The 72089-nt window shown below is 33.0% G+C and overlaps 2 protein-coding genes and 2 long non-coding RNA genes across 4 annotated transcripts; 2 read left to right on the top strand and 2 right to left on the bottom strand.

Moving 5' to 3' along the window:
* The first annotated feature begins 19815 nt into the window (after nucleotides 1-19815).
* On the top strand, nucleotides 19816-21521 carry LOC133189229 (caprin-2-like). The gene is made up of 2 exons (XM_061324631.1): nucleotides 19816-20014; nucleotides 21087-21521. The coding sequence occupies exons 1-2, from the start codon at nucleotides 19816-19818 to the stop codon at nucleotides 21494-21496; spliced, it is 609 nt and encodes a 202-aa protein (XP_061180615.1). The 3' UTR covers nucleotides 21497-21521.
* Nucleotides 21522-25264: 3743 nt separating this feature from the next.
* LOC133189327 (uncharacterized) lies at nucleotides 25265-28928 on the bottom strand. The gene is made up of 4 exons (XR_009721435.1): nucleotides 28857-28928; nucleotides 27249-27311; nucleotides 25800-25964; nucleotides 25265-25345 (listed from the first exon to the last, which is right to left on the bottom strand). It is a non-coding gene; the product is annotated as an uncharacterized LOC133189327 (long non-coding RNA).
* A 9335-nt stretch (nucleotides 28929-38263) lies between these two features.
* LOC133189228 (uncharacterized) lies at nucleotides 38264-48697 on the top strand. The gene is made up of 16 exons (XM_061324630.1): nucleotides 38264-38326; nucleotides 38867-38949; nucleotides 39072-39143; nucleotides 40033-40177; nucleotides 41312-41394; nucleotides 41719-41787; nucleotides 42864-43035; nucleotides 43329-43481; nucleotides 43981-44028; nucleotides 45095-45115; nucleotides 45267-45389; nucleotides 45651-45662; nucleotides 45979-45993; nucleotides 46681-46704; nucleotides 47882-48071; nucleotides 48637-48697. Exons 1-16 carry the CDS (start codon nucleotides 38281-38283, stop codon nucleotides 48668-48670), a joined length of 1290 nt encoding a protein of 429 aa, XP_061180614.1. The 5' UTR covers nucleotides 38264-38280; the 3' UTR covers nucleotides 48671-48697.
* A 7891-nt stretch (nucleotides 48698-56588) lies between these two features.
* On the bottom strand, nucleotides 56589-57842 carry LOC133189326 (uncharacterized). The gene is made up of 3 exons (XR_009721434.1): nucleotides 57769-57842; nucleotides 57544-57656; nucleotides 56589-56704 (listed from the first exon to the last, which is right to left on the bottom strand). It is a non-coding gene; the product is annotated as an uncharacterized LOC133189326 (long non-coding RNA).
* Nucleotides 57843-72089: the final 14247 nt, after the last annotated feature.

Below are 72089 nucleotides of genomic sequence, written 5' to 3'. Positions count from 1 at the left end.
TTTACATCCTTTGAAGGTATTTCCACGATGAATACACATGTGAAATATGAAAACTCTACCACTAAATATTCGAACGTTATGGCCGTTGTTAAAATAAAAAAAAAATTAACACAACTGCTTCCTTAATAAAGATGGAACTTGGAAATTTTCATAACTATATCAATTTGTAAAAAAGAAAAGACTGATCCCATGTATAAATACTCTTAAGTTGATATCAAAAGAGATGCTGGAGTTTTTCATTGACATCATCTATGTAGTCTTTGGAGACGAGATCTTTCAACAATCGGTTGAAGTTTTAATGAGCTTTTGTGCTCCGTTAGTAGATGATCTGATTTTATATTCCTATGAAGCAGAATGTAGTCAAAAACGTCTACATGATAAGAAGAAAACACTGGCTGTGGCCTTCAACTCGACATTCAGGTATATTGACTACGTCTTATCAATTAAAAATAGTTACTGCCATTTATAAATCGACTCGATATATCCCAGTGAACTCCAAATAAAAGACAAACAGCGTCTGCCACAACTGTTTCATATTTTGATGTTTTACTGACTATAGACGATTCGATTGACTGAATATTGTTGCTTGAATCCGAGTCGGCAATTTTCAGCCATATTTCGACAGTATAGACGATTAGAGCCAACTAACAAATAAACTCTAAGACAAGCAAGCTTCAGCTTTTCCACTGTCAACTTTACTTATTTATGTACTAATATCCCACTACCTCGTGCATATGGTGTTTATGTTTCCCCAACTTATTTCATGCTCAAGATTATGATCTGAATATTATCAATTTTTAAACCGAGACAGGCTACTGACAAATAAGTTGATATTACAGGGATTTTCAAAAAATCTAAGATAAAGCCAGCATTTCGTAAATTCTATGGTCATAATAACCTTGTTAGCAAATACAACCTATCATTGGGTCATATTTTGACTGTCATAATTAATAACAATTATTGGACTTTTGTTATCATAATAATTTTAAGTACGGATTATTCCCTTTTCTGATTAATACATAGGACACGAATTGTGACTGGTCCTCAAGGGATGCTTTCTCCTTTTAGGCACCTGATATTACCTCTTGGATTTCTAGTGGTCCGTTTTTATATCCTGTTCACAGATTTAATTTTGTTTATAGGCTTTTGAGATCGATCACCGTTCCTTATCTTCAGCTATTTCATTATCTATTTCCTTGTTCGAATTGTATGAACTAAAATCTTCTACAGTCTACTAAACTTTCTTTTTTGTATGAATACCTTCCCTGTTTGTAACACACACATAACCTTATCAATTTATATTCATTTTTTTTCTGCATGTTCTTCACATCAATCACCCACATTTACATTTACTTCATCCCCCAAGTTCGTATGATTGGATGCATTTAATTTACTGCTCTTGTTATAATCGCCCTTTTTTCATTACGCAGCTCTGTTAAGGCTGCATAAAGGGGGCGGGGCCTAATTTATACGGGAAAAGTTTACTGTGACATCACACAAATATAGCAATTCCTCACAATAACAGAAAATGAAATAATTTGTGAATCTAAGCTGCATAAGAGTAATGAACTACATCAAAACTTACCACTGCATTCATTTTTGTCGCTAGTTAAATCCCACACAGCAAGATGACCGCAATGCACTTGTCGACATGACGTCATCATGGTAAAGTTTGACGCACTTTATGTGCAGTGAGAGGCGGATCAAGTAATTTTTTCACAGTGAACAATGCATTTTATTATTAAACAGAATATTATTTGAAAATCTTAGGTAGACTATTAATACAAATCTGAAACGTTTGTTTAGTGCCATTATTTAAAAAATATCGAGAGAATGTATTGAATTAATTCTACCGTGGTTTTGTCTACAGGGTGCGCATCTTTCACGCAGAGGTGCCTCATTAAATCGCCTTTTCGCAAGGGCATACACTTAATAGATCTTGACCATTTTTTGAATACACATAATGGACATATTCCTTAACTTGAAAAGTGCTGCTGCTTTCCTGAAATCGATAGCATAACTTAATAAATACATAAAATACACTAGACAAAATTGCTAACGCACCACTTATTATTCTTATTTGTGAATTGATCATTTTCCTGATTGGTACTAGTATATAAGATATGCCATCTTTTCCAAAACAAGTGGATTGACAAATGTCTTGGTGTCATGTCAAGACCCTTAAAGGACCTTCTTGTCCGAAAACTGATTTCCCGACGTGCACTGCGCACCGTTTTTTGCCAAGATATGAAGTTGGTAATTACCGATGGTGGTCCGTGGCGTTGCGACAGGAGCAGTCTCCCACTTAAAAATCAAATGATATACCCTAATTGACTACAATATCGCTTAGTAGTCATCCAGTGCCTTGGTGACCCTACCAAATCCACCCAACTTCCGGTTGCCCCAAGTTTGAGAAACAATCTTGAAGTTATTGTGTGGTGCTTACTTAATGCCATCGATATTTGTTGTAAACATTTTTATGATCGTTAATTCATTTTCAACAATTTTTCACCAGAGAAATGCATAATCTTTTAATTATTTTAATTTTTCACAAATTTCTTCAAAGGAAACCCCTGCAGACACCATACTGGCTGCCTTAACACGCTCTTCTAGAGTCAAACGCCGCATACGGTGTAACTTTTTTCTGAGTTTTTAATTAGCACAAACATTAAGAACACAACCACAAAGAAAAAACTAGAAATATATTCCACCAAAAAAGTATGGATATAATTTTAATTTTTTCTATGAAGTGGTTACGCTTCAGTAAACATTGTTGTTATTTATCGGTAAAAACATTTAAATGTCTCATTTTTTATTTAAGTAACATAATTATATATCAAAAGCATCATAAACAAGTTTTGAAAAGAAAAATGTAAATTTATTTAGGTGGTGCGTTAGCAATTTTGTCTAGTGTACTTGGTAAAGGTCACACATATTTCGACATTAGCAAGATAACTTGAAATTTAAACTAATAAAATGCGAATTCTATTTAAAGCAGCAGCACTTTCCATAAACTACAAGTTATGTAGAAACAATCTATTACTTTAATTTTTAATTTTAACTAGGGTATGCCCTTGCGATATTGAAATTTGTTTGTGACCTACATACAGTACACATTATATGCATTTATCACGTGACTATCAAATAACGTGACCAAACCCAATTCAGTACAGAGCGGGGTATACAATGTTATTTCAAAGAATGTTAAAGTCATAGGATAATATAGTACCTTTACAAAATTAAAATTCATTTTAAAAAGGTATGTATTTATGCACGTTTATATTCTGTTGATTTCTTCGAAGTACGCCTTAACAGTGCTGCGTATTACCAGATCAATCTTCATAACTATTATCAAAACATATAGAACAATTCTAATTATATTGGTGGCATATATATATTTTTTGTGGCTACCCATCTTTATTTTGGGCAACCAATTTTTGATACTATGTCTTTTTATATATGTGCTTATAGTAGGTGTTCTGTCATGTATTTTTGTACATGTTGTTGAGTAATCTTTCTGGACTTTTCTTCTCCTATCAGGTATTGTGAACTTTTGATTCACTTTTCATACATGTGTAAAATAGAGGGTCATGATTGCATAAAGCAACACACCTATTACTATAGTGGTATTTTCAACATGTGTACTAATAATCTCTGTCTTGTATATACTTTTTGATATTTACTGAATAATGACATTATTCATTCTTAATCAAATGCTTTCTATTTGCCTGTATTGAGAGAGTGGGAAAAAACTCTTGACTTCCCAACAAGGTTCTAAGCTAAAGGGAACATGAATATATCAGTATTGATAGAATTCCCCGGTCATTATAAATGCATATCTATTATATTGCATAAAAAGTGAAGGACTTTGATGAATGATATTTTTGTAGATTTCTTATCATTATAATAAATAAAATAACGTAAATATCTCTTCTTTTTTTATTGAATCAACGATCGGGTGAAAGTGTAAATATAAGGAATAACTGTCTGGTTTTATTGTTTAATGATGATGATCAAAAACTTTGCTCACGTGATAATTTTGTACATAAGCGGGTTTGAATCAGTTCATAGAACTGCTCTAACAAACAAGGTACATTTTAGAATGTAAAAAAATGAATAAGATTGAATAACTAGACTACTTCATCTTGACGTTTTTCTTCTCCTCCGTTATCTACAACAGGTAATTTCTAAAACCCAGAACGATTTAGATATTAAATGCAAGAATAGACAAAATGTGTATTTGACAAAACGTGTATTTGAAGAAAGGAACCTAATTATGTAAAATATTCTCTTTTAAGTGAAAGCCGATGGTAAATTTGATTGCATCGTACTAGGAAGCATTAAACATCAGAAAAACCTTTCATATGTTTAATTTACATAATATAAAGGATGCAGATTATATAAGGTATTGTTTGTAAATTTTTACAATTTTCTTCCCAAATAATCTAAGGTAAGTGCTTTATCTGATATATCTCTCTCAAAATTCACCGGTCACGGTAGCCTAGTGGTAGGGCGCTCGCCTCGTGATCGGAAGGCCCGAGTTCGATTCTCGTTTGCCGCACCGCGTCAAACCTAAGACGTAAACATAGGTAGTGACTGTTCCTTCGCCAAGCTCGCGGCACAAAAAGTGAAAGTCACGGGTCCGATGAGAACTTAAAAACCGAGGTCCCGAGTCACGGTAGGCTTTGGCACAATAAAGAACCCTCACTGCTCAATGGACCTGAGTGCCGAGCATAGGTCTAATTTTGAAGCTCTTTCGAAGTGAAAAATTCTCGAATAAGACTTTAAACATCAATCAAACTAAGCCTGTATTTTGCGAGGGCTGGAATTATCTGTAATGTTTCAGGTTTTCAATCTTCATTGTAAGCAAATTCATTTTTACCTGAGAGCTAGTTCCCTGTCATTCTATAATAAATAGAATAGGACTTAATAATCAATAAACGCTATATAAATCTTTCAACCAGTTCTTTATTTTTTTTATTGCCTGAAGTAAATTTGCAAGTGTGATACTAGCAACAGATGTCCTTAAAGAGCATCAAGAATTAAAGCATTCTAAGGAAATTCTTTTTTTTTTATTTTCATATATACCACTTGCCGATAGAGAGCTGCAAATTTTGACCTATACTCGGCACTCAGGGCCATTGAGCAGTGAGAGATCTTTTTCGTTCTGCACCTACTGCGACACGTTATAAATTCTGTTCAATCAAAAGCTTACTTTGATCAAAACATTGTTGACCTGTTAATTATTGCTGAAACCAAACTGGATGATTTATTCCCAGATGTACAATTTAAAGCTGATAATTACCATTTCTGGAGAAAAGACAGAAATAAGAATGGAGTGGGATTGGCAATGTATGTAAGATCAGACATTGTTGGTGATAGAAGGAGTGACCTTTAATTTGAAAATATTGAATCTCTCTGTACTGAACTTCTGATTGGAAATAGGAAATGGTAAATAGCAGGGCTATATCGACCACCCTGTATGTCTGACAGGGAATTTACTCATGATTTTTTTTAGAACTTATGACAAAATATCAATCAAATCTGACACCTTTTTTTTCATTGGAGATTTAAATTATGACTTGTTATCTGATGATAAAAGTACACCCTTAATTAATGTATGTGACATATGTGACTTAGAAAAGATGGTTACAGAAGCTACATGTTTTACGCAAGGTTCAAACCCCTCTCTTATTGAAGTGATTCTTACAAATAGAAAAAAAATCATTGTCATACACGAAGTACTTTAACTGTGGTTTAATCGACGTACACAATATGATTGCTATTCAGATCAGAGGTCACACTGCATCCATGCACAACCCTTATGTAACATACAGAAGTTTCCAGAATTTTAATCATGACGCTTTTGTAAATGACCTTGAAAAAATTAACTTTGAACTTCTAATTGATCAAGAATAAGATATAAATGTAGCATATGAAAAATTTGAAACAGTTTATATGGAGGTTATCGATAAACATAGACCAATTAAACAAAGAAGAAAAATGCAAAAGGAATAAGGAACTCAGAAAAGATATCTACATGTATTTGGAAAAAAAATGTTTTGAATAATAAATATATCAATAATGGGTTGAATGAAATTTGGGAAATGTTTAGAAGGTAAAGAAATCTAGTAAATAAGATCAAAAGAAATTCTGCGAGAAATTATTTTCTAGAGAGATGTGTAGGGGGACCCAACGATAGACTTTTTGCCAACTATCAAGCCATTCCTGAAAAATAAAGGTAACCATTTAAAAAAAATGTTATACTTAGTAAGGAAGGAGAAATTATAAACAATCAAACAGAGGTGTCAGGAACTTTTAATGATTTCTTTGTGAATGTTGCTGAAGACATGGGGAAGGGAGTTGTACAATTGATAAAATCATCAAAGCATTAAAGCAATTTCCGAAAAAGTACATACACAAAATTCATTGGAATTTAAACCTATCCAGACTGCCTTTGTTGAACAGCAAATGAATAAATCTGGAATTATAAAAGCAACAGAAAAAATGGTATCTCTGTTAAGACACGTAAACTTTTAAATCCAACCATAGCAAAACCAATCGCCATGCTTATTAATAAATCATTTGAACAATGTGAATGTCCAAAAAAAAAAGAAATTAAAGAGGCACAGGTTGTACCACTTCTTAAGAAAAATAGTCAGATGTTGGAAACTATAGACCTGTAAGCATTCTACCAGCAAATTCAAAGACTTTTGAGAGGGCTAAATATATATAGTTAGTAAATTTCTTTGAAAATATATTCCATCCCTATTTATCAGCTTTTGGGCAGGTTACATGTACATGTAATACTGTTTTAGTGAAAATTATCGAAGACATGAAAAAAGCTCAATGATGATAATAAATATATTGCTGCAGTATTTATGGATATTTCAAAGGCCATTGACTGCTTACCACACGAATTGCTGCTGATGTAAATGAAAATGTATGGCTTCTCAGACTCTGCTTTATCACTTATTCAACGTTATCTGCACGATAGGAGACAATGTGTAAGAGTAGCGAATATTTTAGCACATTTAAAGATACATATAAGGGTGTACACCAAGGTTCTATATTAGGCCCTGTTCTTTTTAGCATATTTTTAAATGATTTTTGTTTAGTTTTGTTGATGAAGGCATGTTATATAACTATGCTGATGACAATTCAGTGTCTCATTCAGACTCTGATTTAAGCAAAGTTATTAAAGTTTTAGAAGAAGAAAGCCTAAATCTAATTAAATTGGTTCTCAAACAACCACACGAAAGCAAATCCAGAAAAAATCAGGCACTCTCAGTAGGAAATAAAACCTGTAAAGAAAATCTTACTTTTATCTTGGATGGTATTAATATAAAAATGAGGAAGAGGTTGAGCCCCTGGGTGTGACAATTGATAGTCAATTAAAATTTAATAGCTGTATTTAAAACATATGCAAAAAAGCATCAAGACAACTTAATGTATTAAAACGCATAGGTACCATAAACCCCTAACCAAACTGGAAAAATTAGCGATTTATTATTCTTTTGATATGAGTAATTGTAATTACTGTCGTGTTGTATGGCATTTCTGTGGAGAAAATAACAAGAAAATTGAAAAAAATCAAGAAAGGACTCTCAGATTTATTTATGAGGATTAAAACAGTACTAATGAAGATTTATTACATAAGTCAGGCCTACCAATTTTAAAAATCAGAAGAATAAGAACATTGGCTACAGAAGTTTTTAGAATTTTAAATAGTGAAAGCCCAGCTTATCTTTCTGATCTATTCACTTTTAAAGAAACATCATATAACTTTAGGAAAAGTAATATAGCACAGGTGCCCAGGGTAAGAACTACTTGACACGGTCTACACTCTTTTAGATATGCAGGAGCAAAACGCTGGAATGAACTCCGAGAAGACATTAGAAATCCATCAACAATAAATCAGTTTAAAATTTAAAAGTCTTATCAATAACTGGAATGGAGATTCCTGTAAATGTGGATCCTGCAGATCTTAAATCTTAGTTTTCAAATTCAGTTACTAGTACTTAACATTTAGTTTTCAAGTTTCAAACTTCTGTTTTTTATGTTCAGTATGTTTGTTCATTTTAATGAGTAAAGAACAAGATACGGTTTCAATACAAATCTTGCCCTGTATTTTTCTTAAAAATGAAAGTGATGTAGAAAATTAAAACTCATGCTTTCTGAATAACTGAAATTCCATGCAGAAAGATCATACAAATCATTTTTCTCACATGGCCTTCTTAGTGCTAATTGTGACGTCATAAACTTCTGCGTTTTGCCGTATTTTCTTACATGTAAAAAGTTGCAAAAGACACCAATTTTCAATGGAATTTTCTTTCAGATAAAATTGTCCACAGGCATCGCCCACAAAGATTTTGAGATTTATAATTTTCAAAGTATTTTACACAACATATCCGAAAATTAAAGTGGGCGACGGCTATGGACAATATTTTTTTAAGGGTAAAACCCCTCGAAATTGGTCATTTTGAGGCTTTTTCTGTTTAAAATAGAGAAATGCATCAAATTCATGATGTCATATTTCCAGAATGATAGTCCTTTATGCCATATTCTTTCCTGATTTATCACAGTCATATACTCAACTAATAATTAAGCCAGTTTCAAAACTTTTTAAAAACAATAAATTTTTATGTACAATTGCCAATGCAAATTCAGTTTGATAAAATAACTAATCTGTGGAACTTCTCATTCTTTAACATTTCCATGTACTGTCATGAACCCAACTCACAGTTATTGTACTATCGCAGAATTTTGAGAAACCGCCTTCACTCTCCATTTTCATAAACAACAAAACACTTAGGTATGTTGCACTTTGCCACTAATGTGACTTTAATTATAGAAATTACTTGTAATTAATAATGTAATAATTAGTCAAGAAATCCATAAAATTATTAATTAACTTCTTATTATCTGTATCAAAAATTCACAACAGAATGAAGTCGAATTATGAATATGATTGATATGTAAACAGTGATTACCTAATATTTGGCGTAATTGATTACATAATATATAAAACCTTCTTGTGGTCTGAAACCGCCATGTACTTGATTAAATTTATACTTTAAATTAAATTTAATCAAGTTCAGACCCCAAGAAAAAGGAAGCCGAAAAGGGGGCAAAGTGCAGTTATACCTGTCAAAATAAAAAGTAATTTTAAGTCAGCAGAGATAAACATATGCCCTTCTTGTCCTTTTGAAAAGTTTGTACGTTCCACACATATGAACCAGTAGGAATAAACATATGTCCAACTATGTACCCAATGAAACCAAGAGCCATAAATGTACAACTAGATGAAAAATTCCAAGTCAGAGATAAACATACGCCCTGCTTGTCATTCATAAAAGTAAGTCTACTCATGCCTGTTTGTTAGTAGAACTACTGCTACCTAGGGAATAAATATTCCACAAGTGAACTGCTTATTAAATCCAAATCAGGGATAAACATATGCCCTGGACTGAACATGTCACGAAAAGTTTATTCACAGACACTGATATTAACTTTGGTAAATTATGTCCGACGACATCATATAAACACGTGTTCTTGCCTAGGTTGAAGGTTTGTCACACTGCTATGCACGCATAATGAAGTGTTTTCATTTAATATATCATTATATAAATATATATTTTTTTAAAACAGTTGCTGTTCAAACTTGTCACCAAATGTTGTATGCATCAGAAATTAAAAGGTTATCTCCATTGAAATGTCCAGGGTTGGTAATTTCACCTTAACGCCAATCAAGATGGAAAGGGCGGAAGAGGAGGTATCTCTACTGGATGTCTGTCTGCCCAAGTAGCCAGTTCCAAGAATTGCTGTACCTTGGAACGAGAAAGACAGTCACATAGCAAATTTTCTTTGCTTGACAAATGTATTGCTCTAAAATAAATATTAAATTCTAGACAGGTTAGCACCAGTTTCCTCAACAAAAACATTATGTGTTTATCCTTAGCTGTTTGCTTATTGATCACATGAACCAGTGCATGATTGTCAGTGTTAAACAAAATACATTTATTAGCAAGGTATTTTGACCACGTTTGCACAGCAAGTACTATAGGATAAAATTCCAAAATAGCAATATTCTGGTATCTCCAATTAATATCCCAATTTCAGTGAAACCACTGACTACCAAGCACTGCAGAATATCCAATAGACCCTGATGCATCAGTATACAACTTTATTTCAGTAGAATTTAACCACCTATCAGGCAAAAACATGGTAGATCCATTGTAATTTGAAAGAAAACTCAGCCAAACATTTAGATCTTCTTTTACTTCCTTTGTTATTCTAATTTTATAGTATTGTTTTTTAATTCCAATAGTCACGTCTATCAATCCCCTAAGAAAAGACCTACCGGGCAATACTACATTACATGCAAAATTCAATAAACCTATCAGTGACTGCAATTCCTTGAGTGTCAATTTTTGATGTAAACTTGATTCAATTTTCGTAACACACTTAACGATCTTATCATCTGGAAGCCTAGATTCCATTTTAACTGAATCCAATTCATATCCCAAGTAAGTTATGATCTGGCTGGGTCCACATGTTTTTTCAAGTGATATTGGAACCCCTATATCCATCAACATATCGAGGAATGCCTTCAACTGTTTAACACATTCAGTAGGTGATTTATTAATGATTATAAAATCGTCTAAAACATGGGATATGCAAGATATTTTCAGTTTATTCTGAGCTATCCATTGTAATGCTGTTGAAAATCTTTCAAAAATTCTACAAGAAGAACTAAGACCAAATTGCAAGCAGGAGTCCACATAATATTTGTTATTCCACTTGAAACCTAAATACTTAAATTGTGATTGATGCATGTTGATAATTTAAAAGCCGATTTTATATCTGTCTTACAGCAGTATGCACCTTTTCCACAATTTTTTATTAATTGAATAGCATCTGAAACCGATGAGTATTGAACAAATGACTCATCCGGTGGAATCCCATCATTGATGGACTTGTTTTCTGGATATGATAGATGATGAATCATTCTGTATCCCCAGGTTCTTTCTTTTCAACTAAGCCTAATGGAGAGCATTGTAAATCAGGTATTGGTTTGATTTCAAAAGGTCCATAAACCCTCCCAGCCAAAATTTCCTTTTGTATCTTACTAGATATAACCTGTGGGTTTTGAAAAGCAGAATTTAAATTCTTCGATTCAATACCAGGGCATTCACCCACAAAACCCAACGAAAACCCATCAGAGAAACCATTTATTAGATTTTTGGATTCATCTTCATCATATCCAGCTAACCATTTTGCCAATCCACTTACTTTTACTGGTGTCATTCCTTTGTTTGGAAGGGTTGGTAAATTCTTTGTTATTTTTATTTGTTTGGGTGTAGAATTTTCTAAGGAAACGAAAGGGCTGCTGTGTTTGTTTGTTACAGTGATTAAATGGGTGGTTGCTGCCACAGTTGTAACACATATGTTGGAAACGACAGGATAGACCTGCACGACACTGCTTACCTGCATGATAATTGAAACAAGCCCCTTTTGGGATGGGCCCTGACGGTGCGTCTTTATTTTCACTACTTACTTTTGTCAATAGATCAGTTTTGAGTCTAGCATTTACATACAATTCCATGTGATCATCACCCCATGCAACTTGTCCTTGAGATACAAGCTGTCTAAATTCTGCATCGTAATTTTTCCAATTACCTTTGGCATCAGCAATATCTCTCACTGCCTCTAAATGCTTGGCTAATTTTGACTGCTGTTCAGGATATTTTATACAATATATTGCTGCATACCTGTTCCAAGCTGTAATCCAGTCATGCATAGAGGAAACATTTGACTTGTTTTCGGCATCGTTCTCAACCTGGTGAATGGTTAACTTCCCCTGAGTATCACTATTTTCTACTTGCAAAGAGAACTTACCCTTCTTCTGTTTTTCCTTTGATAAAAGTTTAACAAAATCAATGCACTGATTAGATCATATCTTAGCCTTGATTTGGTCAGACACAAGAGCTTCTATTGGCACTGCTGTGCTGACAAATCCTCTTTGTCCCCTACCTTTATTTGACTCAGTGGCCTCGGGCAATACACTAGACTGAGAATTTACAGTGACATTATTATCTGAGATGACAATCTGTGGAGATGCTTGCACATTACTATTGTCTATACTCCCCTGAATATTCAAATTCGATGATCTAGTGTTGACAACTTCATTAATATTAAAGTGTTGTTATTGAAGTCGTAACCCTATCAGTGACAGTTTTGGTGATTTCTTCCAACACATCATCAGGTACCGAGATTTGATCTGCTACCAACCGTCTTTTCTTTCCTTGTCGGGAAGTAGTGGGTGGAACCGCTCGTGCCCTACTTGACTGCCTCTTTGGAGGTATTGTATATATACTGAAAATATATACTTCTAATTCTTTAGTGATGCTGTAAAAAGAATTACTTTTTGTCAATAAAAAGTAAGAGATATGATGAGATCTATATTTTCTAGATTTGTCATGTAAACAACAACAAATAGATAAATACATGTATCTTAAATCCGTATTTTTTTTTTAATTTTGTCAAATACTAAACATATCCGAATAAGGCAGTTACCCTCTTAAGTAATGCTGATTTCCAAGAGTAAAATCTCACCATAGAGTGTTTAATATCTTGTCCTCAGGAAACACAAACAACTGTGTTGATCCTTATGAGGAAAACCTCGTTAGAGGAGTTTTAACACAATATTGTCTTCAGGAAACACAAACAACTTGTGTTGATCCCAATGAGGAAAACCTCAGTAGAGGAGTTTGTAATATTGTCCTCAGGAAACACAAACAACTTGTATTGATCCTAATGAGGAAAACCTCGAAGAGGAGTTTTAATACAGTATTGTCCTCGGGAAACACAAAAAACTTGTGTTGATGCAAATGAGGTAAAATAAGTAAGAAATAAAAAATAAATAAATAATAAATTTGAATAGATCAATCAATAACTTACTAAATAAGTAAACAAATTAATTTATTAATTGAATAAGTAAATTGAATAAGAACACATTTCCACACGGAAATGAGAGAATCTTGATTATCAGAAACAAGCAAAGTTATAATCAATTTCAGAACTGGATCATCGTATCAAACAAAATTTTTTTTTTTTTTTTACATATTTATACATGTACGTCTAGTATACATATTAACTGGTATGTAAATTTATATATATCTATACATGTTGTTTTTTTGTTTTTTGTTCTTTTTTTTATATAAATCATTATTATTTCTGCATTTTGCATTTCTAATCTATATCGGACAAAAGTTGAAACCTTGTACACTTTAAATAGCATAGGAATGGCTTCAGCTGTCCAAAATGATTCATCACTTCCGCAGTTACAGCAGTGAGGTCATGTTGACCTACACATATAAAACATACGTGGCCACAAAGGCTTCAACATAGATTATCGAAAACAGACGCCGTCTAATAGAAATTCTTTATTATAGTCTGTCCCACCAAGCTATTGTCACCACTTTTTGCAACATATCTCAAAATATATAAATACCTTGGCCTTCAACTTAGGTCCGATCGATAGATCATTTTTTTTCCCAATTTTCCTGCATTTATCCGAACCCTCGAGTTCAACCGGTGTATTGACACGGCGGCAAATTCAAAGTCTACGGGGATTTAACATGGTAAACTCGTCCATTAGCGTCAAGATCACGGGGCAGGAAACCAGTTTATCGAGGGAGTAGTCGTTCTATCCAAATTAAAAATACAAAAAATCCTAAAAATTCAACGAAAGCAATTCAGTGTGTTTTGGTAAAAAAAAAATATAAGTATTGTTTTGTATTCAAATATATTTTGACGAGTTTTCTCATAAACTGAGAGAGAATAATCCGAATTCAATGCAGTACAAGTTGTGGATAACGCACTGCTCTAGAAACGGAATGTTGACATGGTTGAGATGATGTGTAATTTACAGCTTCCTTCGATGAAAACGTAAGTTGTTTTTTTTTTATTTATTTATTTATTTTTTTACTTCTGAAAGTACACCCACAAAAGAAGTGTTTTCAAGTGCTAATGATTTGTCAAAATCAAGCATTATTCATGTTATTCGGCAAAAGCGTCCAATGCATATCTGCACAGTAGTGGGAAAACATATATGTATATTGTTATGAACCAATTTCAAAAATATAGCGAAAGAGTTTTAAAAACAAAAACTTTCAGTAGCTCTATAATGGTAATGACTTTTTTTTGTATGAACCAATTTCAAAAATATAGCGAAAGAGTTTTAAAAACAAAAACTTTCAGTAGCTCTATAATGGTAATGACTTTTTTTTGTAAGAAGCTTAAGATTTTTAATATTGTATATGATAGGTCTACTTTCTCTTTCAGTCACAGGGAACGTATCTAAAACGCAACAGTTGGCCCACAGAATTTATTATAACTGTAAACAATCCTTTCACCTTCTGAATAAAATGTCAAATTTCCCCTTTTAGTTACAGAAAATTTCCTGATTAAATATACATTAAGTTGAGGATAAAGTAAGCATGCTGTATTTTATTATAATGAAAATAAATGAACTTATATTTGCTTTCAGAATGCAAATTATTACATTAATCCTAAAATTTCCAGGGGAGGGGGCATGCCCCAAATACTCCCATTTTGAAATATTCACACTTCCAGTACTACCGTTGCAGTTACATTTCATCCCTTCATGTGAAAGGCAGTGTGATTTTTTTTTTTATTGTTCCTCAGTCCCCCCCCCCTTTTCACTAACAATTTTTTGTTAAGTTGGAATTCATAATATGGTAATGCTGCAAGTTTCCCTGATATACAACCCTTGATATTTCTTTTTTCTTTCACCAGTATTGTAAAAAAAAAATTCTATATTTTTGGGGTGGGGGGTGGGGGGTATTTTTTTAAAGTTCATAATTTGAAATTCATTGACTTACATCTACTCCATAGTTAACCCATTTTGTTCAAACAATAAAGAAAGAGAGCATACAGGACAATCCCCTGCTGTGAGATATATTACAATTTTCAAAGTTCAGGGAAGAGTTACATTTATAAATAAAAGTTGTTAGTAATGTCAATGGCAAACTTAAATTTTCACTACCTCAGGATGCATCCATATCAATATTATTAATCATGGCTTTGCTGTTCTTTAACAGAAGAATTTTAAAGTCCCCCCCCCCCCATGTATTCCTATAGATGTAAAATGCTCATCGCTCATCGTGGCCCCACCCTACCCATCCTAAAATTGAACAAATTTGAATCTACACTACCTGAGGATGCTTCTATAATAATATGACTAATCATGGCTTTGCTGTTCTTGAACAGAAGAATTTTTTTCAAGATGATTCCTATATATTCGTATGCGAAACTTTGACCCTCTGTTGTGTCCCCACCCCCATAATTTGAACAAACTTGAATCTACACTACCTGAGGATAACTTGATTCTACAATACCTAAGGTTGCTTCTGAATTAATATGACTAATAGTGGCAAAGCTGTTCTTGAGAAGAAGATTTTAAAAATTCCTACATAAAACTTTGCCCCCCTCTTGTGGCCCCCTGTACCCCCCCCCCCCCACCCTGGGGTTATGATATGAATAAACTTGGATGTACATGTAATGTAATTTGTAATGAAGCTTTTACATAACTTTCATCTTTTCTTGCCCAGCTAGTGGTTCTTGAGAAGAAGATCTTTAAAGATGCCACTAAATTTTCACGAACTCTTAACTATCTCTCCTTGAAAGAAGGCATGGCACTTTTTGAGAACAAACTTTAATCCCCTTCACCCAAGGATGCTTTGTCACATTTCCAAGTTTGTTTTAAATTGGCCCAGCAGTTCTTGAGAAGAAGTCGAAAAAGTTTACAGATGGCAGACGCTGGACACCCTTTGATCAGAAAAGCTCACTTGAGCCTTCGGCTTTTTTTTTTTTCTTTTCACATACCTTCATAATTGAAAATAAAAAATACTTATAAATAAGTTATTCAAAATTAAATAAAAGAAGCAAATGTGTAAAAGATGATATTGACAATACAATTTTTGTGAAATATAACATCAAGAACTTAAGAATTAAGAAATGTCTTTTCTCAGAGTGGGGGATTGTCCTCGTCTTGTACGCCTCCATTCTTTTTGTCCAAAAGAAAAATTTAGCAAAACATTCATTTGTAAAATTGAAGTTATGTACAGTATTCTAGCATACATGTACTAAATTAAAGGCCAGAAAACTGAGATCATGCATATTGTATACAGTGTATGAGCACATTGTAATAAAGAAGTAAAGTATACTTGATTATGCCTCTATTTATTTACATAATTTTTTTTTTATTTTGAAGGTTAAAAAAATTGGAGTACATTGTTATGATGACCAGACTCCAAGGCATTCATGTAATTGGGTGAATCACAGAGTTTCAGGAATCTTCTGGACTAGTAAGTTATACATGTATATACAAAATATTAAAATGTCTTTACTCTGTCTAAATTGCATACTTCAGGCTGGAATCTGAAAATAAAAATTGTATTTTCCATAATTCATACAGTATCTTGGTACATGTAGAATTGAAATTCATTCCTTAATTTCACTTCAATTACTTAACCATAAATTTTCATTCTCAAGAATTTTAATAACATTTAACATGTGTTTTATCATCTATTTCAGACCAAAAGTGATGGCTGAAAGAAATATTAACTGGTAGTCTAACTTAGTGATATGGACACTGGATAAGCCAGAAACCATTTTCAACAGAACTGTTAAGAGTGTAAATAAAAAAAAAAAACAAGATACCCACTCTCCAACTCATTCATAGCTTCATTCTTGGCTTCATTGTGTCGAATATGAGTCAAGACTTTTCTATTGTACCAAGGCTGAAAGGACTTTCAAACCATAAACAACAGCACCACAGAGCAGCTGACTTTCATTTCTTCTTCTGAATTTGCATGTTATATCCTTAATTATTACATTGTGAATTTACTTTGCACAGAAGAAGATGTAAATTATCTTAACTTCAACAAGTATTTACTTTGTTGGTTTCAGACACATAACTCAATTTATATTTGGTATTTTAAAAAAAAAGTAATTGGCAGCATTTACTGTGGAATCATCGTTGTTCTTGGGGGAGGATATAGGTGGGTCAAACATATCCACTAATTTATATTCCCACACATACTTATTTTTTCAACTTGTCAATTCATTGAATCTTTAACTTAATGTATTTCAAAGTTAACCTTATGAATTATGTGTCCACAAACCAGTTGAATTAAATGCCTGCCCATTAACAGCTGATTAATGCCCCCCCCCCCCCCCAAATAAAATGATTCCACAGTTTTTCAATTTTCAAAAAATACATGTACCGGTATCTGCAGGTACTTTGGGTGGTTTAATCATCTTTGCTTGTGCTGGTCTGTCTGATGTCTTCATCAGCTAGCTATTCTGTATCCTACAATTAAATTCTTGTTTCCAAAAAAAACAGCTTTAAAATGCTTTGTATTATTTATGCTTATTTAATTTTGTCTATAGTTTTTAATTATTTTTTTTTTTACTTAATGTTTGGAAAAAATAATATGAGAGGGATTTGACAAGAATTTATATTTCCTGCAAATATACATTTACATGTGTGTTATATAATTTTAATAGTTAGTATATAGGTCCCTGGTTACATTTTAAAAGTTCATATTCATGCAAAATCTACAGACATAATAAAAAATATATAAAATGTATTCCATGAGTACATGTTTGAGTGTGTCCTTGATCTTTGGTATTCTGGCATTTATTAATGGAAAGACTTGATATAAAATGTTTAAAATCTCTGGGCCCGAATTTACCCAATGCCGATACAGGAAGTTTTCGAAGGGCAAGGTCAAAATCCACTGGTGACGTAGTTTGATGCAGACTACAAGTCTTGTTTTGTACAAAGATTCAAAAAGTATTAACAAAGGGGGATATATGATGTGATAAGTGTTATAAGTAAAACGAATCCAGGAAGTGCATTCACGGGACATGTATAGAAGTGGCAAGATGTTTAATCGTGTTTACATTGAACTATATATATAAATATTGTGTTTGGGATTTACTCAATGCAAGGTAAAGTTGTAGATTTTGTTTACATTTACACTCTAGAACGTATTCGCTTACATGTTTTGGCAAAGCAGTCATGGCACTCTTGCTTGGTTGATATTTTGCAGCCTCGAATGTTTTTAACATTCAAACTTACGAATCCTTGAGTATATGAATTCAAATGGGTCGCGGTGTTTAGCTCCTTTAATCCTCATCTGTCAATTGATATGCAATGTATGCTGAAAACTCCGTATTTTATCACTAATTATAAAATACACATGTATATTAGGTGCTTGGTAAGTCTCGGGCAGTATGCTTTTCCGCACGTCCGTAAGTACAGAGCATTTCCGAAAGTGTATTACGTCATTACGTCAATGACGGTAAAGTACGGAAATTCACGAATAATGATGGATCCCCTTCCGAAGTGACGGCCATTTTGGCAATGTTAAATCCCCGTAGACTTTGAATTTGCCGCCGTGTCAATACACCGGTTGAACTCGAGGGTTCGGATAAATGGAGGAAAATTGGAAAAAAAATGATCTATCGATCGGACCTAAGTTGAAGGCCAAGGTATTTATATATTTTGAGATATGTTGCAAAAAGTGGTGACAATAGCTTGGTGGGACAGACTATACCAAATTAAATTTAACTAAGTCATTGTTCGTGAAAGCAAAATAAATTATCAATATTTTTATAATTATTTAAGAATGAAAACATAATATTAACGTTTCCTACAGTCAGACTTCCCATCGCTACTATAATGGCGATTATCGGTTTTTTGTTTTTGTTTTTTCTTTTTTTTTTTCTTTTTTTTTTAATATTCTACAGCATCGAGTTGTCCCCGTATGCAAATAGTATACAAAATAACCATGACATTGGATAGCAATTATTAATATCAGTAACATAGCAAAATATTACGTACTTAATCTTTGAAAGATTGTTAGACAAATAAAACAATTAAATTGTATGAGGAAAAAACAAAAGTGTTACCTTACCGCTTAAAATAATTTGAAGCTATCCAACACACATGTACTTTTCACGGCGCCCGCCTCTCCTAATTTGGACACGCCACAAACTTCCAAGGATAATGCAAGCGCGATAACTCTAATTATACGTAGAGCATTCCAATGTACATAAATTTTTTTAAGTAAAACTTAAAATTCATTAAGGGCACAATAAAGCTAAAAACCGTACCTTCTTCTTTACCACAAATTTATTACAACGTATACTTTTTAATTTAGTTTAAGTGCTATCTCATCTTTTATACAATAAAATTAAACTATAGATTATCCTTTTAGACAGAATAAGTGCTATTTTGATTATTCATTCACATTTATTTATACGTATTGTCCTATGTGAATGCATGCTATATGTTTTGTCTGTTTCTGTGTGTGTAAATTATGTCTGTTGTGCTGCATGCTATTGAAATTTTCACTATGTTTATATGTGTATATTGTCATTTATGTATTTTATGTATATGTCTTACTAATCATGTCGGTCAAAAGCTCTACAGAGCTTATGTTATTTGTTCTAAAAATCCGACTTAAAAAAAAATTATCTGATTCTGAGTTAGTTCTTTTAAACGGTGTATCTACAAAATTTGACCCGATAGTTATCACTCAACCAAATCAAAACAATACTTCAAGCGGAAGTACGTCATAACGTGGAGGTATCCCATACTACCTTAAAAGCTATTTCAACATTTCTAATTGAGATGTGGAGACAGATTTCTATATTTTCATATACTTACACTTTTAATTTTTTTTTCCTTTCGGTGGAGCAGAATTTCGGCTGAACATGTTAGCTGTTCTAGTTTCCGTCCTGATAGTCGTCCTGGATTCTTACAGATGCCAAACGCTTTATCCCAGCAAGCATAGATTTCATGGGTCCGATGACATTGGTATTCTCAAAACTGCACTTAGTGATTTACAGCAGCTTGTGACAAGTCAAGCTATGAAAATGGAAATTCTCGAAAAAGAGTTGAAACTTTCTAAGGGTAAGTATCCAGTAATCTCTATCTATGAATGCGTGTGATGGACTAAGGAGTCAAGAATTTGTCAAATTCGAATTAACACTATTTGGAAATTTTGAATATAAATAGAACCTTTTTTTCTTTGCTGTCATAGAGATTTTCTTTATATTCCCGATATTCTCTAAAAGAAGATTTAAAAATTCGAGGAATAGGAATGGGAAAAACATAATCCCATGTTGAATTTTGCCCACTCTCTTACTCTGCCTTACCCTAGAGTCATCAATTCAATTAATCAAAATCTACACTACATATACCTAAGGGTTCCTGCATATTGATATGACTAATCGTGTCCTAGCTGATTTTGAGAAAAAAAGATTTTTAAAGACTTTTTCCTATATACCTTTGGAAAATTATGATCCCCTATTCTGATCCAACACTATCCTTTTGGGGCCACGAATTGAACCTGGAATTTGTACTACATTAGGATACTTGCATATCGACATGACTAATTATGACCCTTATGTTCCTGAAAAGATTATCTATAGATATTCCCGTGTAAAACGTTTTGAAGGTCAAAATCAGTTTGGGACGTTATTCATTTTTATTAACACCATGCCTGAGACTCTACAATATATGGTAAATATACCAAATTCATTTATTTTATATTTTATAAACCCATTATTTTATTTGGGTATGAATTTGATGCCACCCTTATGCTTCAACTGCGTAAATTGATCTATGACTGACCCAATCAGTTGATTATTGCTATTTATACGTCCTGGCCCATTTATCCATAATTATTACTTGATTGTATTTATTAATCGTAAATTATTATTTTTGTTGTTTTAATAAATTCATATTTAGAGTTCAACAAATCTCTTTAATTAATTTGAAAGGTAAATCTCAGGCTTAAGAGGCTCCTCAAATATGTTTGTAACATCCAGCGTCGGGTAACGTTACACTAGCTTAACGTCAGCATATGCAAATGCAAAATAATTATCCTATTATGTTCATAAAAGAGTGTATATATATATTTTTTTTTTAATTTAATTTAATGATTAATAATCCTGACTAAAAATGAATATTTTTGTTTCAGAGATCATCGCCTTTACCGCTGTATTAAACTATAATACTTCTATATCTGATTTGAAAAAAGGACAGAGAATCATTTTTAATGGGGTAATCACTAATTTGGGAAATGCATACAACGACAAAACAGGAACATTTCATTGTCCAACAACAGGATTATATGGATTCTATTATAATCTCCACACTCTACGTGACAAGTATGCTATGGTAGCTCTGACGAAAAATGGTGACGGGAACTACGCTTACGCATTCTCTGGAAATCATTCATCCGGAGAATCAGATGGCAGCACCTTTGTTGTGCTATCACTGATGAAAGGAGACAGAATTTGGCTGAGGGCAAATAAGGATTGCTCAACAGGCGAGGTGTTGAAATACCAAGTGAATACATTTTCTGGATTTCTTCTACACGCCTACTAGTTTTATTACTGTTTTCCCCTATATTTCTTCTCCATTTTTCTTTTATAATGTATCATTTTTTTAAATTGCTGCAAAACATATTGCCCTTCAAGACCGTTTTTTTTTCTAAAACATGTATATAATCTGATTGGTGTACTTTACTAAGAAAACATTAAAAGATATTTACTATTAAACATGGGTTGATATTTCGTTGTTCACACAGTTAGTACTGAGTGGTAAGTTGTTTCAGAATATCATTATACAAGTCAGAGAAGAATGTGTATTGTTCAATTAAAAATAAATGAGCACGGAACTCTACTTTAAGGACCCTCTATACACTGTTTTTTGTTGTTTTTTTTTTTGGTACTTTGATAAAATAATATAGCTAAAGGAGAACATATTAAAATTACCTAATTCATTTTTTAACATAAGGGTGTGTGCCATTTTTACATAGGAAAAAATCTTAAAAGTCAATGATGTACAGAAAAAGAAAAATCGCGTTTGCTTACTCAAATGGGGGAAATACATGGATATAAAGTTTTTAATTACTCTATCTTGGTCATATATAGTGATTATAATACTTGAATTAAATACAAATTATGTAACACTGTGCAATTTATTTTATACCTATCAAATGAGGGTTCATTCTAACTACACAAGGTACCTAAAAATTAGTTTACAGTGTAGAGAGTTTCCTTAAAAAACAAAGAAAAAAGTGTTCTCGACTCTAGCGTCATGCAATAGCGACGTCTCGTAGATTTGATTCTATTATTACATTTCAACAGAGAAATACTGTAATTTATTTCTAGAATAAAAGTGATTTTTTTTTTATCATAGTGTGAAAGAATATCAGCTGTGCGGCTAAATCCTCTATTTCCCATCCCTTCATGATGATTGTCATAAGAAAAAATACTTCCTGGTCTGTTATAAGATAAAAAGAGAGAAAAAACCACCAGACAGAGACAAAATCTGCAAATCTTTCTACAAATATGTTGACGATATCCATGTTTCCAATGTTTTCAATCTCAAAATCGCTAAGCTGTGACGTCTCAACCGCTCAACTATGAAATCACAGTCTAAGGCACTGTTTTACGAAAAGGCAGAGACTAAAGGAAAATGTAAGAAATAGAAAAAATGCTGTTTTGTAGTTGAATATGGAATTTATTTCATTCTTGACACAGGATTCTTTTTATATTTTCACTCGTGCCTCGCACTCCTGAAAATATCAAAGAATTATGTCCCACTAGTGAAATAAATTCCATATCCAACGAATAGACCAAAAATAAAAAAAAAATAAAAGAATATACTATGTTTACGAGGTTTTGTGAATATGTAGAATCGGTAATCAGAATAATTTCAAGAATTATTGAAACATCTTTACGCACATCCTCTCCTATTTGTCTAAGTTGCATTTGTACATATATGTCGCCTTTCAGTGTCTCCCATTTTCTTCCTTTTTACATTAAAAAAGCATTATTTTTTTTACCTCGTTAATCAGTTTCCACATTTTCTGTAAAGTATTTTCTATTTATCTATAAAAGAGTATTTTTTAAACATAAGTTATCATGTCATTTCTTTATTGAGATATAATCACGAGTTCCCATACATCGGGTATTGGAACCTTGTACATCACCTTGATAGGAAGTTAGGTTGATCGAAAAGTTTTCGAGGAGAAATGCTAGTAATAACAAAAAGCAGCAACGTGTACAAACTTTCAACCTTCTGGAAAATTGGAACCTGATCCTATCTTGAACTTACAGAAAAATCAAATGGATGATATGAGAAGATGAGATGGGATAAGACACCTAGTACGGAGAGAAGACAATGATAATTATTACCCAGCCTTCTATATAACTTTTTATTAGGCATTTTAAAATGTTTACTGGTTTATTTTAATGATTTTGCATCTCGTAAACCAATAAAACTGTTACTTGGTCAGAGAGTAAACTGTTGTATGGCAGAACTGATCCATTTCGGAACTTTAAAGCTATATTTTGAATTATGTAAAAGGAAGTATTTTCATCCTATTCGATTTGAAATTATCATATGTGAAAACTAATCACGATACCGATATGTATATAAATGACACCAAAGTGCGATGGGACTCCAAAGTGTCATGGTCTGCGCCAAAATCCGATGGTCTGACACTGCAAAGTCCAATGGTGTGGGAAAATCAACCTTTTTGATGTCATAGTATTACTGCTCCATATTACGATGCCGAGACACGCCAAATTCCGATGGTGTTACATAAATAAAATGAATATTATATATTTGATAGAGGAAGTGAAATGACTCACTAGAATACGCTAAAATATAAATCTACTACTAGGCTTTATTTCTCGAGTGGTTGTGAGGCTAACCTAAATCGGTCGAAAGTGTGTAGCATCTTGGGTGGAGAAAGACTAGCCCTAATCAGTGGAATAGTGTGCAAAGACATTGTAGGAGTATCTACAGTGTAATGGGATGCTTTTATGTAAAACTGAGTAGTTAACTCCCTGCTTTTGATCTCTGAGATTGATCTAAGTTTGGTCAATGTAACACCACTTTTACACTGTGATGCTCATCTATCAATTGGACTGATTGTTATCTTTTTGTACTTTGAAATGTTTTTTTTTTTTTTTCAAGTTTTCAAATGTATTACTTTGTCTAAGTACTAAAGCGCCCCATCAAAGATCTATGGACAATGAATCCACATATCTTATTCCATTCTTTATTAGGTAACCGTTCACGGTAGCTCAGACGGTAGAACGCTCGCTTTGTGATCGGGGGGTCGTGAGTTCAAATCACGACCGCGACTGACCTAAGTCGATAAAAAATGGGTAACAACTGTTCCTCCGCCATGCGCTCGGCACTTTGAAGTGAAAGTTGCGGGTCCTTGGGATGAGACCTTAAAAACCGAGGCCCCGTCACTGGGTGAAATAAGCAGTTTCCCATCATGGGAAACTATACGGAAACCACATGGAAACCTCAAGTTTACATCATGTTTCCCAGTGGTTTCCGCAGCGGATGCCAGGTTATTCCGTCAAGTTTCTGTGGCACGGAAACTACTACGCTCCGATTCCATTAGGTATCCCGAACCACGGAAACCTCGGGAAACCTGAAGTTTCCCAAGCTTCCATGTAGTTTCCCGTAATGGGAAACCTGAAGATTCCACTAGTTTCCATAATTAGGAAACTACGTGGAATCGGAGCGTAGTGGTTTCCATGGAACTGGGAAACTGGATGGAATCCTCAGGTTTCCCATGAATGGAAACTAGAGGAAACCTCATGATTCCTCAAGTTTCCATGATTCAGGAAACTACATGGAATTGGAGCGTAGCAGTTTCCGTGTTATGGAAACTTGGTGGAATTATCTGGTGTCCTATAAAAGGAAATTACAGGGAAAATTCAAGATTCCCTTATTTTTCTGAGACGGGAAGCAATGTGGAATTGCGGTGTAATAGTTTCCATACCATGGAAACTACAGGGTAGGTTGAGCATTTCAATTTTGGGAAATGACTGACAGGCAACTGGAAGCTCAAGGATCCCTGTATTTTCCATGGTAAATCTTTCTTTTCTAGAATGTGAAAAGAGAACAGCAGTTTTAAATCAAAATATATATTATTAATTTCCTTGGTAAACTGTGTTTTCTTTTCAAAATCTATTAAAAAAATGTATAAAGAAGAAAAAGCATTATCAAATCATATGTTTAATAATTCATTTGATGTACAAAAACATTATTTTAAAATTATATCAAAATAAATAAAATCATATATCTTAGGTAAACAATTTAGTAGTCTTTCACATCTAAGTCCATTCATAAACTTGATTAAATACTCAGTACTTCTTTCAACATCAGCTTCCCTTGTATTTTCTTTCCATCATCTGCGATCTGCAATATATTTTCATAAAAAATTATTTTTTGTAAGAATTGTATGCTTGAATATTATTAAGAAATCTGACAAGATCACTCAATGTCCTTTTTTGTACCAATATCAGTGATAAGTTTCAGTCTTTAAATTTAATGACCATGAAATCAGAATAATGAACATTACATAGTACATGTAATGTTTTAAGCCAGATAAATATCAAAGCAGGTATGATTGAGAATATGACCATCTCATAGAACACTGCTTTTAGTTGAGTCAATTGGAGAGAAATGTGCTCTGGACAAGGATATTACAAATCTTTTTTTCTTATTAATTGATATTAGACCTAGAAAATTGGTTAAAGATCACTATACACCCTTCATCCCAAAGCACACAATCCAGATCATAGCAAGGGAGAAAAATTATGCTCTGGACAAGGACTTTAAATAAAGATATATAGTGTATTTTGATACTGACCTTTGACCTAGATAATTGGTCCAAGGTCACTTTTTACCCTCCATCCACAGGCACTCTACGAGTTAAATTTGAGTGAGATTGGGCGAAGAGGAGAGAAAATATACTCAGGACAAGTGATATCAGATGGACAGACAGATCATCTCATGGCATCCACAGAACAGGACCCTAAAAAATCAATGCATATATATGTAAAGCTATATCCATATAAGTCAATATGAATTCATCATATATTGCATTGCATACACATGCTTTAATCATGTTTAATACCTTATGAATAATTTCAAATTGCATGTACACTCAGTTTACATACAAATAATCTAAATTTCATCAAAGACGACCAACATAACAGCCATTCAAGATTTAATTAATCAACATTCAGTACAAGTTCTATATGCTATACCATATGTACAGACACATACTAGTATTATTTACCTGCATTCTAAATCTTGTTTTATGTCACTGAAAATTAAGGTGATAGCCATTAACCAATTTTAGCCCCAATTTACATACATGCATGTTGTAATGTTTGTTCAAGACTTCCCATTTATAAATATTACCTTATAGTATATTTAGTTAACATATACCTACATTTAAAGTTTCAATGTGTTTCACTGTTTTCTAATATTTTAGAAATTACAGTCATCAAAATACTGACCAGCCAGAAATCAGTAAAGGTGCATGTCCTTATTTTTCATTCTTGTATTGTTTCATTTAACATGTTTCAATGTTAAAAAGTTTTAGTAAGTTATAATATTTACTACTTTATCATAGCCATACAGTTGAACTCTGGCATTTCGAATATCATAGATACATGTATGTTGAAGTAATTTGGAAGTATTCTTTAAGCATTTTACTCCTGATATCTTGAATCCTCAAATATCTCAAAATATTTTCAATGGTTGAATTGAACTTTGAACCATGGCAAAAGGACTCTTAAACAAATATTCATTATTCTTAAAATAAAGTCTACAGGTTACAAAATTATAAGTTGCTCAACAATGATCATATCAATAATATTTAAGAGAGTTAATCATTTCCCCTTGGGGGGGGGGGGGAGGGGAGCTTCCTCTGTACAATTTAGAATATCCTTACTTTGTGTCAACCTTGGTTAAAATTAGTGGTTCTTGGGAAGAAGTTAAAGATGTGAAAAGCTCACAGATGGATAGACAGTTTGATGGACAAAACACAAAACAAAAGGTGATCAGAGAAGTTCACATGAGTTTTTAGCTCGGGTGAACTAAATTCCTCACTGCATGGTGTATATTATGCGAGATATCATCCAGACAGAAAATTTTACAGAGCAATGAAAAAGAAGACTCCAAGTCATAATTTTACATAACCTCTTGTAGTTTGCAATTGGTATTTCAACATTCCAATTAAACTCAAGTTCTTTTCTTTTCATGCAATTGTTATACATGCCTATTTATGACTGAATTAATTACCACTTACCACATGATCACATCTTGATTCATCATACATCTTGCTGGTTCTTTAATGTCAGTTTTCTTCTCTCTGAAAGAATATATTATGTACAATTACTATTGCATTCTGATTTCACCTATAAGACCAACAATAAACAAGTGTCCCAGGGGCCACATTGCTCACCTAAGCACTTTGGGTAGGAAAAAATATAAATCAGTTCAGTATTGAAAAGTTTAGATATAAAAGTGGTTTGGGGGGGGGGGGGGGGGGGGGGAATTCTACACTTTCTAAGGATGCTTTTGAATTAATATGACACATATTAGCATTGCTGTTCTTAAGAAGAAAATCCTTTTTATTCCTTTGTATAACTATCATACCCTGTTATGGCCCCTCTATTCTCCTGGGGGGGGGGGGGGGGTGTCACGATTTAAATAAATTATATCTACATTACTTCATCGCCCGTGTATATAAATAGCAAGTTTGGTTGAAATTGGCCCAGTGGTTCTTGAGAAGATTGAAATGTGAAAAAATTATAAAAACGACGGCGACAGACAAATTTCGATCAGAAAAGTTCACTTGAGCCTTTGGCTCTGTGTGCTTAAAATGATTTGTTTGATGTACTCCGAATAACCCATCAAAATCACCCCTTCCCAATCATTTTTTTAGTATTGAAATTTTATTTCAATTTTTTTTTTTGGTTTCATTGAAATAAATTTTGTTTCATTACAAAGTTGAGGTTTATAATTTCTCCAAGACACTTGTTTTATGGAGAAATAAATATTAAATCTGTCTAGCTGTCCAGTGTACGTAATGAAACATCAATAAATTTCTAATTCTGTGTTTTTGTATGACAAAAATCAATTTGTTAGATACTGCCAAAAAAATCTTCCTACCTACCTACTCATTTTGCAAAATGTGGGTCGAAGTACATCAAACAAAAGTATTTTTAATAATGGCCTAGACTTCAACAACTACCAGGGAGGAAAAAAAATAAACATACAAAAATTTCAAACATATGCAGATTCACTTATTTTTATCATTATGCTTCTACGATGTTGTGAGCGCCATCAATAACTGATGATTGTAATTTAGATGATTCATTTGCATTACTTGAAATACTATCAAAAATTATCAATATTTGTACATCATGTAGGCTTATTATTTTTAACATTTTCAGTAAATCTCTCAGCAGGTCACACATGAGAAATTTTGTCTTTTGAACAGTAAACTGTTTCAATTTACAATTTATCACTTGTTTGTTAAACAGTTGTTATATTATTATAGACACTGACAGTGTACTTTAAAACCAATACATTTTCCCTATACAAATCATCACTATGCATATCAATAAGGGTTGTGCTATGGCTTTGTAAGATTTATATGTACTCTAGTTACAGACAATCTATTTAAATTGTTCTTATGATTCTTCATAATTTGTAATTATATCTGCCATATAAAGGCGTTTTATCTGTGTCGGATTACAATAGTCAGAACTCTCTCTTTCAGCTGTCTTTTAACTTTCCATTGATGATGATGTCCTTCGTGAATAATCTGATAAGTTGAGATTGCGGACACCTTTTGTTTAAATATTAATGACTTAATCGTAATTTAGTAGCAGAAATAATTCATTTGTACCTTGTCGTTACATCATAAAAAGTTCCAAAAGTCTAACAAGTTCATGAAGTTGACGATCCGAGAACACATGTATTCAAACCGGATATATGTTTTGTCTGTGTTAACAAGGAAACCATATTCGGTACAAACATTATTATCCGATTTAACAACGAAAAAAAAAATCATACACTTTTCATTTATATACACAGAGAGAGAACTATTATAGAAGGCATTCATTTTCACTAAAAAAAAAATGATCTAAAAATGCAAAACGTACAGCATGGAAAAAGACAAATGTGGTGCAATAGGGTCTAGTTATACAAAAGTCTACTATCTATGCATCTTTGATCGTAAAACACTAAATATTGTATAATTCAAGTTTCTCTTTTCGTTTTTGCAATGCGTAAACTAAAATATTTAAAACTTAGACACTCAAACATTTCAAAATGGCGTCAAAACGAATGTGGTCTTCGATGGGAAAGATTTGTTCTGCCCATTATTACTATTATTTACCGTAAAAAAAGTATATAAAAATATACGTACACTAATCCTTGGTTGTTGATCATTGCATTTTTCACAGTTTTAAAGACACTGGGTGGCGAAAACATCATTAACTTTTCACATTTGCACCTTACACCCGAGTTCTTCTCCGTCTTGCTCAACTCCAAAAATGGCGCCTCGTGAAAATTGACCAATGAATAAAGCCTCTGCAGAGCGATGCATTATGGGAAACAGAACCTATTTACTTTAATTATGTTAGAGGGTAAAGTTTTTATATATGATATAATTTCCCTGTGACGGTGATTATGAGTTCTTATCCTTAATGAAGTTCTTCTCTGTTCATTGAAAAGGGGGTGCTCCTCAATAAACTTGCTGATAATGAAAACGAAGCGTTTATCTGAAGGTGACCTGGCCCCAAGACCATAAACTGAGAACAGACTTAAGTCAAAATTTCAAACCAATCTAACTTTTTAACTAATTTTGATAATGAAATAAAATTTTCATCCTGTATTTGAATTTTAATGTTTTATGAAATTGCAAAATTTTAGGCAAATACATTAAACAAAACTCAAGATATTAAAAATCAAAATTTTGACTTAAGTCTATTCTCAGTTTATGGTCTTGGGGCCAGAGAAAGTTTGTGTCTGGTGTGACCCCTCAAATTATATGAACTTGGGGGTGGGGCGGGGGCTTGGAACGTAGTGCCCATCCAAACAGAAAATGTCAGCTTGCCCTCTCCCCTCCCACACTACTTTTTCATTAAATTATTCATTATTCTGATTAATGTATATAATGTCACAACGGAAGATGTTAAACCTTTATACATGTATACATGTTTTAAAATTGGAAGTTTCAACAGGAACCCTTGAAGGAACTACCGTCAGAAAATGAATAATTGTTGAGGACCGTAGAAAATGGGGGGGGGGGGGCGCATTGTGGACGTGCCATATTTTTTGCAGTATAGGAAACAAAGCTTATTTCCTGTTGTGACCCTCAAAATAAACATAATATGACTCTTTATCAGCTGTTTATTATATTGTGACAAGAATGTGTTGTCCTTTGAAGTCTGCCGTAAATTTCGATGGGCATTTGGCATGCAAATGAACTACATGACATGTATACAGAACAATATTTTATTTTTAGTGATGATGGAAAAGTTCGGCGTCAAAAATTGCTGTTTAGTAAAAGCAATTAGGGTATGTTAGACTAGTATACACTTGTGAAAATCAAGATAAAATAATTTAATTACCTCCAAGGACGGTTCAAGAATAATAAAGATTTGATTTTTTTCTCTTGTTCGGCTTTTAATTAGATACTTTATTGAACCTCTTCCTTTTTTGGTTTCGATTTTGAGCCTCACTCAGTTATCAATAAGAATCAGTGGACAAATTGCTGGACTTTTTCCTATTTGCTATATTTTACTTGAAACATCTTTGCCTTTAGTTAAAAAATTTCTCACGTGCACACCGTTTTAATGTATCAGAATTTTTCACATTTAATTTGAAAATTGATTTTTAAAAAAGAAGAGTAAACAAAAGGTGAAAAAAACGAACCAATATCTAAGCAAAGGTAGGGAAAACTTGCAGTATTTTAATTTGAAAAACACCGACCCGTAGAATGCGAGGAGGGGGGGGGGGGGGGGCAGGGGGTGAAATTAAATGATTTTTTTTTTTTGGCTGGTCAGATTTTTTTGGAAGCCCCCCCCCCCCATTTTGAAACTGTTGCTACAGACCTGAAACACATGATAAAAATAAGCCCAGAATTATTGAGTAGACAGTTTTAAGTGCAGATTTTTTTTTTCTTTAAATAAGTAATGTTACATGTCGGCGTATAAAAATCAAGAAATGGACAGCGTATATAAAGAAATGTTTGTACATGTAGTAGTATTGACAATCACCACATCAGTATATAATACCTATATATCGAAAGAAACTATTTTCTCTCCATTTTTTGAAGAAGGGGAGGGGGCTTAAATTTGTAGGGGTAACCTTCTGCTTAACACGATTTAAAAGAATATTTTCTCTAAGCATCTACGCGTAAAACAATTAATAAATTATTGGTTTTTTTTTTCTTCAGTGAATTGCCTTAGCATGCAGTTCTTCAGAAGACGTTATTCTTAAGGAAAAGAAAATCATTTAAATAAATATCATAGACGTTTCTTTATTTAGAGCCAGCATTGGTCTTTGTGTACAAAATGGCTAAATTAAATATACGTGCATGTATGCATTTAAGACCAACATTATTGTTATTTCATGCGAAGAAGACATTTACTACATCAGGGTCTGTGTACAGATATAAGAAATATAAGTTATTTAGTTAACACTCATTAATTTTGTGTACGAATATTATTCTGCTGTTTTATCTTATCAATGTCTTACAGGCAACACATTAAAATTGATAATTAATCATTCTTTCTATGTTTTCAATATCTGAAGTTTACATTGATGTCAAACAAGGACGATCGTTAATTACCGATTAAAAAATTTAATTTCATTTATCTATTCACTTACAAATTTCTTTAAAAAAGAATTACGATTTAACACATAACGAGAATTTAGATTTATTCTAGACCGATAGAAAAGTATATATGATTTTTAAACGGTTAGGAAATTTTCTTTTTTAATCAGTAATGAAAATTGAAATACAATTCTTTTTTTCCTTCTCTCATTGAACATCTTAAAATTAATGTAGCTTATTTTATCAATATTTTGTGATCTTATTGATAATTTAAATTATTTTTTTGAAATCAAATCAATGGCCAACAATTATCACCTAGATTTAAACTGAGTTTGCGGAGACTAGGTGTATGTACATGCTTGACCACAGCCTATTGTTCCCCTTAGGTAAAAAAAATCCTCTCAAATAACATAGAATATACAAGAAATATACAGTCGCAGGTGTCTTCGCGACACGTGTCTCCACCTGTGGCACGTGAGAACAGGTGCCCGCGATTACAAGGGTCAGCGCAATGATTGAATTTTATCTGACCAATTTACACTGATTTTTCAAAAATAAATGTTGTATTAAATTTTCTCTATTAATTCCAATCCACGTGTCTTAATGAGTTTTACCGAGACTAAAATGTTAAAAATTATTTAATTTGGGTTTACGGTGACAGAATGCTCAATTTTATTACACAGAATTACACAAAGAGTTTTTTTTTAATTATTCTTTTGATACACGTTTCCAAAATGTCTATTATCGGGAAAATAGGTGTAAACCACAGCATACGTGTATTCCATATCTGGGAAACATGCTGGAAACTACAGGTTGATTACTTCCATAACGGGAATCTACGTGGAAACAACTACTGCATGTTTCCACGGTTTCCCATACTGGGAAACTTACGGGAAACCATAGGTTGATTGTTTCCATATCGGGAATATACGTGGAAACCACTATGTGGTTTCCATAAAATGGAAACTATATGGAAACTACTGATGTCACGATTCCCATATGTTTCCATCGGGTTTCCAAATTTGGGAAACTTGGCTTTTCATCCTGTGCGTGTCACAGCAAGCATTGGCACGATAAAGATCCCTCAATGACCCTGAGTGCTGAGTAAAGGTCAAAATTTGAAGCCCTTCACCGGTATATGGTGACGTCTCTATATTAGTGAAAAAATTCTCGAATAGGACGTAAAACAACATACAACCAATCAATCTTTCTTTATTAGGTAACCATCGTATGTTTTCGACCCAATCATTCTTGAGAAGACGTTCTTCATCTTCATATGGACCGTTCACGGTAGCTCAGTCGGTAGAGCGCTCGCTCCGTGATCGGGAGGTCGTGAGTTCGAATCTCGGCCGCGACAGACCTAAGTCGATAAAAAATAGGTAGCAACTGTTCCTTCGCCATGCGCTCGGCACTTTGAAGTGAAAGTTGCGGGTCCTTCGGATGAGACCTTAAAAACCGAGGCCCCGTGTCACGGCAGGCGTTGGCACGATAAAGATCCCTCACTGCTCAATGGCCCTGAGTGCCGAGTAAAGGTCAAAATTTGAAGCCCTTCACCGGTATATGGTGACGTCTCTATATGAGTGAAAAATTCTCGAATGGGACGTAAAACAATATACAATCAATCAATCAATCAATCATCTTCATATGTTTTGAAATATTTTATAATAGATATACGTCCTCTTGTTAAATGAAAAAAAATAGTATTTTGATATTTTAGTAGCATCAACACTGTCCTTTGCTTTAAAGGAGGGATTTCAGTTGTCTGACTCCCCCGGAATTCTAATCCTTCTAACATTTATCTGATATTGACTCACTTTTAGTTCCATGTACATTGTAAGCTCTGTAAAACTTAAAACCGTGGTCTTCTAAAACTTTTTCAACCTTTGTACTCATTACATAAAACATGTACTCCAACATCTTATCTTCATTTAAACATTATATTTTATATATACATGTTAATGGCAATGCAAAGGGCGAAGTGTCTTTTTCTTTATACCTATAAGAAAAGATTGTGTAATTTTATCATAGATCATTAAATTTCATTAGGACGGATTTACAAGATTCAAGGCAAATGGGAGAAAACTAGGTGTGTCGTTAACGCCACGAATGCCCCCGCAAAACAGCCAAAATTTCAAATGCAATATTAAGTTTTAAATTTGTATTCAAACTTGACCCGTATTTTCAGATAAAATACCTGCAAATGCAATTTCAACCTTTTACATGCATTCCTACAAAATTAAGAGAGCAGAAACTGAAAATTTCTTATTTTTTCTAAGTTTAAGAGGGATAACTGTCATAAATCACTGGACCACGACCAAATTCAAATTGACCCCTATTTTCTGGTAAAATACCTGCACATGCAATTTCAACCTTATACAAACATCCCTACAAAAGTTAGAAAGCTGAAACTAAATATTTTTTTCTACGTTCAAGAGGGATAACTTTGTCAAAAATCATCGAACCATGGCCAAATTCAAACTTGAATTGCATTTTCTGGTAAAATACCGCACATGCAATTTCAACCTTATACATGCATCTCTACAAAAGTTAGAGATCGGAAACTGAAAATTCCAAAAGGGAAACTTCTTTCAAAAATCATTTCACCATGACCAAATTCGAACTTGACCCGTATTTTCTGATACATTTAAAATACCTGCATATGCAATTTTAACCTTATACATACATCCCTACAAAAGTTACAGAGCGGAAACTGAACATTTCTTATTTTATCTAAATTCAAGAGGGATAACTCTGTAAAAAATCATTGGATCATGACAAAATTCGGTTTTGATCTTTATTTACTGGTAAAATACCTGCATATGCACTTTCAACCTTATACATACATCCCAACAAAAGTCACAGAGAGGAAACTGAACATTTCTTTTTTTCTAAGTTCAAGAGGTATAACTCTGTCAAAAATCATTGGACCATAACCAAATTCAAACTTGACCTGCGTATTTCTATGACGTATCCATGTGTAAAATTTGAGTTGAACGTGTACAATTGTTGCAGAGATAATGAACGGAAAGTGAATAATGGCGAAATGACAGAATGACGGAACAGGGTAACACCATATGCCCCAGCCATTTCATGGCAGGGGCATAAAAAACACTCACAATTATATAGCATGATATTTCGAGGTAGCCTTTTCAAAGAATTCATTTTATATATTATTACCTTTCATTGCACAACTCCCGAAAGTGTTTTCCTTAAATTGTGGGAGATATATACTGTTAACTCAGTAATTTAACGGGGATTAAGTTTTATTATCATTATTTTTTTATTATTATCTTTTTGGATACGAAAAGGCCAGAAATTTATGTCTTCTGAAAAAAATCAAATATCAAACTTCAGAAAACTCTGAACTTCTTCAATCACCCGAACTCAAAACATTAGAAACCAATACGTGCTACTTAAGCTACAAAAATTTGACCCTATGAAAATGAAATATTTTACAGGTCAATCACATACGCTATTTTGTATTTATCCAACCCAGGAGTCGTCCGTTTTACAGGCACAGACTGGACATCCGTCTACCATTTTGTGACCTTGAGGGCAGTAGATGTCACACATGACCCCTGAGCAGAGGTTTTGAGTCACTTTAGTTATAGGTACCTTTGTAGTTGTGGTATGCTCTAGATAAGAGAAAGCATTTGTTGACAAAGTTCAAGAACATTTGAATAAAAGAGCATAAAAGATCATAAAGGTCGTCTATATTATTAAAAGGGGGCGGAAATCAGAGAGCCCAATAACGAGGGCAAATGATGGTCATTAAAAAAAAATCATTGCAGTGATTCCCAAACGCCAAGCACTTTTACCCATGGATTTTATATAAATATTCCCTGAATTTTAATTAATTTGAACATAGAGTTACCGTAAATACAATAAGACTAGGTACCCTGAACGAATTGTATCTATGAAAAGTATAAAGTGTGACATAAACGTCCTGTGAAAGCCTTAGTTGGCATTATATATTGATGAAAATTGTTTTGTTGGTTAATACAATACATCAAACATAAGCACAACACATACATATACCAGCAACATGCTCAACCAGTGACATTCTATTAAGTTTGAACTTTGCTTGGTAAAACATATGTATCAAACTGGATAGATATATAGCCTTACTCAAAAGAACATACTCTTGCTTTGTAAGAACAATTCTACTGGAAGTTCTACTAACCAACCAACTAACCAACATACTCTTACTTTGTAAGAACAATTCTATCGGAAGTTCTACTAACCACTTCGACATCGACATGTAGGGCAGCCTCTTTCATCTTGTACATTTCCAAATGGACACCAGATCATACACACAGGTCCACAGAGTACGGCGTCTAGGTTAGCTGACTCGACTGTAAAATACGCAATACACAGAACAATCATATCGGATATAACGAGTAACAATTATAACGAATCATAATTGTTCGTCATTTGCACTTCGCTATTTAAGCGTGGTTTCCTATATGAAGAAAAAATAAGAAAAAAATCAACATTGAGATAAAAAAAAAACTGCATTGACTTAGAGTGTCATACTTTATATAAGTATAAGGATTAAAATACAATAAATTGCTTGTAAATTTTATTTTCTTCATATTTTAAATTGACAGCACTTCAGAATGAAATCAAATCGATATCAGTCAACAAATGTTTTAAATAATGGCAAAAATAAATTATTTCGTATTTGTTACCATCAAACCAAACTAATACATATTTGAAATAATAGAAAAGAAAAAAATACCGCTTAATACACAAAGGAATCCAAGGAGTGCGACAAGAATATTTCTCATTATTTTAGTTAAGATATAACACAAATACAATTCTATTCCTTTTATCAGTGAGGTTTAATACCAATTGAATATGAACCAAAGATAAGACACTGGAATTTTGAGGGAGTGAAGATATGGAGTAATTAAGTACAGATCACTTACATGTAGCAATGCCAAGCCAACAAATATTTTCAATATCATTTTATCAATTGTGCAATATGAAATAATTTCGTTTTAATAAAAATGGCTATTTTAATAATCTATTGCCAATGGCATATTCAAATTGTTCCTGTACTCTTGTTATATAATATAATGCTAGCACATAGATACTCAATGAGTAACTAATATGTCTTCGTTTTGCCTTCCAAACACTATACCCCACTCAATAACTTTACAGTCACAAACAGACATCTATCCATTAGAATATCCCTAGCATAAAAACATAAGAGAACCCACTATCATTATATGACAACAAATATCCACCATATAAAAATAAGATACATCTTCACTTACAGGAAGAAGCGGGATCCACCGACTGTGTTTCAACACAGACCAAAAGTCATGTCTTTCTTAGACCTTTATTGACCCTTCCTAGTTTTAGATAAGGATATTATATTTCCTTTGTGCATGGTTATTATACATCTGTGCAAAATATCGAGTCGAAATCACAAATCGTGAAAATCTTAGCACATTATACAAAAAAATCTACAAATAAAAAGAAAAGATAATGTCATTTACGTTTTTGATTGTTGCCTAAATTATTTAAAACAGATTAAATGTACAATTCTGGTTTTAAAAAGAAAATATCAACAGATTGTTTTTAATGTAATTATTGATTTAGTAAATTTACGATGTTTCCTGCAATCATTTCATGGATTGTTGCATTTATTTATTATTTAATATATTTATTTCATGTTTCTTTAATCTAGGTCAAAGAGACGATTATAGGATCACGTGGCAAACAGTATCAGGCATGAAAACTCCCTTATCAAAATGGCGGGCTTGGGACTTTCTGTTAATATGAAAGGTAAGAATTTCAATATATGTCCATGTCTACTTCATAGATATGAATTGTTCAGTTTGTTTTAAGAAATTCGAAAAATATTGGGATTTATCCATTTGAAGAGGTGCATGTAAGAGACTTAAGTAAGTAGCACCGCTTCAAAAATACGAATAATGTTGTTAATTTTTGATAGAAGAAATAAATCTTGGTTGATTATGCGACATAATTATAAGTTTAAATGACTGAGTAAAATTTGAGAACAATATTTAGATAAAAGACATGATGTCCATTCGGACTTTTTCTGCCTTAAACCTTGCACTATCCTACTCAAAATACATTATTGATCTTATTGTACTCGGGAATGACAATTGTATAATACAGGCCTTGAGTTTGAATAGAAATAGAATATAGATCGTTTATTTCATATGATGAGAATTTAATAGAAAAGCATATCATATATAATATTAATATGAGAATACTAACTACAAAACTGCATTGAAATCAAAACATTTTCCTCTAGTACATTGTTAATATCTTGCATGAATTATCATTAATTAGAATATGAAATAATCATTAATTGAAATCCATATGACTTAGTTTTATAACAGTTACTCACATAAGTGATTCGCAATCCGTTACAAAAGTGTGAAAAGTACTTCTGTTGACAGGTATATGTGTGTTAAGTGAGATTCCTTTGATGATATTATTGTTTCTGATGATTGGCAATGTGCAAGGATTTCTCACAGACGCCAACGCACAAGGTAAGAGTGTTAAAGATTTTCTTTGTCATTTCTGTTCATGTTTATCTTCTCTGAACTATCAATGCTGAATGTCTTAGAACAAATTTTACCGACGTAAAAATTCCTTGATAAATTTATTGATAATATAAACTATGAGATTGCCTAAGGGTTTCTTTCTACACGAAGTACATTTAATGTTCAATATTTCAACAAAAATGTGTTTGCTTCAGAAAAATCCAAAAAATTAAGCATTTAAAAACATTCAGATCTCAGCTAAAAAAACTGTATACTTTTTTTTTTTTTTCGCCTGTCGTTCGTTTTAGAGTTTTTGCTACTCTTTTTAAATTTGAAGTGTATTGCAGCAAAAATTGAAATGATAGTTAAGATAATACTCAAGTATATATATAAAAAAATCATGGAGTGTTAATAAGGCGAGTAATTTAAAGACGCTTTGATAATTTTTTGCACGGGAAGAGAGAGAATTAAAGAACATGAGGAAAGGCACTCCTATCTAAACCTCATTATGCCATGCTTATGTAATAAATTATCTCTATACTACAGTTGCTGGTCCACTTTGTTATTCCTGTTTACATGTCGCACATCAGAGGGACTGTACACGTATTGTCCAGTGCGGTCCTCACGAGGTAAGATGTTACACAACGACAATTATTCTACATTCTAAAAAAGGCAATAGAATATCCTTTAATTTCTACGCAATTTTACTAATCATTGTCAAATATTCAACGCACTTAATTCTTTATTTTAGAAATGTTATGGCAGAAGGTTTATAACTCCAGATGGTCTGGTATATTTTTCATCCGGTTGTGAATCAATAGCCGTGAGTACTTTCAGTACCTTGATAATATTGCTATATTTCTTGTTTAGCTATGAAACAATAGATATTGGGTACCAGTCATATCTATGGCCATTATGTATCCATAAAGAGAAACGTGGTAAAACACCTTGGAACCATATATTTTGCATTGCTAATTAAAAATATCATAGTCGTTCAAATATTTATATTCAACATGAATTTGTTATAGAGTGTCAAATTATAAAGAAAGGCTAGATAACAGTAAACATAGGCAACATAATAGAGGCATTTTGTCTTCTAAATTATGCTTAAATGAGGTCTGCTTCAGAAGATTGTTTGATTGTATGTTGTTTTACGTCCCATTAGAGAATTTTTCATTCATATAGAGACGTCACCATATACCGGTGAAGGGTTTCAAATTTTGACCTTTACTCGGCGCTAAGGGCCATTGAGCAGTGAGGAATCTTTATCGTGCCAATGCCTGCCGTGACACGGGGTCTCGGTTTTTTAGGTCTCATCCGAAGGACCCGCAACTTTCACTTCAATGTGCCGAGCGCATGGCAAAGGAACAGTTGCTACCTATTTTTTATCGACTTAGGTCAGTCGCGGCTGAGATTCGAACTCACGACCTCCCGATCACGGAGCGAGCGCTCTACAAACCGAGTACCGTGAACGGTACTGCTTCAGAAGAAATATTGTTTAAATGACAAATATTTAGGATGAGGATTTTCTTGCGAAATGAAAACAATTATCAAGAAAATAGACCTGCCTTCATGCAATAAGAAACTTCCAAATAATACAAGTTAATACAAGTTAAATATGGTTACACATGCTTAAATTTCTAAGTATGCTTTACATTACATTCACTTCAATTACATTTCATGAAAATAATTGCATCTCTATGTACAACTAGGGTTGTGGAGCACGTCGCTCGATCCCGCAAGACAAATCGAACACCTTGTTGAAGGCTGTTAGGGCGGGTAATGGGGACATACAGGCTTGTGATCAGTGTTGTGATGGTGACTACTGCAATCTCCAGCTTTGTGATAATCCCATACGTAAGTCAATTTTAATGAATCAATACAAGTTGGAGATAGTAATCTAAATAATTCCGTGATAACTCCATCTGTACGTCAACTTTGTGATAATCCTATAAGAAAGTTGATTTTATTTTTCAAAATTATGTAGAAGACAGCTCCATCAAAGTTGAACAAGCTCTGATTCGATATGATTCATTAAATTGCACAGGTTATGAACGACTTTGTTGTATTAAAATTCGAGCACATGTCGAGCCGAAGGATCAAGTGAGATTTTCTGATCAAAATTTGTCCGTTGTCTGCCATCCCTATTGTTGTCGTTGTCGTCGTTATTCTTAGCGTCATGAACTTTTAAAGGTTTTATCTTCTTCAGAACCACTGGACCAATTTCAACCACTATCTACAAAGCATTCGTGGGTAAAAGGGATTAAAGGTTGCTTAAAAGAATGACCACACCCTCTTTCATAGAGAGATACTTAAGAATTAGTGAACATTTCAGGGCACCTTTCAAAACTCTTCTTAAAACTAGTGGGCTAGAAAAGTTGAAAGCTTTATTACAGAGTCAAGTCAAGTTTATTCAAATAATGACCCGCTGGGTAATGGTGGGGCCAAAATAGGGGATCAAAATTTTACACAGGACAGTATAGGAAATACCTTTAAAAATCTTCTTCTCAATAAGAATAAAGCCATGATTAGTCATATTAATCCAGAAACATCCTTGGGTTGTGTAAATTCAAGTTTGTTCAAATCATGACCCCAGGGGGCAGGGTGTGGCTACAATAAGGTATCAAATTTTTACATAGGAATATATAGGAAACATCTTGAAACTCATCTCTTAATGAACAGCAAAGCCATAATTTGTCATATTGATATGGGAGGAAATTTGTTCAAATCATCAGGTAGATATATATATTTTACTCCTGAGGTGGATTCTGCTTTTATCTAGCCATAGTGCTCAGGTGAGGAATGTGGCCCACGGGCCTCTTGTTTTTATTTCAATTTTTTTCTAAAAATTTCCAATTTTAGATAAAATATAGTCAAAATACTTTGACAATCAAAAAAAAAGAAGCATATGAAATCTTGTGTTTATCAATTTTTTTATGTTGTTCATAATCTGCAATTATAACAATTTTAATTGTTCATATTCTGCTGTAGAATTAAAACAGCGGTGTCTCTTCTGTGATGACGTAATTCATCCCGAAGACTGCAATCTCTCTCTACAGTGTGATGAAGATCAAGTAAATATTTTTCTTTTATTCTCAATTATATCTCTTTTTATGTTAATGGATTTTGACATTGGTTAAATGTTGCATATCTGACCCTTCAAAAATTTAATCATCATTACTTCTGCCTTACAGACACATCAGTTAATAATCTATGTCAAACAAATCAAATAATTATATTTTTATGCAATACTCTTCTTTTCATTACTGCATACTCGGTAAAGTGATTGCATTTCAACCAAGGTAGATTGTAACCTTTGATTTAGCCAAACAAACAAAATGAAAACATTTATATAATGAAAGCTTATACTTCAAATCTTTTCCTTTTGTTTTCAAAAGATTTGCTACACGGAACACATTTATGTTAACGATGAAAAAAGATTCAGAATGGGATGTGCCCCAAAAAGTGTAAGTAAATATGACAGGAGATACATATCATTTTTTATGAATAATTAACATTTCGTTTGCTTAACTGTAATTGTGTTACACTGTGCTAGAACTCTTTTATGTTTGTATTTGAAGCAACTCTTTATAAAACGGTTGTGTTCACTGCTACCTCAGTAACGGAATATTTTCCTACTGTGTTCCTACATTTTACAATGTGCTACTCTGTACATATCAACAGTGTAACGTACAGGCCTTACTTTGTACTTTTGCGTATTGTTCCATACGTTTGTTACACTGCTCTGCTCGTCAATGTAACTTTATTATAACCACATTATATATGTATAAAAGTTCAATTCTATGTATGTTACACACTAGTATTTGTCCATTTTCTTCCGTAAAATGTAGTGATGCTTCGTACTGCAAAAAAGTTAAATTGTATGATAAGCATTGATACTGCTGTTCTGTTACTTTAGGAAATCAGAGCTGTACGTAGCAACGGTATGACATAGTGTTGCTATCCTACAAGTAGTCACTGTACTGGTATTTCACTTTCATTTTCAACCGTTTTGCGTAGTGTTTTTATTCTACGTTTAATCACTATACTGTTATTTCACTATAAGAGTTTTTTTTTTTTTTTTTTTTTTAGATTTTACCTTAGATTTTAACTGTACGTTGCTGTACTGTACCTTCAATATTACACTGTGTTGTAGTTCAACTTTAAGTGCACTTCATTGGAATATAATTACAGGGATATGTAGTTATAAGTCTGTTACGTTGTACAAGTTATTACAGGGATGTACAATTGTAATTATGTTACACTATACATGTAATTACAGAGATATGTTCTTATATGTATGATACATTGTCCACGTAATTACAGAGGTGTGTAATTGTAAGTATACTGCACATGCAATTACAGGGATCTGTTCTTATATGTATGATACATTGTACACGTAATTACAGGGATGTATTGTTATATATGTATGATACAATGTACGCGTCATTACAGGGATCTGTTCTTATATGTATGATACAATGTACGCGTCATTACAGGGATCTGTTCTTATATGTATGATACATTGTACACGTAATTACAGGGATGTATTGTTGCTACACCGTCAGGACCTCCAGTGTCAGTCGTTGGAAAACGAAACAATGAGTTACCGTTCTTAGATCGCTATAGAAAAGCTTTACCTACAGATCGAAAATATTGCGCCAAATGCTGTACTGGACCTAACTGTAACCGGGACCTATGTACATCTAGACAAGGTTAGATGTGTAATTGTTTTCTATATGTAGACATACCACTATGGCCAATGGAGAATATATAGATCTATAAATTATTATTTTACTTTAAAACCTCTGATACTAAAATGTTTATCAACTCTGCCCTTGCAAGCCTTTATTTTGATGTTAATCGTTTAATTTTTACCTTCGTGTAAAATGAGTTTTAGAGTGTACATTGTATTGAATTTAAAAAACATTTACTTCATCTAAGGCTGTTGTCAAAGAATTTGTGAGCTCCTGTGTTTATTACTTTTATAGGTATTTTATTTTTTCAGTTATTAATCAATATCAATTGGTAGCGCCACCTCCTTTGGTCCTTTGTCAAGATTATGACGAGACGTCATGTAGGAGTGGTCTGGTTGATGCTAATTTCTGCCAGGATCTAGTAAACAAGAGACTGTTTTGCCCAAGGACCTGCAATACGTGTTGTATGTATAACAAAATTTGTCAGTAACTTGGGGAACGTTACATCGAAATGTCAATTTATTCCTTAAACTGTACATTTCAGATCAGATTAAGGGTTTTGCTGTTAGTTATGTAGGTTTAAGCTATCTCAAGGTTATTCCGAAAGCTCTCATTATTAGAAGAAATATCCTCAAAGCTCAGCGCGTTTAAATGTTTTGTGAAATTTTATCTTCAAATTATGAATATTTACACATTTCGATTAAATTGAATGTTCTGCATGTCACTTTTTCTACAAACCTATTCCCACATATTTACTACTCATATCTATACACATCATAAAGGCGACCTTATGCGCTTTCTTTTCATCACCCATGTTCGTTATATTTTACATACATATAGCGGAGTACAAAATTAGGTATGCATATCAATGTAAAAAAAAAAAAAACTTTTTGTGAGAGCTTATAAAAAAGATAAATATCCGTTCATAAATATTAACAGAGATGCAATTTACTTCTATTTCAGCTGGAGGTGGAATACCTCTCCCTGTTACCACAGCAATAACTACAGCAGGTATTACTTCAATAAAATAAATATCTCAATCTTACCACAGGCACTTCTATAAAATAAAAAACCTTCCTGTTACCTCAGCAATTATGACAGAAGGTATTGCTTAAATAAAATATCTCCCATTTACCACAGCAATTACAACAGCGGTTATTGCTTAAAAAAATAAAAAATAAATAAATATCTCTCGTTACCGCAGCAATTCAACAACAGGTATTGCTTCAATAGAATAAATATCTCCCTGTTTCGACAGCTATTACAACAGCAGGTATTGTTTTGATAAAACAAATATCTCCCTGTTACCAAGGCAGGTATTACTTAAATAAAATTAATATCTCCCTGTTAACACAGTAATTACCCCAACAGTTTTGCTTCAATAAAATGTCTCCCTTTTATCATAATATTTACTGCAACAAGTATTTCTTCAATACAATATTTATCTCTCTTTTATCATAATAATATCCACAAGAAGTAATGTTTAAAAAAATATGTATCTCCCTGTTATCATAGTATTTATCGCATCAGTTATTGCTTGAATGGAATGCTTATATATCTGCTTTCACAGCAATTACCCAACAGTTACTGCTTCAATAAAATATATACCTATCTGTTATCAGAGCATTTACCGCAACAGGTGCTGCTTCAATGAAATATTTATCTCCCAGTTATCACAGAACTTACCGCAACAGTTATCGCTTAAATGAAATATTTCTCTCCCTGTTACCACAGCCATTACCACAGCAGGTATTGCTTCAATAAAATATTTTTCTTTCTTGTTATCACTAAAAATTACTTCAACAGGAATTCCTTCGGTTAAGTAAATATCCCCTTGTTACTGCAATAATTACTAAAAACGGTGTTGCTTCAGTAAAAAAAATGTCCCCCTGTTACCATAACAATTACGACAATAGGAAATGCTTCATAAAATATGCATGAACAAGATATTATTAACATATAATGTTTCTAGAACTAGCTATATGATTTGTAGATGGATCAACAGATGTACGTATATAAATATAATTCAAACTGCTATCCATGTTTGTGAGTTTCTGACCCTTTTCTTTTATTTCAGGCAGCGGAAGCACAACACCCGGTAAGTGTTGCAGTTATTAATTTTTACCTAATCTCAAGGAATTGTTGCATACATTAAAAATGTTTGATACATAAAAAAAACCCATCAATTTAGTTAAAACGAAATTTAGTTAAACGTAAACGTGAACGTGATATTCTGTTTGCCTTTGTAGCAGGGTGTACGGATAAAAATCCAAGCCAATGCCAGCAATATAAGGACTTTTTCTGTGATCCTTCAAACCCTGGTGGAATAGACGTCTGTCCAGTGACCTGTAATAAGCCAGGATGTTCATCAGGTCATAAGATTTAAAAATAATAATCGATTGTTTTTGTTTCTTTTTTTTGGGGGGGGGGGTGTCAGCAAAATAATGAATGATAAATTATAAAATCCTATTTAAGAAATGTTAGAATCATTTACAGAATCTGGTGTATCATAGAAATTCGAAGCCGGCCACCTCAACATTAATTAGTCAGAAGGGAGTGCAAAAGTCTGTGTATGATAAATGCATAACATAATTTCCATATAATGTATTTATGAATATCTATATGATTTGTAGGTGGATCGACAGGTATGTAAAAAAATATATGTACTGTTTTCCTATCATTTTTATATGAACTGTAATGCTCCCTCCAGCCCTGAAATAAAATACCGTGTCAAAAGAAATGAATACTGTATGATTTTTTCGGGGGGGGGGGGGGGGGCACGATTTAAAGAATGATTATGGAGTGAAGTTGACGATAGTTTTCTACATCCTGAAAAATAATGAAGAAAAGTTGTACTAATTCATACTGAGAAAAAAACACGATATACAGTGCATATATTATATATTTGATAAGAAGCAATTAAATATTACACGATGTATTTTACATTTTTTCTGATTACAGTGAATCCAGTAACAGGTTAGTACATAAGTTCCATTTGTCAATGTTTGATTTTCCTATTTATCTATCATGACAAGGAGCACACGGCGGAGGTGATCTGTCGGCAGGGGATGCTCACTCCTCCATGGCACCTGATCCCTCCTCTGATGTTTTGGAGGTCCATGTTTACTCTGCTTCCGATTTGTATTGTTTTAATGGACTTTGATCTTGAATACTGTTCGTTATCACCATATTTCATACCTATTATCAATCTGACAAATGTTTTCGGAGGAAAGTACATAATACAGAGTGCATTGCTTCACGACGTTTCAGTTTTGACTTGCACTCACACAACAGGCGCTATTTCACCTCTTTACAAGCAGAAGTTCTTAATATAAATATCGCATAAGAGACAGCAATCAAAGGAATGTAATACTCACAAACCACTCGCATAACGAATTATTAAAAAAAAAACACATTACGAATAAATATATTCATACGAAGCATTTGTTTAAAATTCATATACAATTTTGATTTGTATCTGCATTTTTCAAGTAATTTATAAGTATAAGGCTTAATTTATAATTCTGTTATATTCATAATCTTCGAAATTCCATTCTGCCACCCGTAGATTTTTGCTAGTTGAAAATGACAAAACGCTAAAATTAACAGAATTCATTTTAAATAGGTCTTTTTTAATTTTATGAATGCGTTTTTTATTTACAGTTTCATCTAAACCCACTTCTCCTCGTAAGTATGCATAACATGGATGACATTACAACCAATATTGATGACGTTACAACCAATAGATTTTAAGGATCACTTAATTCATAATTTTCAAATATGTTCTTTATCATATCTCTGAGCTGAACATAACATTGAATATACACTGTGAATTTTTATTATGGGACTTACTGTAAAAAGTAGCAAATTTATCGAAGAATAGAAACTATTTTGCTCACACTTTACAGAGAAATTGATTCTGTAGAAGATAATTATATGTATTTCTTTTTTCAAAAAGAATCTTATTCACATTTAGACATTTGTTTTCGTTTTGATGCGATTTAAGTACATTCACACACAAACAAGTATATTAAAAATCATAACCAAACAACTAAGTCTCAAAAATGAAACTTATTTTCTTTGACTGAACTATATTTAAGGAATCGCTGTCTATTTTGTTGGGTATGCCAGGACACCAACGATAGTTGGAAACGTGGAATAATTTGCGTAACGGGCAAAACCCGTCATGCATAAATTATCCCAAGTTTCCAACTGTCGTTGATGTCCCTGGCATACCCAATAAACTAGACAGTGATTCCTGATATTCACATTTATATGTGAAATAAAATTGTCAATATAAATTAAAAAACTGTCTTATAGATTTAAAATACACAAGGCCTACCATGATAATTTTAATAGTCCCTGCCCAATGACTCAGACACAAAGACAGCCGCACGAGATTGGCATGCATATTAGGCTCCTGACCTTTTGCGAAATTTACAGTCAGGTGTAATTATCAAGAAATCAACACAGCTAACTTTCAAAGAGTTATAAGAGAGAAAACAATCCAAACTGTAAATATATAAATATATATTCTTGCAGAAGCAATATCATTGAACGTTAATCTATATTCTACATATGCAAAAGATATGAGAAAGGAAGATTTCCCTCTCATAATGAAAGTTTCTTTTTTTTATATCGAGATATAGAAAGATATGGTAACAAATTAATACAGAAATTCCTACTTGTGATGAATTGATATTTAATATTGTATATTTTCAGTCAGGAATTATTGATAGCAAAATGAAAGAATATATTATCAATGTACTTTTCCTTTTATTGATTTAAAAGTTTACTTTTACTTTCTAAATAGTATAGATTTTTTGGTATTGTCTAAATATCAGATACTTGATTTTTTCATCAGCCTGTTCAGATCCTATTCCTCCATGTCAATGTGAGTATCTACAGAACAAACTTCAGATCTGCAACGATGGAGATCAAGAGCTTCAGAAATTCTGCTGCTTTTACTGTAAGAAGGTGCATGATCCGAATTGGGTATGCTCTACGACAGATAGAACATTTTGTGACGCTTATGAAAAGCCGTTCGCTCAAGAGTGAGTACCTTTCATACATAGTAATGTAAAAGTGAAGATATCGTAAAGTGATCGATCTCAAAAAACCTATACACAATACAAATATGTGAATAGGGAATAAAACACGGGCCCCTGGAAATTCCAGAGGTTGGTCCAGGTGCCTAGGAGGAGTAAGCATCCCCTGTTGACCGTAAAGCCCGACTTAAAGCAGTTAATACACTCTTGTCTTTCAAAATATCAGTTATTCAGAGTGTTTCTTATTACAATCATTTTATTTCTAAACAATGTATTGAGCCCAATTTCCCCTAAATATTATGTTTATATTTATTAAAAACAATCCTTGCAAAAGTCAACATTGGATGTTTTCCTGTGACAACATACTAGCACATAACATAGTTACGCTTTTCGTTTTGTTTGTGTATATTTTATTTTGGGAACAAATATTGTCTGTTGATTAGACTAATATGAGTACACTTATAATATCCTATAATGAACAAATGATAATTTTGATTTGATTTTAAAACTTCTGATTTTGACAAGCTTTTAGTCACATCATTATGATTTTTTGTTTTGCTCTTTTTTTCAGAATTATGGGTATAAACATAACCTGTCACCATTAGTGATAATAAAGATATTTGTAAGGAAATAACGAGATGTTATTCTTATCTTTCTTTTCGTCATACATGCAAATAAAATATTCCCAAAGGCTCTTCAGCACGAGACATATAATAAAAAGAGAATTACAAAGTGAAAAATGGCTGTTTTTTCTTGCTAATTGTAAAATTATAATATTGTTTGTTTGTTGTTTAAAGACCCTCTCGACAATTTTTCACTCATATGAAGACGCCACCACTTGCCGGTCGAGAGCTGCAAATTTATACCTATACTGGGCATTTAGGGCTAAAATAATATTGTATCAAAGTCACACGTTGCAAAATTGAATAAGATATTTAATAATTAGTTGGAATGAGTTGGAAGACCTGGATACCATGATTGATAAAAATCATGATAAAATGTTTTAAGTTCCATGGCCCACATTTAAAGTAACTGCAGCCAATAAGTTTACACATAATGAAAATGATCGTACTTAATTGTCGATATTTTCAGTTTTCTTATGAAATTGTCCATTTTATTGTTTTTTTTCTCTTTGGGTTTCTCCTAGTTACAACAATGCCATTTTTAGAAAAAGTATTAAAGTGTTAAAATAAAGGCATAAACACACATCTTTTAAGGAGGAACAGACCTTGAGCTGAAAAAATCTAGTCAATGATTTTTTTCTTTTTTCATATTTTGTATATTTTTAATTTAGTATGTCCTACATATCTTAAAGCAATTCTGTCATCACTTTTCTTGACTTGTTTAAGAGATATCGCCATACAAATATCGCGCCTTACAGTGTCTGTATTAAGTTTTGATTCTTCGTGTTTACGGGTCCATATGCATTATTGAGTCTATAATGGGAATTTTTAAACACAAACAAAAAATATGTACATAAGGACATGCAGCTCTTCAAATATTCAGAATATAAATAGTTTTTAGGGTTCTAACGGCATTTTCTCATATTTCACAATGTATATGGACTGGATAAATTACGCACTTTTCAAGACGGTTTCAACGACAATAAACGCACTTGGAAAAAAATTCTGTCGATAAATATCTTAAAATTTACGATTGAACTGAGGTCCTTCTTCGTAGTAATTAATTGTTTCGTAAGGTGAAGCTTACCTCATTATCACACAGGGCATAGTTGATCAAGACATAAGCGTGGTAAAACACTTCATGTTTACATTTTCCGAGTACGGGAAAACAACTGTGACCCACACGAAAACTTACACAAGCGAAATGGCATAATTCATATAATCTCTGCTACATACAATTATTATTGTAATTCCTGCTTCAAAAAATTTATCACCATGCATTGACTGTAATCTATTTTAATGTTTTTAAACTGACCAGGTAATTAAGTGTACTTGATCTCACTGCACTGAGAGATCATATATGACGACACGGACATGTAAGACTGCAGCGTGAAGAAACAGAGGGTTGGATCAATCGATTTCACAATTTTTAAATATTTACATGGTCGTTTAAAATTCTTAAATATTTTACATAAAATGTTTAAGCTCAACAAGTTGAACAAAAATTACACAAATACAGGTGATTATATCAACGTTTAACACCAACATTAACGGTGATTATGACGTAGTCAATTGAGTCATGTGACATGTGTCCTGTCTCCCCTTAAGAAGCTCTTATCTACCTTCTATAAAAACTACAATATGTATTCCTCTTTGATCTTTAATATACGAACGTAGGAAGAACAGATAACGTGATATGTTTAGGTAACAAATACACATTTTCACAGGATTTGCTTATCATTACGTCGGGATTTAATCTCTCTTACCGAATAAAGGGTAAGACAAATACAAGGCTTAATTAAACATATTTGTTTTATTTTTCCTTGCATGATTCTTATTTGGAATGTTTTAGATAAATATTAAGTGAATAGCATTTACTGCCTTCAGTATTTTAAAGGACTTTTTTTCAATATTGCAATCCAGAACAAGCAATAAGGATATGCTATTAGAGAGATGGGAAGCAGTATTCGATCATATTTGAATCAGCGTTACATTAGTATTTTGTTTGCTAGCATAGTTGTTTACCTTACTGTAGTTTTGGTTTATCTTCATAAAGATATTACAAATAAATTTCCTTTTAACTCCAAGCCCTTCTTGTGACCATAACTCTTTGGTATACAAATACTCAAATAGATTAAAGAAGAGATTTCGCGGCGCATTGCTCTTTAACTGCAAGTTCCTTCACTTCAAATTCTTTACTACTTAAAATCCAGAAGTAAAAGTCACTTGCAACTTTTTAACAGCTGAAATAGCAATGAATAAAACGTGATAAATAGAATCTCCAATGGATTATGGTTGGAGATGATTTTTATCCAACAAACTGTGTGTTTTTATCGCCGAGTCTTGGTTAGGGGATAAAGACACAATTATTGGATAAAGAATATCATATTTAACCACAAACCATGGGAGATTTTTAAATGTTTATTGTAAGCTCTAGAAACTATTTTAATCGTTTTGCCTGGAATGTGCATTCTCAAATCCACGGAAGGAAATTCTGTGAAAACATGATTTCGTATTATCATTTATATAAACACACAACTTGAAAAAAACCTGATTCTAAAACACAGCTTTTCCTTACTACAAAACAGTTTCCTAGTAAAATATATTGAACTTCAAAGTGTCATTAGTTTCATGGATTTCTTTAACAAATTGAATTTTTAATTTCAAAATATTTTAATTACAATGAATATATTGATAAAAATGGTTCTGATTCTTCACTGAATAAACAGACGTACAATTATGAACAGTTATGCGTTTGCTGAAGTGAATTTAAAGCACTCTGGGCCTTCAACTTCCTGAACTAAAACCTTCCAGAAAAGCAAAGTATTCCTATTAATAATTAAACAATTCGAGCGAAAACTTTCTTTTGTGTATAACATTGGCTGCAATGCTAATAAATTAATTTCTAAAAAGGTCAGCTTGTTGTGAATAAAAAGAAAAGTCAACATTAGTGAAACCAACCATCCATTTTTCTTTCCACGGGGCCCTGAAACAACTATTTTTAATAACGTTATGTAGGACAGATAAACATATTTTTTTTCTTGGTATTAATATCGAACGTTATTTTCTTTTATCTCACTTATGAAGTTTTCATGACTGATTTTGCATGTAAATATTTTAAAAGAAGGGCATTCTGAAGATGATCTATTACATGTACGGGATAATGGATGAAAAGATACTCAGGATTAAAGTATTCAACTGGTCACTAAAAACGATTTAAGACACTTCATTTTAAGCATAAATGGTTGAATTAATAAAGAGGAAAATATCAGTGTTAACCAATGCTGGACTTACATCACTTGGAAATTAACCTGTTCTAAAACCTTAAATTTATCATGAAATATATGGAGATAACGAACAGTATTCAAGCTCAAAAGTCCATTAAACATTACAAAATAGGTGCAGAGCAAACACGGACCTCCAAAACATCAGATGTGGGATCAGGTGCCGTGGAGGAGTAAGCATCCCCATTTATGTAATTAAAAAATAATTTCTTATTCATCTTGAAATCTGAAGATAACGAACAGTTATCAAGCTCAAAAGTCCATTGAAACAATATAAACAGGGAAAGGAGCAAACACGGACCTCTAAAACATCAAAGGTAGAGACAAGTACCATGGAGGAGTAAGCATCCCCTGTCGGCTGGACACACTTACCATCTGTTCCTTATTATGATAGGACAATTCAGTGTGTAAATAATGGTCCAACAATTCGTATGAAAAATGTCAGTATTCGATTTAATGATAGATTGTATTTACTGACAATTGTATCGAACATAGAACTTTCGAAAGTTTGTCTTTGGAAGATTTATAATATACTTCTCTTGAAAAAAAAATGTGGATCAATTTACAAATATGATGTGTATATTGAATAAATTATCTTTTCACAGATATGTTTGCGACGAAAGTTCTGTTAACGAATTTGTTAATAATCTATATGAATGGCTTTGTTCATGGATTTCTTGAAGCGATTCACCATTCACAAGGTAAGATGCATATAATTCTAGAGACCTGAGAAATGTCACTCTCTTCAAACTTGGTGAAAATGAAAGTTATATTATTTTTGGATACCTGAACGATTCCAAGATATGTACAGCCTGAAAATGTATCATATTTGGTAAAAGATTTCAAAAATGTAGTTTAATTTTATTCATAATCTGCATTTCTGATGAGAAAAAATAAAGGACACTTCAATGAGCATACATGGTCAACCAAAATGTAATCCAAATCTTAATTTTACTAGTTAATAGACGGACCAATTAAATATACAAAGGTAAACTGTGTGCTGAAGCTGCCGATCCTAGTTGATATTCCTAAAATGTATCTTACAAAAGAGAATGTCATTGTTTTGCTGCATTTTAAATATTATTTCTTACAGAGAAGTAGTATATGTGATAGGTGGTTCCCTCTAGTATTATGATAAACAGTACATATTGCTTTGATTCCCTACAAATGGTATACCGTGAATAAAGGTCGAAAAGGTTTTTCTTTTTGGGCAATCACCACCGTTTAATCATGATATTATTTTATCAGTAAACTGATAAATGAATAAGGTCTCTGATTGTTTTCGAAGAATAATATCTTAATGCTGCTCCAATAATAAAAGGATCGCTTAAATTTGAAAAAAAAGAGCAATGCCAATGTATAGTTTTTAATTTCAATTTTATTTTACAAATCTCTTTCCATTTTATTTTTTTTTTCATGAAGATCTATCATGTGTTGACAAGAATCCAGCTCAGTGCCAGCAGTACAAGGACTTTTTCTGCGATCCTACTCGTCCCGAGGGAGTCGATGTTTGTCCAGTGACTTGTAAAAAGCCGGGATGTTCAGGTACTCCATTAAAAGTATCCAAATATAGAAAATTATGAGTTGCAAGTTGTCAAATATACGAAGGCTCCTCGGATATTAATGGGACACTGTGTTCATGCTCATCTTTTGAATGACTTTGGGTGAAATTTGCCATATTTGTACGTTTAAAACACTTAGAATAAATAAAAGCTAGAAATATTGTACAGACTTGTGTCAATGGTAGGGGTATCCGGCGCAGTTATCAAATGAGATATTGAAAACTTGTAAGACTTTTCTTTTAGTTTTGAAGTGAATCAATACTATTTGTAAAAATTATAAAAATTATCCAGACTATATATGTAGTTATTTAAATTTTATTTTGATTTCATTCTGAGAGGGGTTTATTGAACTTCTCTCATAAATACGGACATCTTAAGAAAATAATTATAGAGTAGAAAACCGATTTCGACGGTAAAATGGGTTTTCGCGTCAAGGCGGCGCAAGGGACATAAGTAAAATTTTGTGAGTGGCTGGATTAACAAAAACAATGCAGAGAAAACACATTAAGGTCTTGGGTATATCAGTGGCGTGAACTTTCACACAGATTATTCATCCAGAGTGAAATCAAAGGAGCTGAATGACTATTAATTACGGATTAATACCGTCAACTGTGTCAATTTGTCAATATATCGGTTACTAGTCACACTGTAATTGACTTTCTATGGCAATTTGAAATTGGAGTAGCAAAAACACACAAAAATGTGTTAAAATTATAATTAATTATAAATTATATTATATATGAATAGTTTCTTTATGTTTAAGGAAAACTAGAGTTGGATTTCTATAATGTGATTCAGTGATGACCGAAAAAAAAGCTGACGCTTCCAGAGCATTTTTAATTTGAGAAAAAGCATCTATAGCTGAAGTCACCTTTAAATCTCTGAGGACTGCTCAAGTTCTTAAATTCACCGGGATTTATCTAATGATGCTTTAAGCTAGATGGTTTGCACTCATGTTTCTCTTGTTCTTAGTATATTGTTTGATTATATGTTGTTTAACTCTAATTCGAAAACTTTCAATCATATAGAGACGTCACCATATACCGGTGAAGGGCTTTAAATTTAGATCTATACTCGTCACCCAGGGCCATTGAGCAGTGAGGGTTCTTTATCGTGCCCAAGCCTACCCGCCTACACGGAAACTTGGTTTTTAAGGTCTCATCCGAAAGACCCCTAATTTTCATTCCTAGTGCCGGGCGCTTGGCGAATTAACAGTCATTTCCTATGTTTTGTATCTTAAGTTTGACCGCGAACGGGAATCGAAACCGGGCTTCCAAATCACGAAGTAAACGCCCTACCACTTTGCTACTGTGACCACTTTCTTGGTATAATGCTTGTGAATTTCCATGAATTGATATCTCTTTTATGGAATTAAAGTAATTTTCGAACAGCCCCCGTAATGTTTGTAATTTGACGTCATAATTTCCGTCAGTATTTCAACAAATGAAAATGTCATTCATGAAGAGAATTTTTATGTAGAGACGTGCATAATTATATTTTTAAATCTTAAGGAATACACTCAAATACATTGGTAATCTACAAAATTCAAGGTCTTTGCAGACAGACACACTTCATGCATATGAATATAACTCTTTAATGTTCCAAAACCTTTCTGTTTCAATAATTGACGTCTAATATAAAATACAGAAGATTCGATTCTTATTATGCTTAAGTGAGGGGGTGAGATTAACGGCAAAGAAAACTATTCAAACAATTTGATTTTCTGAAGGAGACAATACTTTAATTTTCATTGTAATTAAAACTTGAAATCATTCGAATTTAAAATATCCTTTTTATACCTTAAATGCAATTGTGTAACATTTATTTTTCAAAATATTAATAAAAGAATTATTGTGAGCATCAAAGATACAGCTAAATCAGTGATGGTCTAAAATGTATGTTTGTTATGAATGCATTCCTTGAAATTCGATACTTTATCGAGCCTTTGTAGGGAGTACCACTAAGGGTACGAAATATATACTTCTTTCACTCATGTTCAAAAAATTGCAAAAGTTCAATCTTTGAACGTGATCAGAAGTAATGATAACCTAAAAAAATGAATGTTTGAGCAAAAGTTCATATTACTATTCAGAAAATTTTAATGGAATTGGTTTTTGTTCTTAGCTGATGGTGGCACTTCAACTTTGACTCCAACATCAGGTAGTGTTAATATTGAATATTACAATACCTGAACAAGGAAAAATAGTTATAATTCTTGATTCTAATGCAATTTTTTTTTGTAAAATGGTTTTTGATTGGCTAATGCAATAATATTTGAGGCAGTTAAACGAGCATTAACGAGAATGAAAGCTTTTGATTGTGACATCATAATAGAGCGACGCAAAATCACAATACTCCGTGACGCATTTCATATAACAAAACTCAACAAAATAAGACGTAAACATCAAACAAAAGGCATAATTTGCATTATAATGGGAATAACTATCGTCTAATTTGGTATTTGCGACCGTTCATGCTGATTTAACGGTCGCAAACATCCGTTTTACCGGCACCACTTACGCGTCGCCGGTAAAACTCAATTTGCGACCCTTAAATCAGCATTAACGGTTGCAAATACCAAATTAGAAGATAGTTATTCCCTAATTTATAGCTGGTAGGAATGCATATAACATTTTTTTCCCTCAGAATTTACGCCTTTCTTTTGGCAAAATAAAAGCATTGAGAGAGAGAGCTTTTGTGAACCTTTTAATTATACAGAGGGTAAAGTGGCTCGCATGATTTTCATGCGTTTGCCTTTTTGCATGAAATCTATGCGAAAATCATACAAAAATCATGTGAAAAGTCCCACATGCGAATTTCATGTGAATGTTATCACACAAATTTCATGCGATTTTCATGCGACTGAAATTTCGCATGATATTCATGCAAATTCAACTTTGTGTGTTATTCATGTGAAAATCATGCGATATTCACATGAATATTATGCAATATTTATACCATATGAGGAAAAGCAATGAACAAAAAAATTGAACATTTCAATGTTTATTTAGATGCATCTGTCACAGTGAGTGATAAAAAAATGCCAGTCTCTGATGATCCCAATATCATATTGTTTGGATGCTCCTTATGAATCCATTAACATTAATGATGGCTGTGTTTAAAGGCAGTTTTTCAGTCTTTTTTCGGTCTTTTGTCCTGACAAGCATTTCCTACAAAGAAATTAAATCCTAAAAATATTTATTATATTACTACCCATACTGATATTCAAATTGTTTCAGTCAAAGGGGGTAACTTCTAGAATTACTGAATAGGACGTCATTACATACAATAAATTCCATGATATCACCTGAAAGGTCCATGTTTTGTCAACTTGTCTACGTTAAATTGCACTGGTAGTATATGTTTTGAGCAAAACAGAAGACCCTATGTTTTGTACATTAATAACTGCATAATAGAGGTATATGTCAGACATCAGAATATGTTATTGTCCAAATCTCTATATAAGTAGTGTTTTCCCTAAGAACCAGCTACCGACCGAATTGATCGCTTCAATTGATAAAAATGCCGCTTTGAAATAAAAAAACAAAATAAAATCTAATTGTTGCAAGGTCCACAGAGATTTGTCATAAACCTCAACCCAAAGCCCGATACAATTGATCTCTAACCCTTTACTTTGAAATAAAGGAAAAACACTGTATAAGGTTGTTATTGGAACCAGTTGTTCAAATGAGATATAATAGTCCATTTTAGTTATGATATTCCAATTGGATTTATGAGTTTTACAGACATTACAATGCTGAAAAGAGGATTTTTTTTAATCTGCATAAAATAATAAGAATATATCAAATGCAACAGTTTATTACAAGGAATTTTTTTCAAAACCCTCACATTTGTGAGATTAATCCCCAAGAAAATTGGATCTTTTGTGGAACCTGCGTCCTAAAATATTTTGTGTGATACACTGTAAAAGTCGTGTTTACAAGTCTCTGCACATGTGTCAGAACAATATACACAGTAAAAAAAATCACTTTTAATGTTAATTACTCACTCAAAATTTAGTAAAGCCTTCAAATAGTTGTCGCTTAGCATAAAAAATGCATAACTTCATTATGTCTTCAATGAAACGGAACCATTCGATTCACTGGCCGTGTTACGTTGAACCTGAAACGAAAACGAGATCCAAATTTACTCTGAAAATTTTCGTTGCAAAATGAATATCAATAAGAATCTACATTTTAAACACAAAATATAACAAACAATTAACAGTACATACATATTCACCGTCGTTTCAAGGGATTAGAGCACATAAATCCAAAAGGAAACTCTGGAACAAACCACAGGATGGTACACTCGTTTTTTTCTGTAACAGGAAGTGCAAGTAGAACCTGGCTAATTCGGCCAGTCAATTTCGTATTCATCACAGAATCGGGAAATATCTAAATAACTGTAATTTTTTTCCTTTAAACCTTTATTTTGAAAATCTATTTCCGCGTCGAAGTCGGAACTTTGATGACTACGGGGTATACACTTATTTTAGGAAACCAAAAGTAGTTTTCTTATGGAATGCGTACGTCACATATTACGTCATCATGCGGCTGAGAAAGCAGACAAGAAAGAGCAGAGTAAATTCAAGTTTGTCATATTTTTATCATCTCCTTTAGCACCAGATGGATGTAATATAATTTATTGGCAATATATGTTGACAACTTAATAAATAGATATGTTGAAATAAGATGGACCTGGTACAGGCACTCTTTTTTTCATAGTGAACTAGGGTACTGTTTGAAACGAATGCCTGTTGCACCCGGGTCTGGTGTAAACCGCACCAAGCAATATACAGCACTTCTGAGAAATATATATGTAGAGTAGGATATACCTGATATAGATTTTATTTTTAATCAGACTGTAAGTCAATCATTTTGTTCTTAAAAAAAAGATACATAATGGAAGGGTGGCTTGGAAAAAAGTGGGTGTGGTCTTTTATCCTCTTAGCTCCCAATTCTTCAACTCTACTATTTTGAATTTCCTTTTTCTTCCTCTGTCTGACTCCAACCTTCTCTATTTCTTCCTCTCCAAACTCTCCTTTACACCTCACATTCACCCCATCACCACCAGTCAATACATTTATTTGTAAATGTACATATATTCACAAAGAGCTAGGTTACTCTCTTTCTAGAACCATGATATTTATATGCTACAGTGTACTAATGACATGCAAAGTGGGTGACATATCTGTTTAGATACATTGTAGTTCATGTTCACTAGTTTGCAAATAGTGAATGAGTTGTGTCCCTTTGTGGGGTCTTTTTTTCTTTCCATGTGGTACAGTCCACTATAATCACTTAAACAAAAGGTCAAGACTTAAAGAGTGAAAAAAATGTTTTCTTTGATCTTTTTGCCACCAGGACAGGCATTGGTGTGTGCTGTGATAAATTCACAGTGTTTTAAAAAATTACTTTGAAGGTAGAGGCAACTCAATTTTGAGGCAATCAGAATTAAAGATACAAATACTATTCTGATGTGAAATGACAGTAATACAACCAACAAGTAACAAATTTTATGGGTTTATTCCAAAGATGACAGCAAAAGGCTAGACAAGGGATATAGCTTTTGAAAAGTGTGGATTAATCATTTTCAATTAAGAGAGCTACGTTCATTTATTCTTGTCCAAGATTTGATATTCATTTCTGTACAACTGTTTGGAAAATCAATATTACTGTATTGTATATTGCGTGATGCATGGTGCATATTCAAGTACAAATTGTGGCCCACGTGTCCATCGGAGAGGGTGGTTTTTTTTATAGAATTGGACTACACTAGGAGGTTAATTATAAATGGGGATATATATAAAAAAATGTTTATAATTCATAGAGTTTGAAGTTTGACAATCTGTTTGCAATAATAAAAGCAATGATGTAATATAGCTAATTAATTAATTTTTTTGATTGAGCTAGAGATAAAAATTATTTATTTAGGAGCACTAATGCCACTGTAAACATATTTACACATTTTTAATTGAAAATATAACAGAATTAACTCAGTTCTCATAAAAAGAGTTGCTTATAAGTAAATCACAGTTGTTTTAGGAATTAAACTTTTATGCATTCCAAAATACCACAGGTACTTGGGTCTTGGTTTATAAATATGTATGTACCTTATTGATATGTAAAAAAAAAAAAAGTACTTTTTTTACATATCAATAAGGTACATACATATTTATAAACCAAGACCCAAGTACTTGTGCAAAATACATGCAGATATATAGAGAAGCTTAGTTATTAGAAAGCAAGTCTGAGTAACTTCCCTATAAATGAGTTGCACTGTGTATTCTATTTTGTGTTTACTAATGACATGTTTGAGAAATATTTACTAAAATGTTGTATTCTAAATTAACTTGCAGGTATTTGCTAGTAAATGAGCAGATGGTCCCCCATTATACCACACTGATAGCTTCTCAAAGATTATATATATGTTACATGCAAACAGGTAAAAAAAAATCTAGCATGAAATATTATTGCAAAGGTATACATCAATATATATATATTTTTTAAATAATGTTGTTATTTATGATTATGTAGCTGACATACTTTTCTCGCCATTTTATTTTCACAACCTGTCTGCTTTTCTGCGACTACTCCATGCTGCTTTTCCGTGATTGGTTTTAAGGTCACCTGAGCCGAAGGCTCAAGTGAGCGTCTCTGATCAAAATTTGTCCATCATCGTTGTCATAAACTTTACACATTTTCATCTTCTTCTCCAGAACCACTGAGCCAATTTCAACCAAACTTTATACAGAGTATCCTTTGGTAAAGGGGTATCAAATTTGTTTAAATGAAGGACCACACCCTCTTCCAAGAGGAGATAACTAAGAAATAGTAAAAATTGGGTGTGGGTATTTAAAGATCTTCTTCTCATTAGAACCACTGGGTCAGAAAGATGAAACTTATGTGAAAGCTTTCTGACATAATGTAGATTCAATTTTGTTAAAATCATGATCCCTTGGGATAGGGTTGGGCCACAATGGGCGATCAATGTTTTACATAGGAAAACATGAAAAATCTTTAAAATTTCTTATTTTCAGGAACAGTAAAGGCATGATTGGTGATTTTTATATAGAAGCATCCTTAGGTAGTGTAGATTCAAGTTTGTTCAAACCAAGACCCCCGGGACTAGGGTGGGGTCACAATGAGTGAACAAATTTTTACATAGAAATTAATATATAGAAAAAATCTTTAAAAATCTCCTTCTCAAGAACAGCAAAGCCATGGTTGGTCATATTTATATGGAAGCATTGCCAGGTAGTATAAATTCAAGTTTGTTCAAATCATTACCCCTGGGGGTTGGGGGGGCCTTAATGGGTGATCCATTTTTTCTGTAGGCATACATATATGAAAAATCTTCTTCTCAAGAACAGTTAAGCAGTGATTAGACATATTTATATGGAGACATCCTCGATAGTTTAGATTCAAGATTGTTCAAATCATGACCCCAGGGGTAGGGAGGGGCCATAATTGGTGATCAAAGTTTAAAATGAGAACATAGGAGAAATCATTTAAAAATCTTCTTCCTAAGAATTGCAAATCCATGATTAGCCATATTAATTCAGAAGCATCTTCAGGTAAGGTATATTTAAATTTGTTCAAATCATGTCCCCTGGGGGTAGGGTGGGGCCACAATAGAAGATCAAACATAGAAAAAAAGCTCCTTAAGCCATGATTAGTCAAAGAAATATGAAAGCATCCTTAGTTAGTGTAAATTCAAATGTGAATAAATCATACCCCCGTTCCCTGAGGGGAAGGGATATTTGTGATCACTAGCTTATATATTTAATCTTTTCAATACTTAACTCATTTCTGCTTTTTAGCTCACCTGAGCTGAAAGCTCAAGTGAGCTTTTCTGATCACCCGTTGTCCGTCGTCCGTCCGTCTGTCCGTCAGTCCGTCTGTAAACTTTTCACATTTTCAACTTCTTCTCAAGAACCACTGGGCCAATTTTAACCAAACTTGGTACAAAGTATCCTTGGATAAAGGGGAGTGTAAATTATTAAAATAAAGGGCCAAGTTCCCTTACAAGGGGAGATAATCAAGAAAAGACAAAAATAGGGTGGGGTCATTAAAAAATCTTCTTCTCAAGAACCACTGGGCCAGAAAAGCTGAAACTTATGTGGAAGCATCCTGGGATAGTGTAGATTCTAAATTGTTCAAATCATAACCCCCGGGGGTAGGGCGGGGCCACAATAGGGAATCCAAGTTTTACATTGAAATATATAGGAAAAATCTTTAAAAAAATCTTCTTTACAAGAACCACTGGGCCAGAAAAGCTGAAACTCATATGGAAGCTTCCTGGGGTAGTGTAGATTATAAATTGTTCAAATCATGACCCCCGGGGGTAGGGCGGGGCCACAATAGGTATATTAAAAGGGGGGAAATCTGGTAAAGAACAGCATGGCCAAAGTTACTCAGGTGAGCGATGTGGCCCATGGGCCTCTTGTTTTTTTATTTAGGCAATGAGCTCAGATGAGCGATGTGGCCCATGGGCCTCTTTTTACTATGCTATATGTTATGTTTTATCTCCTTTCTTCATACCTCCTTTCCACGATTATTAATTGGTCACAGTTAGCAATTAATACCAACGGTTGCCAATATTTACCAGTGTATTTAGCTGTATTTCCATCATAGCATTCGGTGGTGAGTACTAACTCACATTGTTATGAAAATTGAATGGATCTTGTGTTTTACACTGGTCAGTGGTAGGTTTTAGATGTTATGGAATTTGTTCATACAGAAACAAATTGTAATTATATACGATGGATTTTCAATCTTTGTTTTAAATTCCAGCACTAATGGTTTTAAATCTAAATGTTCTTATCTAATGTTTTACAAGACTTATCCTGCATAAAATCCTACTTCCACCTCCCTGTGGTAAGCAAGGGGCAACAGGTTTTACCTGGCTAATGGAAGAGGTACAAGAAAAAAGTTGTGGAAAAGCAAAAATATAATTGCGGAAAAGCAGTATAAGGCTGCGGAAAACAGGATTTTTTCCTGTGAATTATGTGAATCAGACTAGCAGAACCATCAGCATTCAGGTTATTTCGGCTTATCTTGTATTTCTTAAATATATTCTGCTAATTTATAGAATAAATGTATAAAAATGCAGTGGTACTAAGGAGATAATTAACCAAATGCTATTGAATTGACAGTATCTGACATTTTTAAGTTTCACTGTTAGGGCACAGTTAGCATGTCATCGCAGCTTCAAATACCAGAGTACCTATATCCTCAGAAGATACATCATGCAAGACCATTTGTCAAAGGTGCATGTAAGTAAATACATGTAGTAGTAGTAGTAGTAGTAGTAAATTTTATTTATAGTCGGAATATATACATTTAACAAAAAACATGAGCTTTAAGGCTCTTTTACCGACTAGTAACATAGAAACACATTTAGCACAAATAAAATGTACATATACATATAAGAGAAAACATGCTTAAATTTGACATAGACAGAAGCACATAAAACACAAGAATGGAACTAAAGACACTGGTAAACACACATAAAAAGGACATAAAAGACACAACATAAGAAAGCACACAAACACACACATATATAACAAAGATCATGCACACACATATATAAGAAAGGAAAAAAAAAAAAAAAAAAAAAAAAAAAAAAAAAAGAGGGGTTAAGATAGCACTAATATAGTAAAATCATAACTTAAAACCAACAAACAGTAAGCTACAAAGGGGGAGACATCAGGTATGAGGCTTAAAAGTCTGGAGTCTGCAAGAACTACATTTACAATTTATTTCTCCACACCAAGATGAAATGTAGTTTGAAAACTGATTATAGGAGGAGAATTTCCTGACTTCATTTGGCAGGGAGTTCCAGAGCTTTGCTGCCTCATACCTGAATGATTTCATTCCATACCTTGTTGTATGATTTTTTTTTTTTTTTTTGGACAATTTAATTTGACATTAAGCTGAGCATATTTAATTTTATTATTCCCACCTAAGCCAGAAGCTTTAGTAAGCCTTTTCAGTCAAAACTTGTCTGTCTGTTGTCGTAAAGTTTTGCATTTTCCTATTACATATTCTCTAGAAACACACCTAAATGCCAGTTTTAACCATAGCAAACTTGGCCAGTTAGCACGTCATGTTTTGTTTATGTCTCAGATTAAGGAAATTCAAGTTTTAACAGAAATGTACAGACTAACTATTTTCCAAGGGGAGAGCATTTAGGGATAACAAAAACAGTGACATGGGTGTAGTAAAACATTGAATTATCTCAAAAGTCAAGATCATTGGGCCATATATCATATTGGTAAAGGCTAAAACTTTTTTGCCTTTACAATGTAGTTATATACTAGCTCCTACAATGAAGTTGTAAGGGTGTCCTGGAATCACCATGTCTGTTTGTCTGTCTGTAGACATGTTTTGTCTGGAAATTATCTTTTAAACCACTTTGTAATAATGCCCCAGTAATCGAAGAGTCGTGGGACGCGGGTATATAGTTTTTGCCCCGTCCGTCCATATTTCACATGTGTATTCATTGTGACAAGACCTTCCTTTGGGTACCAACATATTTGACCTTGACCTTGGAGTTTGACCCACTTTTGTAAAAATTTACCCAACTTTAACCTTGGCCATAACTTTTGAACAGTTGGTGCTAGGGTTTTCAGATTTCACATGTGTATTCATCATGACAAGACTTTTACTTGGGTGTAAATATTTTTGACTTTTTGACCTTGACCTTAGAGTTTGACCCACTTTTAAAAAACTTTAACTTTGGTCCTAACTTTTGAAAATTAGTACTAAGGCTTTCAAATTTCACAGGTATATTTCTTATGACAAGACCTTTTTTGGATATCAACATATTTGACCTTGACCTTGGAGTTTGACCTACTTTTGCAAAAACTTTAACCTTGGCCATAACTTTTGAACAGTTGGTGCTAGGGCTTTTTTGATCTCTCGACCTTGAAGTTTGACTTGCATTTGAGAAACTATAACCTTTGCCATGAGCTGCCATATGGGGGCATCAGTGTTTCAGAAACACACCTTGTTTTTCCCTACACTTTGTAATTATATACCATTGAACTAATTGGTAACAGGAATTTACAGACTAATTTGTCAAACTTTTAAAAAGAGGAATAAGAGAATTAAATTCTTATTTGAACATGACTTGTAACCAAGAAAACAATCTGAGGCTCATAACTGATAGAAAGGTAGCTTGTGTCCAGAGATGAGCCAGTTGACCCAGTACCAAGGGCATTTTAGATATGTTCAAGGTCAAAAGGGTACAAATGTATTAAATTATTTTTCAATCATGACTCTTTAATGGAAACACAGTAGACATACCTGAGACAAAATTTGCTTGTGACTCAAAGCTATATCCTAAGTCTTACATAGGGTAATTTGAACTAGATATGTTTTTAAAAAATAAAATAATCATAACTTTTATGAGGATATATACTAAATACAAAGGTTGCTTAATTATGACTAGAGGCAGTGAAACAACCCTGCATGTTGGTCATTTAAGCAATGTAAAGGTCACAGGAATTGAAGTTTAAATTCTTGGCCATATAACATAATTATATAATTGTATATTGGAAAAAAGTAACCGCCAAAGATCATACTGCCCTAATGGTTGATTATGATCATAAGATATGCCATTTCCAGAACAGAGGTCATAAGACAAGATCAAGGTCATAGATTTGATAGAAGTATCTCAGAAAATACAATTTTTTATTGGAGTAGTATCTGGAGAACATACTTGGCATACAGGTGATTATGACCAAGAGGTATTAATCCTACTTAAAGGCCTAGGGTAGTCATAATTGATTTTAAAAAAAATATTGTCCATTATGAATTTCAATAACCTGAGATTGTTTACTTCTGTATTTTCAGGTATAAAGACAACACCCTCTTAAAAGAATCCTCAAGATAAAGAAATCTTATGTGATGAGAACCTCAATAAAGAAGATAGAAAAAAATCAATGATTTTAGTTTTCAGTGTAGAAATTAATGTCACAAATGTCTTTATTTAGTCAGGGAATCCAGAAAACAAGTTTTGATTCTTTTAAATTCAATGTTACTTTTTGTATAATCATGCATTACTTGTGTCTGGATTAACTGACTAAGTAAGAAAAAGAGAAGATATTAAATCCATGGGACTAAATGTTCAAGGAAAATTAATTCATTTGCAAGAAGCAAAAATTCTGTTTCCAAGGAAGAAGGATAGAATTAATGGATTGAGCTTTGGGCGGCACTCATAGATAATGGCTTGATATTAATTTCTGGGGTACAAAAAATATGCTTGTCTTCGCATAATATTCATATGAAACCTGGGTTCTTTTTTTCACATGAATTTCTTTTCGCATGATATTCATGCGAATATCATGTGAAAATCGCATGATATTTTCGTGCGAATATCATGCGTGGTCCTTTTCGTCTCCTTCTCATGCGAAGAATTCGCATGATATTCGTGCGAATTTCATATGAAATTCATGCGAGCCACTTTTCCTTGTGTATCAAATATGTATGTTGATCTACAAAAAATGTTATGGGTTACACCTCTCATATATATCCCAGATATATTATACGGCATTTTTTTCAGCATATACAGCAACAGGTATGCTTTTATAATTCCATCCATTTCGAACAATTTCTAAAGTTGAAAATACCGACCGAAAGAATTTCCCTTTGCTTTTTGAAAATGAATTTGAAAATTCACCAATTCTAAATTGTTGTCGTTGACAAGGAATTAGAACACGCATGAGCGTTAAGGTTTGGTATGGATGTCCCCAAGCACGTGACGTAATTGAATGAAAGAATCTTTTGAATGTGCTACATATTGTTCATATTTGAATTATATTTATTAAAATCGGCGTACATTGACTACAGTAAAAATCATTTATCAAGAAGTCTTCGGGACAACCTTCAATTTTACAAAGACAAGGAGCACACGTCGGGTGTGATCGGTCGGCAGGGGATGCTCACTCCTCCATGGCGCCTAATCCCACCTCTGATGTTTTTGGAGGTCCTGTTAGCGCTGCTCCTTATCTGTATTGTTTAATTAGACTTTGAGCTTGGATACTCGTCGTTATCACCATATTTCATTTATTTTATCCGAGATTCTTTATATATGGATATATTGAAAAGAAGTATGGGGGACTACCAAAAAATCCTTTTAACCGAGATTTACTGTATTACCATGTAAGTTATTAGTGTGTTAGTTTTGTCTTAGTTTTGTCATCTCTCAGACTGCTTAGACCCAATACCGACAAACCAGTGTGAATATCTACAACGAAATGTACAGGTTTGTGACGGCGGAGATCAAGAAATTCTGAAATACTGCTGCTTCTACTGTAAGAGGGTCCACGACCCGCAGTGGGTGTGCTCTTCTCTTGACAGGGAATTTTGTGGAGCATACGAAAAACCGCTCTCCAAAAACTGAGTATAATTAAATTTTTGAATGTGTATTGTTGAAAATGATTTTTTTTTTAATGAAAATATTTTGAACAGTGCTAGTATAGTTAATTTAATCAATCAGTTGCAGTTTTAGATATCCTAATAAACTGAATATCATGCAATCAGAATATATTTTGGAGAAGCAAAAATTGAAATATATTGCAAAACATAAAAAAGAAGGGTAAACAAGATAAATCGTTTATGTTTTGCTGTGGAAAAAAATCCTTTCTATTTCAGCAATTCTTTTCGCATTATCAATTTTGATAGCACATTCATCAAGACTTTTTTCTTTGTTTCAGATCTGTTAAAGTAAACCATATATTACTCTCCCAGTTGAAGATTCATAAATATATAATATTATAAAGATTTGTTAACTGTTTTTAAACTCAAGGTTTATAAACATATGGAAGCTCACTATCATGTTTAACAACATACATGTATTTGCTAGGTATCTAAATCTGATAATACATGTTAAGATTTATGCAAATCTTCTTCACATATCTTTTTTCTGAAGTGATTACTGCAGTCTCGAAGGACGTCGGGATTTTCTTACATTCCAAAAAAAAAAGGTCGGAAAAGTTGAGGAGAAATGCTTTTTTTTAATTGATTGATTTTCTTTCAAAAATATGTTAAACAAGCCTAGGGCAACTCTTTGTGTAAGGTATTTGTGTATTTATATCTGAGTACCTTCAACAATCTAAAGTATATGAACTTTTAAGAGATCCGCTTCTTCGAACTGCACAATACAATTTTCGAGTTCAAATTGGATATCATTTGTCTGAAAGATGTCGACCCTGACTTTCTATGAAATGTTTGGAAGCTGCATTCCCGTTAAGAAATCTAAATAGAGTGTATTTCTAACGAAAAGCATTTAATTTATCATATAACTGCAACATGTGAGTAAAATAATCTTACAAGGGAGGTAAAATTATAAACAAACAAAAGCAATTTATATCAAAAAAAAAAAAAAAAAAAAAAAAAAAAAAAAAACACTTTTCATTCATTTGAGAACATGATTTGGGCAGTCATCTGCAATTTACAGAAGAATGTATGTAGCAAGTTTGTTGAAAATAAAAAAAAAGGAATTTGCATCAATGTGCACACTCCAAATTAACTATTCATCAACGCATTGCTTTAAGAGCTTAGCGCGAAAAATATACACTTAAATTATTTGTTTTTCACTTATGGTTTATTGACTGATTGATCGTTAAATAAATTGATTGTGCTGAAGGAAAAATAATTAGATTAGAATTTTTAAACATAGGTAATCAAAGATTACGAAGTTCACCTCGACGAATGTTATCTATTAGTAAGGCAAATATCACATCACCCATGCAGGTTTGGTCCAGGTAGGGCTTAGTGTTACTTGGGAATTGACCTGCTCCTAAAATTGAAACCTGGTCACTCATCTGGAAAATGTAGGTCAGATCCAGCATCCGAAGCAAGTCTGATAGTGTTCATCCCTGATGCATCATTCATGCACGGTTGATCCTGGTAGGCCTTATAGTTAGTTACCTGGGAATGGATCCGCTCAAAAATCTTTAACCTGGTCATTCATCTGGAAAATATAGGTCAGATCCAGCATCCGAAGCAACCCTGGTAGTGTTCATCCCTGATGCATCATTCGTGCAAGTTTGCTCCTGACAAACCTTTTAATTAGTTACTTGGAAATGGACCTGCTCCAAAAACTTTAACCTGGTCATTCATCTGGAAAATGTAGGTAAGATCCAGCATCTGAAACAAGGCTGGTTGTGTCCATCCCAAGATGCATCATCCGTGCAAGTTTGGTACAGGTAGGGCTTATAGTTACTTGGGAATGGGCCTGCTCAAAAAACTGTAACCTGGTCGTTCATCTGGTAAATGTAGGTCAGATCCAGCATCTAAAGCAAGTCTGGTAATATTCATCCCTAGATGCACCAATCATGTAAGTTTGGTACAGGTAGGGCTTATAGTTACTTGGGAATGGACCTGCTCCAAAAACATTAACCTGCTCACTCATCTGGAAAATGTAGGTCAGATGCAGCATCCGAAGCAAGTCTGGAAGTGTCCATCTCTAAATGTATCATCCATGTAAGTTTTGGTCCAGGTAGGGCTTATAGTTACTTTGGAATGGACCTGTTCCTAAAACTTTAATCGGGACGCCGACGCTAACGCGTCGACTTCGTCGAGGTGAGCTAAAATGTAACTCATTTTACATTGTCAGAATGAATGAGATAAACACAATATTTTTTTCAGTTCTCTCTAAAGCTTTGCTAGGTAATATACTTTTTCAGCAGTAAAATCTAGAATTAACTACCAATGTCTTTAGGGCGAGCTAGGTTGATATGAGCAACATGAATATTAATTTCTGAGGGGAAAAGGTAAATGCTTTTTTTCATAGGGTAAAATATATACATGTATTACTTTTCTAACTCGTATTGATATCTTGTACCAGGAATGGTCAAAATATTTGAAATATGACCTTAAAACGGAACACAATTCGTACAAGGAAGACACTTACCTTTGTCCACCACTTTTTTGTCTTTAAAGGATTGTCCTTCTAAAACCCCTATACAAGCCCCAGCTTTGTTCGTTGCTCAATGTATTTTTGCTTTACGGACTTTACTTGAACGGACGTCTCCTTCATTGTCGTTGTGATATCCTGCGCGACAAAATGTATGGGCCTCTGCCACGTCAGGAAAAAGGATGATATTCGATATCAAGTGCACCGGTCAATGCATTACAAAGTGAAATTATCACAAATGCACGTTGAATGAAATATTACGTTTACAAAAAAAGTCAATGAAACATGTGGAGATAACGATCAATGTAATATATACATGTATAAGTACTACACTTAGCAGTGACTAAAGCAATCAGGTGTAATAAATGCGAAGGGTTTATACTCCCCATGCTGAAATAAAGGATATGAAAACCAATATGGCCTATTTACGAGTCGTGTTCAGCTTTAAGGATTATTTACAATTCAGAATCTATGTATAATGTACATAGCTTTTACTGTTTTGCTAACAAAAGAATAAGGAATAGGACTCCACAGATCATGGGTCAATAAATTAACTGGAGTATCGTAATCTAATACTTTCAAAAAATTATTCACTTGATCAAATTAACGACCACAGCCATTGATAAGGGGGAGATAATAAAAAAAAGTTGTTTTTTTTTAAATAAAAAGTAAAAATATAAGAGAAGTAGCCTGTTTCAAAGAAGTTTCAAGTTTCAGCAAAAGAGCTTACATCCAACCGTCCAAATTAATTACATATATATACTGAATTATGTTTCTTTGTGAAGTCTATACTTTTGTAGCAAGTTTGTTGAAATCTGACTAAAAATATGAGTTGCGTCAAGTGAAAAGGGACCTTCGTGACCAAATTTCCAAACATTGGTTTTGGCAGTTTCTGATAGAGCAAGTCCTTCTGAATATTTTGATACCAAATTTTTATTGGATATCTACTTAATTCTAATTAAAACTTAAAATGAAATCGGTGCAATGCTTACAAGCTAACGCATTAAAATGTTAAATAACGTCACATAACGTCATTGCCAAATCTACTTTTGTATTCGGTAGAAATTAATTTTACCAGATGTATTTAAAAATTAATATCATGAGATGAATCTATTTATTGTAAAGTAGTGATGTTTGTCCAAGGAAAAAAATATCATAAATATATATATATATACTGAAAGGCAAAGTAAGTAGTAAATTTCAAGGAATGTATTCAACGACATCATCTCATCAATATGTTTTTTTTATCTTTCATCATCAACATAATCACACTTCAATTTCTGGAGGGTGTGCTTGTAAATTTTATTTCGAGGATTTTTACTTTTGCTTTCAATTATTTAACACCCCTATAAAAAATGATATCCGTATCATTTTATTTCTATCGAAAATGATAAAGTAAATCTAGAAAATCCGTTCCCCTCCCATTTAAAATAGGCTTTACGTGTTTGTTTTGTTTTTCTCAACATCCCATCAACGATGCTACGTGCCTGTATGTCAGTGATTTATGATGCTAAAATATATCCAATATGCACACATTGTATCGTAAATTGTGACTTAATAATATCAGTACATGGAATAGAGTTTTTGTACATATGGAAAGGAGAGAAAGAGAGAGAGAAAAAATGGGCTTCTACTGGGACATTGAGCCCGGCACATTGTGCTTGGAACAAAAGCGCGCTACCTCAGTGCTTGCATTTCGTATAAATTTTGTCTAGATTCTGTAAAAAGAAAAACTTGTACTTTGTTTTCATCGTAAATAAGATTTCACTATAGACGAAGGAAATTAATTTCTTCAGCACTGAAAATTACTTGTAAGAAATAACCAGTTAAACTATCTTGGCTTGGTGCGAAATAATCAGTCGGACAGCATTAAATGTCAGACGTTATTCCATTTTAAATTGTACTAGAATTGCTAATATATTTAGCTTCTTGTGTATTTTTCTTATGTACATGTACCACCTACTGCTTCATGTACACGTTTTGTTTGTTTCATACAAGATATTTTAGTGACTAATCAATGGCCCCTGATGACATTTTAACTTATAAAATTACAAATTAAACATTAATTCGCTATTTTTTTAAATTATGTCCAGTTATAGATATGTAAATTATCAGTCTATTACGTATTCAGTGTAAATGATTATAATATAATACATGTATAAGTGGTTTGAAATGGGTCTCACCTCTAAAATCCAAACAAAACATGTACAAGCTGTTATCGGTGGAAATTTCTTGAATTTATTCTGCACATATATCAGCCAAAGCTTCAATTTGCTTTAAATTTGTATTTTGTGATTACAGGGGCGTAGCATACATTTTGAGGGGCGTTCCAACTTCTTTTACAACCAATTTTTTTTAAATAAACTATTAAATTATCCTTGTTAGACTGCAACAAAAAGGAGGGGGCGACCTTTCAATGAACATTTTCAATAGTAAAAAAAATTATGATTGAAAAAGGGGAGGGGGACAGCCGCCTCCCCCCTCCCCCCCCCCCCTCCCCACGATGCTACGTGCCTGGATTAATGAGGGAGGAGGTATAATAACATGAAATGTTTTAAGAAACAGTCCGCGAGAAAACCATACAAAACTGTCCAAATCGAAGGTGGTCATATATTGATGAAATTT

This window comes from Saccostrea echinata, unplaced genomic scaffold, assembly GCF_033153115.1.
Source record: "Saccostrea echinata isolate AGI-Se365-2 ecotype Australia unplaced genomic scaffold, CSIRO_AGI_Sech_v1 ptg000017l, whole genome shotgun sequence".
Classification (NCBI taxonomy): domain Eukaryota; kingdom Metazoa; phylum Mollusca; class Bivalvia; order Ostreida; family Ostreidae; genus Saccostrea; species Saccostrea echinata.
This window is presented reverse-complemented; position numbering and strand designations above follow the sequence as displayed.

Bases quoted from the DNA above. Each gene is read 5' to 3' on its own strand.
- LOC133189228 (XM_061324630.1), top strand. From the start codon at position 38,281: ATGATTGGCAATGTGCAAGGATTTCTCACAGACGCCAACGCACAAG. The intron at 38,327-38,866 runs GTAAGAGTGTTA...TCTATACTACAG, and splicing joins CACAGACGCCAACGCACAAG to TTGCTGGTCCACTTTGTTAT. The intron at 45,116-45,266 runs GTAAGTGTTGCA...TTGCCTTTGTAG, and splicing joins CAGCGGAAGCACAACACCCG to CAGGGTGTACGGATAAAAAT.
- LOC133189229 (XM_061324631.1), top strand. From the start codon at position 19,816: ATGTTAGCTGTTCTAGTTTCCGTCCTGATAGTCGTCCTGGATTCTTAC. The intron at 20,015-21,086 runs GTAAGTATCCAG...TTTTTGTTTCAG, and splicing joins AGAGTTGAAACTTTCTAAGG to AGATCATCGCCTTTACCGCT.